The sequence below is a fragment of the Siphateles boraxobius genome, unplaced genomic scaffold (genome assembly GCF_051911475.1).
Source record: "Siphateles boraxobius isolate OS27281-9 unplaced genomic scaffold, OSU_SipBor_1 5, whole genome shotgun sequence".
In the NCBI taxonomy this organism is placed as follows: domain Eukaryota; kingdom Metazoa; phylum Chordata; class Actinopteri; order Cypriniformes; family Leuciscidae; genus Siphateles; species Siphateles boraxobius.
In genome coordinates, this window is record NW_027509141.1 from 31,902,146 (window position 1) to 31,959,206 (window position 57,061).

General features: G+C 36.7%; 1 protein-coding gene and 1 long non-coding RNA gene across 5 annotated transcripts; one reads left to right on the forward strand and one right to left on the reverse strand.

Annotated features, from left to right (window-relative positions):
• The first annotated feature begins 758 nt into the window (after window positions 1-758).
• Window positions 759-3,395, forward strand: LOC143712130 (uncharacterized). The gene is made up of 3 exons (XR_013195007.1): window positions 759-807; window positions 932-1,004; window positions 3,348-3,395. It is a non-coding gene; the product is annotated as an uncharacterized LOC143712130 (long non-coding RNA).
• A 5,908-nt stretch (window positions 3,396-9,303) lies between these two features.
• cacna2d3 (calcium channel, voltage dependent, alpha2/delta subunit 3) lies at window positions 9,304-56,856 on the reverse strand. 4 transcript variants are annotated; one of them, XM_077203911.1, is made up of 37 exons: window positions 56,290-56,856; window positions 55,367-55,448; window positions 48,652-48,768; window positions 46,239-46,298; window positions 43,253-43,415; window positions 40,264-40,395; window positions 39,753-39,813; window positions 39,411-39,561; window positions 38,459-38,533; window positions 38,249-38,338; window positions 36,477-36,590; window positions 34,417-34,495; window positions 32,980-33,113; window positions 29,487-29,558; window positions 28,429-28,509; window positions 28,216-28,290; window positions 25,493-25,576; window positions 24,924-24,995; window positions 24,687-24,748; window positions 24,483-24,550; window positions 23,480-23,525; window positions 23,288-23,385; window positions 22,790-22,883; window positions 22,437-22,532; window positions 22,188-22,309; window positions 18,288-18,365; window positions 18,010-18,071; window positions 17,734-17,778; window positions 17,329-17,391; window positions 17,150-17,220; window positions 15,859-15,934; window positions 15,724-15,764; window positions 15,578-15,633; window positions 14,445-14,559; window positions 11,398-11,510; window positions 11,222-11,304; window positions 9,304-9,996 (listed from the first exon to the last, which is right to left on the reverse strand). In XM_077203911.1, exons 1-37 carry the CDS (start codon window positions 56,406-56,408, stop codon window positions 9,904-9,906), a joined length of 3,243 nt encoding a protein of 1,080 aa, XP_077060026.1. In that variant the 5' UTR covers window positions 56,409-56,856; the 3' UTR covers window positions 9,304-9,903. The 4 variants fall into 4 exon arrangements, 3 of the variants coding, with proteins under 3 accessions (XP_077060026.1, XP_077060024.1, XP_077060025.1); XM_077203909.1 differs by having other exon boundaries at window positions 29,487-29,561; XM_077203910.1 differs by having other exon boundaries at window positions 11,222-11,299; window positions 11,393-11,510; window positions 29,487-29,561.
• Between the last annotated feature and the right edge of the window lie 205 nt (window positions 56,857-57,061).

Below are 57,061 nucleotides of genomic sequence, written 5' to 3' on the forward strand. Positions count from 1 at the left end.
TGTCAACACCACAGCATCCACAAAACAAAGGTTTTTCCCTTTTCTGTTGTGCTTCCATTTTATTTGATTTAATTTGACTGTTGCATGAATTAGATGTTCTCTTTCAAATCTCTGTAAAACATTTACATGCACACATAAAAAACTAATCTATCCATTTTCTCAATCTTTTGTGTATCACTTCAATTGTCAGGAAGACTGACATATAGAAAACAACCAAATTAAACTTTACCATAATGTCCATAAATATTTATTAAAGTGTTGGTTTTGTTTTGACACAGGCTTATTGATTATAGTTCTGGCTTCCACTGGTTTTGGTGTCATTTTTTCTGGACTCATCTACCCATGCTGGTTTGCATGTAAGTAAAGTTTGTTTTCTTTGTTTGTTCTGGTGTATATACTGGGTTTTATGTTTTTCAATATAGAATTTATCATGCAAGCTAAAACTGAACACATAATGCCCATTGTTTTGTAGGTAAAAAAAGAAGACGACAGTAAGTTTTTTCATGCATTCAACTCAGTAGTCTGAATTATGACAGAGAGCTTGTTCATGAAGGTTAAAACTTTTGTTATTTAAAGTGATATGACTTTATTTAATGCAGACTACTTCTGCACTTCATGCCATCTTTTTCAGTAGTCTGTGATACAATGTTTTGTTGTATATTGTTTGTAATCTACTATGAACTATGAGTGTAAATGTTTAGCACCTTATCTGATATATTTATGAAAAGATGCCATAAAGATCAATATTTGATTCTTAGCAATAAAATGAGATCAATAACATCAGATGCCAATCAAGGAATTGGTATGGTGAGTATCTGTCCATTAACTGCATTTACAAACATTAAAATCACAAGGTAATCAATATTAACAATACCATAATGAGTAAGAATAGCTGAAACGGACATGACCTTAATTATTCATTGTTTTTTAGAATTGTTCTGGCCCTGCAGAGACATATTCTCTGATCACTTCGGTACCAGCCACATCTCAGCCCATCTCTGTAGGTGAGAGAACATCATTCTCAGTAAATGATCTCAGACAACGTGAAGCTTAGTAACAGATGTCACCTAGAAAGAAAAATAAACCTGCTAAGTTAAAAACACTGACCACAGCTTCTCAGAAACTGGTACCATTTCCTCTTTCAAGTCTTCAGCAAAGCAGCATTAATAGACACTTTTAAAAGGGATGTCAAGCTTTTAAAGTCTTTCAGTCTCTATTTAAAAAACACGTTCCCTTAGTTTGTGGGTACGTTTACACTTCCACGATGTACTAAAAACTGAAAAGTTTTTCCATTCCGTTTTTCCATACAGACGACGTTATCAAAACTGCCTTTTTTCAAAACAAGAAAAAGCTTTAAAAGTTTCAAAAATCATAAGGGGTTTACTGATATAATATGTCATATAAATAAAATGTGAAAAAATCTTGAGCTTGTATTAACCAAATACCTTATTTCAGGCGTTTAGCCAAAAACAGCTCAGGTTACGCATGTAACCATGGTTCCCTGAGAATAGGGAATGAGGCGCTGCGTCCCGTAGAGGGCGCTATGGGGAATGCCTCTGACATGACTGGTGTTTGAAGCATGTGTCTAAACACGACAATGAACTTGACGGAACTAAATAAATATTCTGAATGTTCCGACCCAATCTGACTTTTGACTGTAGACCTAACTACGTCCAACAACAAGGACAGCTTACCAAGGAGGCTCACAGAGAGCCTAGCTACTTGATATTGGCATCCAGGCCGAGCTCTGAGGAGCAGAGGCCTTTACAGAGCGACTATCTATAACGAGAGGAAGCCTAAAAACGCTCCTTTTTAAAAGCAGCAGCCAAGGAGGCACCACTGCCTGCCAACCAACCAGCCCTTCTCAAACGGGGGAGTGGCGAAGAGGTCCTGCCATTCAGGAGGTTTTTTTTCAGCCCGTACGGAAAGCGTCTGTCGTTAGTACATGCGACCACAACAAGATAACAAAGTCCATAGTGCGTAACCCTTTTAGAAAGGGCACAAAGCACTCAGCGCTTGCCCTTCAGTATCATAACAATCTAAATGGCAGGATCAGAGCTTACTACACTCTTTCTGCCCCTAATTCCGAACTAGAAACAACACATTGAATCAGTAGCAATATTTAAGCCAATAAGAGAAGCCAAAAAAGGAAACGTTCCTGTTTGACTCCTCTGTGCTCCGCCCACAACCCCGGCGCTCGATCCCGTCTACCTGCAGTAGCGGCTGCGGGACCCGAACCACGGAGTGCACAGGCTCTCAACACTCATTCCTCAATAGAGAGTCAAGCCTGGGTGGATCCAATCACTGTGACTGCATCTCAAAAACACACATTTAACAGAGTCAAGCGTGCGTAGTTCAAGCATCATTTTTTTTATGAAGAAACATACGAGAACAGCTTTAACTTCCTCGAGAGCAGAAAGGAAAAAACTCATTACCTGTCTCTTGTAGTCTCTCGTGAATGTATCATACTAAGCGTATCCAGCTTCTTACTGTGCGTTCACTCCGCCGCCAGCGACGCCGTGGAAAGATTCGTGGACGCTCTGACGTAGATTGAATGCTTGGTCTTTTTTAATCCTTTATTTAAAGCGGCCGCAAAGCAAACAAGCATGTTGATCGTTATTTTTGCAGAAAATTGATCAATGGAAAGAACTTAACAATTATAGTGACATGTTTCCTAACGAAATAAACCAATTTAAAGCCATTTGTGTGGTGTGGCTTTTGTGTTCATGGTTAAGTGCTATTCTAATTTACATTTCCGCTGAAAAACAAGTGTTCTAGCGTGAAAATCTTGCCTATAAATAGTGTTGCGTGCCTTCTTATCAAATTCAAATGATCAACCTCTCCTCTATTTTGCATGGGAACTAATGTGGTCGGAACCAAAGTTTACAGGACTGCGTTCTCTGGAATCGCGGTCGCACCAGTGGCTGCCGCCTGCCAATGTCAAGTTCTTTGTCATGTTTAGACACATGCTTCAGACACCAGTCATGCTGGAGGCATTCTTCATAGCCCCCTCTAGGGGACGCAGCGTGAGTTCCCTTTCGAAGAGGGAACCCATTCAAAAATCCCATTTGATTTCAGGTGCTAACTTAATTCCAGGTTTTGGCTGACAAAAATACATAACACCTTCAGCACTGTGTTTTGTAAATGCATTCATTCAATCATGGTGCATCATGTTTGGTATCAAGACATGCATTGATTGTGTTTGGTGTCACTGACGTCAAATCGCGTTTTATCTTCAAACACCACCTATGAAGCTTTAGGAGAAGCCATTTCACATTTGTCCTCTTGTTTTGGATGGTTTTCTATTGACTCTGTTTGACCCTTTTCATCATGCTGTTCTTCCAAAGGCCTCAAACACCCAGAGTCCCATCTGGACAGCACACCAGAGCCCTCAGGTAATAAAATGTTTCTTCCATTAAAGTGGTCATATCATGAGGAATCAAACCTACTAATACTAATACTAAACCTATTATGAAAACACACTGGTTTTACAACTCAAAACATCCTCACTTTTGCAAAAACACAATTTTTGATGCTCACATATAAGCATTGAGAAACTTGGCCCACTCAATCAGGATAAGCTCATACAGAGGAAGTGGAACAAATAAGTAAATTCATCATAACAGTGTTGCACAGAATGAGTCAGAGAAGAGATGATTCTGCTGTGCAAAGTGTCAAAGCTTAAAATAAATTAAAGCTTAATGACTAAGAGTTTGTTCATGAAGGTCAGCATGTTCTTTAAAGTGATATGACGCTTCTGCATTGCATTTCAGGTGTTTTGGTCAATAAACAACAGAAAGTGGAAAATACAGAGGAAAATGAGGTATTTGTAAACAGTCACACCACAAACACACATAAACGAATGAGATGTCCATCATGAACTGAATGCCAAGATATTTATTGTCTTTTCTATCTTTCTGTTTTATTCTTTAAGAATGTTTACCACCTGTACTGCACTATCCCTGACAAACCAGTTCATTAAAACGCAGGAGATCAAGTCTACAGTTCACTGTAGGCGAATCACTGATGAGTCTCTGTTGTTTCATTATGTACAGTATATCTATTGTAAAGTATCTTTACTTGCAGAAAAACAAGTGTTTACTTTCATTATTCGGTATTTGGTGTGGAACGACGAACTTAAAGGGCACCTATTATGCCCCTTTTTACAAGATGTTATATTGGTCTTGGGTGTCCCCAGAATGTATTCGTGAAGTTTCAGCACAAAATACCCCACAATTAATTTATTATAACCATTTGAAAATGTCATTTTTGTGGCCTGTTTTAAAAAGAGCGGTTTTGGTGTGTACCACCTTAAATGTAAATGAGCTGCATATCCCCGCCCAGCCTTTGGATGAGGGCGTAACTTGCAAACAACAGTCGGTAGCAGAATGGCTGACAGTGAGAGACCCATGCTGCGTTCCAATTCGCATACTATCCGTCCTAAATAGTATTCAAAATTAGAATTAGGACGTCCCAAATCGTAGTATGTTGAAATGAGTGTTCCAAAGATACCCGGATGGTCTACTTTTTCCGGTCAGAATCCGAAGTGCAGATCGATGCGCACTCTAACGGCTGATATTGACCACAACCCATCGCGCGTTGGACGAGGATTCGATTAGAACTACAAATACGAGTGAAATGTGTTAAAAAACTACAGACATGGAGGACGCGCGAGTCCGGTGGTTATATAGAAAGGTTTAGATAAAAGGGTTTGAGTGGGTAATTATCAGTATCTAACATGACGAAAAATTATTTATTCAATGTTGTCTACATCATATTGCATCTGCAGCAGCATTGTGAACTTTTGTAAAGATACGTTTAGCCATTAACTTTTAAATGCATCATTACATTCAAATTGCAAACACATGAGGAGAGTCACCGCATTAATGACCCACTGCTGCAGACCATGGTGCCACAACATTTCTCTCCGAAACGGTAGGAAATTAAATTAGATTGAATGGAGGATTTTAACTGTGACAAGATGATTGACAGGGCAGTTTACGTTGGCTGGACGCACGCGACAGAGCTGTCCGTTAAAGATGACGAAGTAGTATGTCCCAAAGCTTGCCTACTCTTTTGCTACACACTCAAAAGTATGTACTTTTTCTTCCCAAAAAGAGTACATACTTTTAGGTCGTAGTATAAGTAGGCGAATTGGGACGCAGCCCTACTGTTTTGTATGGCATTCAGCCGTACATGTTTGAACCGGAATCAGACCCAGATGATGAAGAGACTCCGGCAGAAGAAACACAAATGAGAATGGACCAGGTCGTCTCGGAATGGTTATTTGATACATGTATGTACTTATAGAGTTGTAATCGCGTCCCCTTTGCAATTATGGATGTGCAACACACACACTGACACACAAACTGTGATAACGTTGGCGCAATTTTTTGAAACTATAAACACAAATACTGTGATGATAACGTTTGCTACGTACGAACGAAATTACACTTATGCGAGGGAGTGGAGGGACCTTTTGCGTCATGTTTACATTACTTGTCGTACAGGTGCTTATGTGGCAAATGTGAGAAGATGGCAACAGAACAAGAAAATATATGCTGCGGGGGGATAGAACAGGTATTCATTTATTTACATTTGTAATTGTTGCAAAAAATAATACGTGACATAAAACTGTCTGACGCTATTTGTTGTATGGAAGGTTACCAGGCGGATGAAACAGCCATTTTGATATCTTGTCTTTACAGAAAACATGCACAGTTTTTAATACAATATCTTTAAAATATATATTTATAAACGTGTGGTCACACAATATACAAACAAGGTTTAAATTATTACACAGACATCCTACTACGACGACGACAACAACTTGAGACGCATTTGTTGTTGAATTTGCTTACATCGACTGAAATGACTATTTGCTCAAAAATCATAAAATACACTTACTTCTACTGGAGGTGACGTTGGATCGCGAACAGTAGGCAACGATCCACACTTGAGGATTAACTTTGAAGCAAGACCTGCTTTGAATTGACCCTCGTTCACAAAACAGTCTGTCAGATGATTCGTGCAAACATAAATGTATTTTGCAAGTTTAAAGCTCCAGTAGGTAACTTTTGTAAACAAATTTTTGGTAAAACTGTCATTATTTCCTGACAGTAGAATATGAGACAGATAATCTGTGAAAAAATCAAGCTCCTCTGGCTCCTCCCTGTGGTCCTATTGCCATTTGCAGAAATACACTGCTCCCGGTCAGAAACAACCAATCAGAGCCAGGAGTGATGTCTTAGCAGTGTCAATCACGCTCGTGTACGCGCTGATCACCCCTCTCTTGCACAGCGCGAGCGCGTACCGTCGGTCGTTAAAAAGTGAACTAATCCTTTAACGTTATCTTACTATTTATAACTTATAGAAAGAGTGCAACCTGATAAATTTACATGTATTGCAAAATACATAATGATTTGAGGACCAAGTTTGTAGTCAAAGAATGGGCAGGCCTTAGTCAATGTAAAGCCGTTTGTTGATGTTTCGTCCCTATTAGTGAATGTTCCATAACTGTTTATGATCCGCCGTCATCGGTGGTCCTGCTTACTAGCCTGCGCGTTCACGGCAGGCTCTGCTGTGGGGGAGGAGCTGTGGAGGGAGGGCTGTAGCGCAGCAGAGAGCAAGGGGGTTGGACCTGTAAGTTGTGCTTGTTCAAATTTTCAGGCTAAGTCAACATTTTCTCAAAACTCCCTACTGCAGCTTTAAGTGGCGCCTTTACTTCCTAAATAAAATCCATCCACTGCGTGTTTTTAGTGGCTCTGATGTCGGAAGTAAGTGAAAACTACTATGAACATTATTACATCCCACAACAGAACAGTTATGTTTCTTAGGAGACATTTTCGACAAGGCAGCACAAATCGTTAGAACACCGGCTGTCATTGAAACAATGGAGGATGGTGAACAGATCACCGAGGGCGGGGTCTATGCCAAAACCATAGTGTCAATCAAACCACGTCGGTGGGGCTTTCTCAATTCTACGTCACACTGACTACGTTTACATGCAGCCAATTTTCGGGTTATGGTCGGGTTAAGGTCACTATTCGGGTTTCTGAAACATTAGGAATAGCCCGTTTACATGCGTGAGCAGAGAGAGTTACTCCTGTATACATGGAATTGCAATATCCCGATGTAAACGGCGATGCACGGTTAGGGCCTGGACGTACGGACAACCTTAAGACGCAATATGCGTAATTTCCGATTCTTCTTCCTGTATCCAAAGACAACAACAGCAGCAGCACGCGGATAATGAATAGTTCGGGGCAGATAGCGTTTGTTTGCTCTTTGGTGCTGGTACTGACCTCGCTCCAAAAGTATGCTGTGCTGCATCTCGCCATGTTTACTTCCGGTAAAACGTTACTGCACACTGGTTTTTGTATGCGCCGAGAAGTTCCTCTACTCAAAAGACCAAGATTCCTTGCGAATAGAACATGCGCAGAACACAGATTGTTATGGGGATATGCCGATACGCGTTTACATGACCAAAAATTCGGGTTAGAAAAGGGGTACCCCAGGTATCATATCCCAGTTTTTAAAATCCGGGATATGAGCATATTCGGGTTTTGGCCGGTGTTTACATTGCCGTGCGTGACCGGGTTATTGCTAATATCCCGGTTTTGAACGGGTTATTGGCTGCATGTAAACGTAGTCACTGAGCCGAATCTTAGAACAGCTCGTTCTGAGACAGTGCTTATGATTCATTGAGATTGTAAAAAAAACACTGGGTGGATTTTTATCATTCTAGGGTGGTTTTGCTCATACACTGCCAACACACATTTATGTTCAAACACCATGTAAAAGTGAATTTTGCATAATAGGTGCCCTTTAAAATATTAAATATATTCTAATATTAATATTAACCCTCCCTCTGAAATTATCCGTTTTTAATGGATGGCTCCTTTAAGGCTTGTCAATAAACTGTCACCGTTATGTTTAGCTAAAGTCATTCCATAGAAAAAAGTATTAACTGCAGCTTCGCTAACGAATATGCGAATGAAAACATTATCCATATAAAACCGCCATATACAGATAATGTACTGCGCCTTCGTTTACAAAATGCAGGAAAATGCTCTAAACAAACATATAATTCTCCGACGTGATCCAGGACGATAAAAATAAACCATCCACTTGTTCCTGTGGAAGATGTCCTTTTAAAGTCTTTAATGAGACGCAGAACGCATGTAAGCAAACGTTCTTTTAATATTCATTTGTCCTGTTGTCAGCAGACTTAAATTAAACAGGTATCTGTATTCTGTATATTGTATCCAGTGTAGACAGCGTCAGTTATTATAAATGCCGTCTATTTGCTTTTGGCACGACTCAGCGCTTGTGTCTGGTGAAGACAGGTGTCAGCCTATAAGCAAATGAGTGCCAGTGGGCGGGGCCTATGGCCCCCATCGTTGATGTCTTGCACTGATGCCACAAAATTCAAATGAACCATTTTTGGAGCTTGATTAAATAAATGTTTTGTTTATACTGAGGATGTGTTAAGCTAAGATACTTGCAGGATGTTTTCATGACACAAAGACCGTTTGTGTCAAAAGATTTTTATTTTATTACGCATGTCATCTTAACCCTTTTAACTATAAAATACTTTCATATTTATGGATTTTGGTAGATTTTAGTAGAAACAATGAATTGTCACATATTATCATGAATTGTGTATATATTTACGGTGAAAAACAGTAAAAGGACATTCCCTGAAGTCCCTGTGTGACATCACTTAGAATTATATTTTATTTAGATTTGTTTCTTATTATGTTTGGTTTGAATAATGTTCATTAAGAGGTTTTGTTACATTTTAAGTTTAGGTAATGTTTATTGCATTGTTTAAGTGTATTTGTGTGTATGACCCTGTGCACTGTTTAAACATGAGTATTGGCTGAATTGTATGTACAGGCCACTCTGATTCATCATGTGACTTTCTGTTTAACCATGTTCATTACAAAATAAAATCTGATTTTGGAATTCAAATTAATTGGTATACTAACATTATATCATTAATTAAATATACAGTTATACATTTTACAAAATGTAGGCACCAATATGCCATACTGTAAACACCACAAACACTCTCACAATATTATTTACACTGAATTTCAGGCAACCATGCTGCCGCCTTTTACCATACATTTAAGTCATCTGAAAAAGCTATGATATCAATGTAGTCAGATTTTATTGCTTTCATGGCTAGTGCTAAAATTCAAGTTGCTGGTCCCCTAAGAGAAATGAGAGATCTCTTATTATAACCCAAAGATTACAAATAGAGCATTCAGAGAATTTAAATAAATAATAGAAAACTGATGGAAAATATGTTTTTATTTACATAACATGGCTTTCCTTTGATGTAAAGGGATTAGGCAATTAAGTAATTTTCTAAGTACTTTTTTTAGGCAGGCAAAACTTATAAAGTTTGTGAAGAATCCACATCTCATCTTTTGATGACAATGTATGCTATTCTTACAAACAGCACTGTGAAACATTCCCATTTTGTTACGGCATGCATCTTACGACTTCAAATTAAATGCCGAATCAATCTGAAAAGCAGGCAAATAATAATTCTATAAATAACATTTCTGCTCAGTTTTGTCTGTGCTTAACAGTACAGATTAAGCCTAAAATTGAGGTGTATGAAAGAACCTTGAAGATCAGCTACATGGACTGCGGTTAGCTGTGACGGCCAGTCATATCCAGGTATGTTCACTGATCCATATGTAAGAATAAAACACTCAGCACATTCTAACACTGTCTTTGACGGTAATAAATATCATCTATCTTCAGTAATCCAGATATCACAAAGATGATTTTGCCTCTGTGGACTGAGACTTCATGTTTGGCGGAAGCAAGGCTCTCTGATTGGAGTGTATAGTAAGCCTAATGGGTCAACGCAGGGGTCAGAGGTCACCTGCTGACCAGGAATGACAAAACTGGGAATAAAATAGCCACCATTGGAAAACTCAAAGAATTCGCTGCTCCACATTCCATGGCGTTCTCCTGTTGAGAAAATATATAGTTAGGGTTAGCAAGTGCATAGAGAAAAACTCATTTGGTAGAGTCTTGTGCACTATGTAATATTGACAGCTAGCAGTTGAAATGGGACCTGCAGTTCAAATTTAAAATATTAGGTAGAGTTGTTTCCCCCGCCCGTCCTCCTCAGACTCCACACTCATACGGGTTGCTAGATTGTGCAATTGACAACAGAAAGTGGAAAAAGTCTTTCTGGGCTAAAGACGTCTCCATCTCTCAAATCCGGGGTGTCGAAATACTATTGTGTAAATTGGCAGTGGCAAGAGGTGTAAATTGAAGAGTGAATGGCCCACAACATCTTTTTGAGTCTACTTTCTTTCAGTCGTGATATGGATAAGCATTTTACATGCAGATTGAATGGGGTTCTACCAAGTGCCAACATAAACACATTTGAAACTTTACTATTTATACAACATTAACTTACTCACGGGTAATGCCATCAATATAAATCAGGTAAGTTTTCATGTCTGGGTCCCACCCAAAGATTTTCCTAGTCGAATGGTAGTCGATCATTTAAGCCATTAGTCGACTAGTTGCACTTTTATAATAATAACTAGTGTTTTCTGAGTTTTCTGACAATGCGCAAAAAGAGAACTCATACATCTGCCATGTTATCAGTGTCATGTGATCTTCAGCGTCAGTTGCATCACTTGACTGACATTCACAAATGCTCGCCCGTGGCCTCATGGGATAGTAAAGTGTCCATTGGAGGAAAGTGTCCACATACCATTTTTCACCTACTACATAGTATGGAATTAGGCATATTCGGACACAGGCTTGAATATGCACCTAATAATAGCACACTTATCTAGGTTAACGGCCAACGTTATGCTACTACTTATATATTTCAAATGATACGCCGTTTTGAGGTCGATGAATGATAGGCGAAAGTTTGCCTGCAGAGTTTGCATATCACTTTTTTGGGGTCATACATTACCCTCAAGAAATGATCCCACACTTTTCTGCCTGAGATAATTAGCACATGGACCAGCCATGTTAATGATCTGTCTATCACAGACTGTGTGACTTCACCACTTCCTATGAAGATTTGTTCTTCTGTGACTATTAAGGGGCAGCCCTACTAGGTCCACTTTTATTTATTATATATTTAAAATAAAATGATGGTGATGAAGTGCGTCTATGATATGGTTATTATATATAATACACACAAACAAAAACACTCTCTCTGTACCTCTGGATGAAATGGATGACATGACTTTGGCCGTCTGCGATCCTTTTGAAACTTCAGTCTGTCGCACTTCAGAGACTCGTTATGTGCTCAGAGGTTAAGGCTGACATTTATACAAATACTCATGTTAAACCACCACATTCTAAACAAGCAGATTATTTTAGTTTATGAAAGGATATAAATGATCTCAATGGGCTGCATGGTAACCGGAGGGGCAGACCCACAGTCACATTTATTCTCAACAACCACCATGAACAGGTTACTGCTGGGAATCTGCTGAATCACAAATGTCCTGAGTGGGAAAAGACAGAAAATAAGAAGTGAGTACACAGTCACTCTAAAAGTATTTCTTATTTACCTGATGACAAAACAGGTCTGCCCTATATATATATTTTTTAAGTTTAGAAACCACATATAAATGTACAATACATTTCTGCACATTAAAAAGAACACTTAAAAAAAAAACTAAAACATGACTACACTGTTAAAATCACCATGAAATCAAGTTCCCTTCCTACATTTTTTTGCTGTTCGAGAAGCATTTTCCCTTGGATATACATCACAATCAGGGGCGTCATGCAAGCCAAAATTCTGGGGGGGGCACAATCTGAGGCAATTGTTTTCTGACGGTTAGACTAGGCTAGCTATCGATAACGTTACACTCACACAACTTAAGTTAATGCTCTGAATTCGCAGCTAATATCAAATCCATAACTTTTTGATCAAGTTAAAATTTCCAGGTCAACCACAAATAATCCCACTACCTTTTAATATCATCCGATAACTAATTCAATGCCGATTTGTTGCTTTGCCCACTTACCACTTCAAGACCATCTGTAAAACATTGCCAGCTCAACGTGCGAGACGAGTGAGTTGTTTGAACATACACAGCAAAGATTCTAGAGCGCTGATTTGATATACACAGACACCATATTAGGAAAAGGGGCGGGCGGATGCTGACCGATTTATTACACATCCAGAAGAATCAGGCATGTGATTGGCTAAGGACAAAAAAGCAGGAAAATATACCGATTTTGTTGTTTTATTAACATTAAATAGATAGTTCTCCCAAAAATTTTAATTGTCATCATTTATTCTCTCAAGTTGTTTTAAACCTGAATAAGTTTCTTTCTTCTGTTGAAGTTATTTGGAAGAATGTGGGTAACCAAACAGTTGATTTACCCCAGTGATTTCCATAGTATATTTTTCGCTATGGAAGTCAATGGGGACCAGCAACTGTCTGGTTACCCACATTCTTCAAAATATCTTCTTTTGTGTTCAGCACAATAAATAAATTAATATAGGTTTGGAAAAACATTACTGTGAATAAATAATGACAGAATTTTTATTTTTGGGTTAACTATCCCTTTAAGGACAAGCGGCTGCATGTTTATTATTAGGGCTACTGTGTCTTTAAGACCTGTACGCGACGCGTCTAATACACGCATTTGACAAGCAGATTTCTCTCAATTTTCTCGGTTTTCTTTCAGTTTAGACATAACCAACTTTCCTTATGTATTTGTGTGTAACCTTGTGTGTATTTGAGAGTATTAGCGAAATAAGACTCGAAAGATAACTTAGTCCAGTAACCAGGCGCTGTTAGACAGGCTTTTTTAGTGCATGTTTTTTTGGTGTTCGCACGCAGTAAAGTATAGAACAGCGCATCTGCAGTGAATGACATGTTTAACCGGCAAGGCTTTAAAGCACATGCAAATAATTAACTTTTGTGAACTCACTGAACTGATGTGTCCCGTTCCTCTGCGTTAACATTTGATATGAGTATTTGTCGCGTTGTACACTAATGCTGTTGAGACGGAGGCGCCAGAACTGCAACTGATAGAATGCATACATATTTCTACAAAAGCAGTCAGCAGCTTGCTTGGAGCAAGGATCATAGCGCAAATTTGAACTATATCGATATATGCGATATGGTCTAATTCCATATCACATTTAAAAATATATAGATATATTTTTATATCGATATATCGCCCAGCCCTATGGTGGCCCAACAGCGATGTTCTTGTCAACTGACAACGATGCCACTGTAGCGCGAGAGCGACTTCGGTACGAAATTGAGCAGGTGAACAAGCTGAACGCAAATGATACTTGGAAAGGATGGAAAAAATCTGTACGCAAGTCAGCCTGTTATGTCCTCATTTCCTCTCCTTTTCAATCCGGCAGAGACGCCCCCCTTTATTTTTTTTATAGATCTGCATGATTCACGTAGGTCACATTTCCAGGTCGGAAAATCTAATTCGGATTAATCCGGAGAAATCACATCACGGAGAATACATTTGAGTCGTTATAGGCTCTGGTAATTATGGAGCATAATAGGAATAAAGTTGTGACAAAAAAATTATCATCATATGGCACGTGCCCCCTCACTTTGAATGTGCATGACGCCACTGATCACAATAGGGAAGAAAAGACTATTGCAACTTCTGTTTCATGCCAACTTTAACAAAATTATTAAATTAAATATCTCTAAATATACAGTATAACTCTAAATATACGATATTTATTGAATCTGTATATTTTTAATCTAAATAATATCTTATCTATAAAATACATATTTTGTGATATTCTATATAAATAAGCATGTGATAATTTCAGCTTATCTTCGATAACTATCATTATTGTCTGCATGACATTTAGCAACACAGCACTATAAGTTGAAAATAAAGATGTGAAAAGGTGAAGCGCAGCTCTGTTTAATGTTGTCAGATCATGCTATGTTTAAACTCTCAGATGTAGGTGGGCTGCACTCTTCCAGGGGAAAATAACCACATACAGACTAAAACAGTTCCCTTTCAGGGCGGTGTCTGAGGAGCCCACCACTACGTCAGCTCTGGTCACGCCTACGCTGGCCAAGCTGCATCGGCCCAGAACACCATGGCTGTTTGGGGATCTCTGCAGCGCTACAAATTTAGCCCTATGCATATATCATCATATGAAGTTATTATAAAGTGCTAGCCGGTGTGGTTTTATGGCACTTCAGCTGTGGCTTGGCTGACAACCCTTAACCCAAAAAGTGAGTGGTGTTAGTTAAATATAAATGTGTCCATTTTCACAAAGCAAATGCTAGAATAGTAGCCTTTTTAAATCCATATCCCTTTTAAAGACAACACAATGTGTCATCAGAACATTCAAATGCAACTTTCCACTCATTTAGGCTGTTCATTATAAATAAGCATGCACACTCATAGACATACACAGATGTTCTCACCGAATACAACCATTACAGTCAATGTTCCCTGTGGTCTCTTTGATGGTGCGCTCAGAGACAAAGGCTGGGTATTCTGTGTCACATGGCACCATCATTGTCCTCTGAGCTCTCTGGGCTGCACAGATGAAAAAATACTCATCACACTCAGTTCAACTCAACCATCTACTTTAATGCACATCTTAGTGTATATTATCATGCTCTTAATATACACTCAATTTTGTGTATGCGTATATATACATATACATACATACATATATATGTGTGTGTGTGTGTGTTCAGTCATTAAACTCTAGAGATCCTTTACATGCAATCTGCAAGCAAACACATCATTACCACATGGCACAAGCTGATTGGCTTCTGATGATCCTGCAGCCAATGAGATTGTTTGCTCAACATTTAAATAGTGCAGTTCGTTTTTTTTTTTTTTTTTTTGCTGTAAGCTAGTCCTGCAGCGCACTATCACAGTTCCTCTGAAACCTCTACCTCCCCCAGCTCCACCTGTCTACATTTGCTACAGGATTTATGTATCCATTTATGCAACTGGAGCATATCTTACTCGCACACAGCAGTGTTTCTGTGCCCTATTACCAGTAGAGAGTCCATATCAGCAGCAGCAGTGTAGCAGATCTAGTTCGCCAAGAACCAATACATTAACATAACCATACTCAATAACATGCTAAAACTCTTTTGAGAGTTGTCATGATTGAAATAAGATTTTTTCCAAACAAACGAACAAACAAACAAATGAATATTTCTGGGGGAAAAAATCTTATTATTAAAATACAGTAACTATGGACAAAATGATCTCTTAAAATGAAAATGAGTTAGATTTAGCTATCATTAAATACTTTCCATAATTTACAACTGAAAAAATATATCGTTATTAATATATATTATTTTATTTTTGGTTTGCATTATGGTCACGATAGCCAACATGACAGTTTATATAAACTACATTTTCTGCTATGTGTGATTAATATGTCATTGACCTTATTGAGATTTATAGTCTTTTTAGTCCTCTATTAGATTAAAATGTAATATCTATTATATATCATGAGGATGAAATAGAAAATAACAAGGGCATGCTCACAGGAGCATGTAAACCCATTAACATGTCATATATGGACTAATACCTTTGACTGTCGAGTCCCAGTTCCACCAGCTATACAGGTTAAACTCCAGCAGAAATCTGTGATAAAAACACATTCTCATTCAGAAACACAGACTGAAGAACCCAAGCTGACAATAATAATTATAAAGCAAAAGGATTTTATCTCACATGACAAGTTCTGTCAAGAGCCATTTCACAGTGGTGAAGGGCTGAAAGGAAGAGTGCAGCATGTCAATGGAGACAGGAAATAGAATCCAGAGGCACTGAAGTCAAACACTATAGCACAGATGATAGCGTACTCACATCCAGTAAAGTGCGTGCGCTGTCACTGCTGCCTGCGAACTCTTTACAGAGAGCCTGATAGTCATACAAATTAATCCTAGCAGGAACAAAAGCAGAAGCAGATTTACTACTAAACTCAACCCTGGGTTAATTTCTTATTTAATCCCACGTTAACACCACCCAGGGTTAAGGAATGTTTAAAAAGGACCTATTTTGCTTTTTTTATAGTTTCAACTTTTTTTAGTGTGTAATGCTGTTTGAGCATGAAAAAAGGTCTGAAAAGGGCACAGTTACTTAACTCCCTGAAACACCCTGATAGTTTTCTTCTAGGAACGTACACAATATTCCTCATTTAAATAACTCCTGCCAAAGGCATAAATGTATGCAATAATAATGGGAGCGAGGCCTGGTTAAGTTGAGTTATGGTAAGAGACGTGACATTTCTGAATCATGCTTGCAGTGTTTGACCAATCGCAGCACACTAGTCCAGCTGACCAATCAGAGCACACTGTGCTTTTCAGAAGGAGGGGTTTCATAGAGACAGGCAGACTTGGAAGAGAGGTGCTGCAACAATGCCAAACATTTTTATTATTTTTTTGAACATTCAAGCATGAAAACCTATTCTAGTAGAGCTAAAAAAAAATCAAGACTTTGATTTAATTCGACCTCGAGTTTGGCTCCACATTTCAGTGCTAAAAGTATACATTTTAAAGAATGAGGACAGACAACCAATCTTAAGCTAAACAATGCCTCATTAAATATTCATGAAGTAAAACATCAGGGAATTATTTAAACTTGCTTTTTGATCTAAATATAACTCAATTTAGAGAGATTCATGCTTAAAACAAGAAAAACATATTTGGCAATAGGGTAAGACAACAAATCAGGGCATATTCTCTAAAAACAACTGGACACATTTAGACTCAATTTATCTTGTTTTAAGGATGTTTAGATATTTTAACAACAAAAAGACTTGTGTTCTGGATTGATGAAGGGATCATAAATTTGAATATTTTAATTTATTTATTAAAACAGGTTGCATACTCGTTGCATGTTGTACTTGTCCAACCAGTCTAATTAACCTCATAAATATGCAAATAAGAATGTTTCACTGGGTTTACAGATGTACAGTGAAAAAAAAAACTTGAAACCTGTCTATGCAGGTTAATTAATTTGAAAGATTAATTACTAACCCAAGGTTAAAATATATAGTGTATACTATCATCTATTTGTGTGTGTGTGTGTGTGTGTGTGTGTGTGTGTGTGTGCATGCGTGCGTGCGTCCGTGTGTGTGTGTGCTTTCATCTCTCACTTTTTAAATGAGCCCATAAGAAGCAGTTTGTTCATGACAGCTCCCTCCACTGCTCCAAAGAAGAGGTTTGTCTGTGTGAAACATATTATGGACAGTTATTCTCGATTTCATAACAATATTGATACTGAATAGTTTTATGTACAATTAGCTCTTGTGATAAAATTGTCCATGTGAAATACCTGAGAAGTGTCTTCAGAGACCAGGATGAAGCCATTGTTGTCTATGAGATAGCATTTGATGTCCTAATATGAGCGAGAAAGGTAGAATATTCTGATAAACCTTCACTGAACTTTTCGTAGCATATTTTCAGTTACATTTTGAAAAGTATTTTCAGGCCAAATGCAACGAGACAGTAAAATAATATGCTTTTTATAGCTTTTTATACCAAAGCCATTAATAAAAGACATAGAATTTAAAATGAGAAATGCTTTAAGGCATTGTCATATATCATACGTGCAGACTGATCTAGTAAGTCTGTCATGTTCCAGAAATGCCTTTTGTATAATGAGTATGTAGAGAACACAGGCCATTTTATGAGTGCCATCATTGAAAATATGGCCAAAGGGAGAGAAAGTCACATTTACCTCATTATCACAGCTGATGGTACATTTGCCATCCAGAGCATTACACTGCGTGAAACAGATGCAAAGGCAAAGACATGAAACAAATGTATACATTAATGCTATTTATATACAGATACTTGCTTTAGAGTTACATTGCTTTATCTAGCATGGTCTCTTGTACATTATTTCTCATAAACAGAGCTGTTATGCAGCAGGTAATACACATTCAACACATCAGTAGAAGGTCTGGTCTGATAAATATATATATTTTTTTATTTTCATGAGCATAGTGCTTACCTGCCGACTGGCCGTCCAAAATTTCCTCTGAAAGAATTCCAGCTTCATTTGAATTCCCACAGCTTCGGGTGTCATAAAAAAACACATTTAATATAATGAAGTTTAGCAGTGCTCAGTGTAAGTCAGTTGCATTTTAGCCAACAATATAAAAAAACACATTTAATATAATGAAGTTTAGCAGTACTCAGTGTAAGTCAGTTGCATTTTAGCCAACAATACATTTAAAAAACAATATATTATAATATAATCATATTGCTTTGAAATATGAAAACATGTACCTGCCACTATAGGAGACTTTCTGTCATCGAGTAGTTGGATAGCAGTGCTTGCCAAAACCACACTCTTATTTTCACCCCCTTCAAAATAAATATCACTAATTAACACTTATAGTATTTACAGCAGCATCATCAATGATCATGAAATCTGGAAAAATCCACTAAAGAAATGGTTCTCAACTCCTGGTTTATGACCCAAACATGACTTGCAGGTCTTTTTTAAGGGGAAACCCAATGCTAAATACAAATAATAAAATGCAACTAACTATATAATCATATGTAATTATGAAAACAAAATAATCAGGCTTAAGAACTTTTTTCCATATCTATTATTGCTGACGTCAAAGGTTAAGTGTCCAATAAAAATTTACTATTAGATGCAAAGTCCTCTGTCACTTAGTAAAAACTAGTTAAACTAGATTGATGCCAACATAGACATGTCAAATGACCTTGCCAATATTCAAAATACAAACAAAACTACAGAAAATAAAGGAAAATATGACACAGACTGACTACAATACTGGTTCATTATTAAATTCTAATGTTGAATGTTTTGTTTGGACATTTATTTTATGTTTATACAATAAAAATGTGCTGGGATATCCGATATAAAATCTGGATCCTGAAGCTCTATCCATTGCTTAGACATGTCATAACCACTAGAGGGCAGCATTTATTTACATAAATATTTATATGCATAAATCTATTAAGAGAAACTCCTTCCTTTGCATATTCAGATCAAAAGCAGCATGGATTGAAACAAAAACTCAGTTGATGATAAAACAGAGTTCATTTATAGAGGTACAGGCAAATGAGAGAGAGTGTTTGATCAGAGAGAGTTGGAAGATCAGCGTTGTCTGTGTGATAAGGAGCCCGAGAGCTGTTGAGTGGGATGTAATGATCCTGATCTGTCACACACATATTGCGTGAACATAAAAGTAGGGCACATTAATTACAGGCGAAGGAAAGAGAGATAAGCAGACAGTCTGCGTGAGGAAAGCAGTACATTGCAGCTAGAATAACAAACCGCACTGATGCGCTATTACATCAACAGTATCCAGCTTTCATTAAACGGACTTACAAGTGTGCCATAAAACTGTTTTTTTGAAGATCCACCTGAAATATGTTAGAGTTAAAAGATGATCTTTGCAAAACTAATCAGCCGGATGATCTGCTAAATATGTGTGGTGAAGCAATGGGAGAGTATTTGTACCATATTTAATATATAAATCTAACAAAATATACTTAGTAAACATATTTAAATGGTAAAATCAATATATTTAACAATTACATAAATGTTAAATATATGTATACCGCATTGTTCCAAATATAAGATGAAACCCCCCTCCCCACCCCCCTTTTCAAGATGTGCTTTTTGGAAATATGCTTTTTGAAGACCTAATCTTGTATTTCATTAAGAAAATGCTTTTATTTTAAAGTAATTTTCATATAGCATATTTTTCTTATTTTAATTTTTGCTTTAAAAGTATGGTAAATACTGGTAAAACGTACCAACAAATTCAATTTAAAAATAAACACTTTATGGCATACCATAAAAATAACATGTAGTCCATCTGAAATTAATATCTTAAGTTAAAACCATGTAGCCAACCAAAATGTCATTAACAGTAGAAGTGAAATCTTATTGTAGTTTTGAAATCTGCCTGAGAGAGAAATAAACAGGCTAGATGGCATGACACAGTATAGTGCAATAAACAGTTTAAACTGGCCTAACTTGGCCTCTCAGATCATCATGTCATTCATCTGTCATTAGTCTAATCCTCACAGAGGTCCTCTGCCTCACAGGGTTCACTCTCACTATCATCAATCTTCTGCGCTGGCTCCACCACCGCCTCCCACAGAAGATCATCCTCGAACCCATCCAAAGAATTTGAGATACAGCATGTTTTGAAGGCGGTGATGCTCTCCGGGGGCACTGCAGCCCATGCCTGGAGGATCCCATCACAGAGCAGACTCACCGCAGGCTTCTGAATTTTTCCAGACGGTGTGTGATTGCCAGACAGCATCCACTCTGTTTATCTCTTGCACCTTTTATCTTTGAATGGCTTGTTTACCACTACATCCAACACCTGTAGTTAATTGGTGTTGGATGTAGTGGTACCCCCCCCCCTTATTTCTAGTGGCTCACACCACTTTAAGCCAGTTCACCACAAGCGCAGTGTTCATCCAGCGCTTCTGAGCATGAACGATAATACCAGCTGGTATTGCCTCCTTGGGTACCGTCTTACATTTTAAAATCACGTACAGGGGGAAGTTCGGTCCCGTCAGCGAGACCGGCTAACATGACAGTCACGTGGCTCTTCTCATGTGGCTCATGTCCGGAAGAATTCACAATGACTGATTACTCACCTTTCTTATGTACAGTGACAGATGTTGGCATGTCAAAAACACAGGTGTTTGATCGGCATTACCTATCTGATTCAGGGGATACGAGTGTTGTTTCCGTAGGCCGATTAGCCTGGGTTTCTCCATGCTTCCTTGCACGCAGCGCGTTTTTATTCACGCTGCTAGACAGTCTGGATTCCATTGACCAGATTTTCGCCTCAGTGAGGGGACCAATCACAGAACGGGGAGGGAGCAGCAAGACGATGACGACGTCTATGCGACACACCGAAGCAGTTTGTTTATATGTTATCCAACATGGCAGCAGACGCAAAGTTACCTTTCGATGCAGCCTTAGATATTGTTCTAAGTAGTTTAGTTAAATCTCTGACCCATCGTCTTCTTCCTCGTCTAATTTCTGTCGCTCTACATACGTCATCTGGTATTATTGAAACGATTGGCTATGAGCTACGTACAGGCGCATTTGATAGACATTCGAAGAACCCAATAAAGGGCTCTGGGCATTCGTACACCACGCCTCAAATGCGTGAAAATAAACATGTGGTTCCCAGACCCACGTCTCAATGAGACTCGGTCTGACGTTAGCCAGGCTATAGGTCGATCACATAGCGCTAAAAAGACAGAAGTTTCTCCGTGAAGTCGGAGGGCAAGCACTGGACAAGACTTGTTCTGCAGCATACTGCTAATCCATTACGCCGCATCATTCTTCTGCACCAGCCAAGGCTAGCTTTGAACTTGCTGGTGGGTATGTTCAGCTTTTTGCGGATATTTAGTGCATTCAGCTCTGGTTATGGGTATTTATTTTTTTGGCTATGTACTGACACACTTTCCTGTCAATGTCTTCGAAGCAGGTCGCTTTTAGGAACACGGCAAGCTTTTCTTTGACTGTTAGCATTTTTAAGACTCTTTTTGGGCTAGCCATCTCCTTACACTACACTCTGACACACCATATTTCTTGGCTGCTTGAGAGTTGTTAGATGACTCTGCTGTGTTTATCACCATGAGCCTAAAGTTTGCATCATAACCTCTCCTCAGTTACTGGTTCACTTGCCCGACTTTTGACCCGCTCTGTTCTGGACAGTCACTCGCCATCTTGCAGTCCCCTAGCATTGTAGGTCCTGGGGGGCACACTCATTTTACACGTATTTGGCCAAGTATTGCGGTTGCATTATAGTACACGTGATAGCCTAGACCCTGAATATAAGATGACCCCAGTTTTTCAGATGTATTTCCAAGAAAAAAACATTGTCTTATATTCAGAACAATACCTTATATATATATATATATATATATATATATATATATATATATATATATATACATACATACATACAACCACACATCATTTATTGATTATTTTTCTTGAAAACATGACTATGCAGTGGTTGAAATGTAATTATAGTGAAATTAATGCTAGCTAAATTCGAACAAATTTTAATACTCATCAACTGCTTTTTTCCTGCATGACGTCATCCTTAAAGTCGTATGTTGCATGACATGAAAACTTTATATGTGTATTAATGTACTTGAGCATCATACCTGAACTGAAGGGAATGGAGTACACAAATGTGCCGGGGACCTGCTCTGCGGCTCTTTTATACCACAGAGGAAAGTGATCTGCATTAAAGACACCCTCTCTGTCTTCAGCGGTGAGGAAATCTCTGCAAACACGTTCAATCATAGAGGACATTTTACTTCATTATTCGTCATTTACACTTATTGAGGCTTTTTAATTGGCTAGTGTAATGAGATTAGAAATAGTCATTAGGCGATCACTGATTGACTCACTGATTGGTCAGCTGTTCGGGAACCACAAACAGGTTGGTTCTGGAAAGACCAGTGCGGGTGCCGAGGAAAGCGATCTCAACCCCTTTATCAGAATTCCTGTTGATAAAAACAAACCAAAAACAGTTTAGACAAGACTGCCACTAACATGAACAAAGCTTTCCTACCCAGTCCAGTCAACCAACACCATTTACCAAAAACTACAGTATAAACTGCAAAAAAAGCCTTTTTAGATTTAAGAGACCAATAGAGGGTGGAACATGGTTGGTCGTATGTAATTACATACGTTAAAATTAAAAAAATGTTTAAATTAATTTAGTAAATAGAACGGGTAAAGAGTAAAAGTCCAAACTCACTCAGACTTATTGAGGGCCAGTCCAGTCCAGTATGCTTCTAAGGGAGCGGTTACCACAGCATCAAACAGAACCTGCTGAATCAGCTCTCTGTCACCTACAACACAAGAGAGGTCATTTACACACTCCATAACACTCGTCAGACTCCAACTTTAATGGGGAGAGTGTTTAAACAATTAATTTTGTATGCAAGGCGTAAGATTTAGAAGGACAATGTGGCAAAACGTTGCAGGAGCGTCATACTGCAGTATGACGATTCCACAGAAGTTTATACTGAAAAACCAATCAATTGAGCTCATTTAACTGAAAACTGAGCTGAAAGTAAAATCGTTTCAGAAGCAGAACACCTAGATGAAAGATTATGAAGACAAACATTTCTCCTCAGAACAGAATGCACTGATGAATCGATCACAATAAGACCAGGAACATGTATTAAGAAAGTAAACAGGGTCAATTTTGATTTCATGTTGACGTTAAGAATCATCTATTAATTCTGCTCACATTTAAGGTGTGGTTTACGGCTGGTCATGTACAGTTTGATGGCCTGAACTAGGGTCAGGTGACGATGATCGTGATGCTCATCTGTATTACAGTACGTCCTGAAACAAAAACGTAAAAAAACACAATATTTGATACTTGTGTGATTAAGAACAGTAATAGTGTTGTACATTGAGTGTCAATAGAAGTCTTTACCATTCATCAGCAAGGGCAACATCTGGTTGCTCCAGATCATGTAGACCTAAAAAAAAAGTGTGGATTGGATATTATAGAGGATTACAGATGAACTGGCGGTATCAGGAACACTCCTGGATACTTACAGATAAATCAAAGAAAGATCTATGAAAATATTATTTATTATTCACTGGACTTTTAAATAAAATCTGAGAGTTTTATTCTAGTTGTGTATAAAGGGTTATATATATAATATAAAGGGTTCATTAAACATTATATGAAAGGAAAAAATGATTCAGCAAATCAGGGTTGTTATTGTTAGCTAAAACTAAAACCAAAACCTTTAAAAAATGTGTTACTTTAAATGAAATGAAATATATAAAAAATTTAACTTATTTTATCTCAGCTAGTTGACAAGGCAATATTTAATATTTTAATTCAGTCTAACTTAATGTACTAAAATAACTAAAACTGAAATAAGAATTAACAAACACTACACAGATGAATTTAACAAACTAATAAAAATGTAAAAAAGATACAACAAAATAACTTTAACTTTTTAACTTTTTAAATTAAAATTATAAGGAAAACTGGAAAAATACAAATAAAAACTAATTCAAAATATTAATGAAAACTAAAATAGTATGTCAGTGAAAGGAAAATAACACTGAGCAATACTGTATAAATAGACCAAAAAAAGTCTAAAGTATTTGAATTGTTCCTACATTGTTCATGAAAATACGCAAATGGTCAACAAAAAAATTATTATGGAATTTTAACATTTCTCTGGGTTACATCTATTTCAAATTCCCACATAGGAAAATAAAAAATCAATGTACTATATAACTAATATCAGACCTTTAATAGGACTGAAAAGTAATGAAATAATTAATAGAAAGAAAACAAATAAAAATATATGTGATCCAAAGCTATGACAAGAATATATATTCAAGCAGCTAACCATAAAAATGAACTTTCTTTAGCAATGGTTTTCAAAAGTCTTGCTAATAGAGCAAATCCTCACCAGCTTCAAGTGAAACATTTCCCTTGAAGAAGTATTTTCCGTGCCCTCTCGAGAGTGCCACACATACACTACAACACACAGAAAACACCATTTCAAAAGTCTTATTTTTATCATCACAATGCCAAGTCCTTTCAATCAACATTTGTTCAAATGTAATACTTCAATAAGCAAACATTTGAGAAACATATACGAGACATGACCTACCTAAATGGAGTTCCTTTAATATCAGTGTAGTAATAATCATTGTGCATCGTCAAAACACGTTTCTGGTGGGAAACAAATTTAAAGATAAGATTATGAAGTTATGTAAGCACTCATGAGAGGAGTATTTTTGATATTTTGATATTAAACTAGTGTTTTTTAAAATAATATGACACTAACATCATATTTTTCATTAATCTGGAATAGTAAAAGTTTTTGCATGCAATTATAAAACGTTACCCCTTTGTCCACTGTTCTTTTTACTTCCATTGAAAAAGTGCCAGTTCGCCTGTTCACCATTGCTGTGCGCAACTACAAATAAACACGTTTATGAAGCATTGAAGCAGCACTTATTCATTTTAATACTGTATCTCAACACTTCTAAGATGCAAAACACTTCATGCAAGTACATGAACCTAATGTACAACAGGTCTGAGCAACTGCAATGCATTTGCATCTGCGTATTTGTATAAATAATGTTGCTGGTCTAAAGGCCCATTGAAACCAAGAATGATAACAATAGAAACAATTTCATTGGTATCACTTTCAGAACGTTTTTTTCCAGCGGATGAATAATAAAACCTTGACAGCCAATCAGAATCGATCCTGCTTTAAAGAGATCGAGCATTCAAAGCAACTGATGACAAAACTGCAGTGCATGTTTAAAATAAATAGAACAATGTCGTCCGCTGGTGTGGACGCTTATATAGTTATCTTTATATTTATCTCTCGTGGTGTGTACCAGGCCTTGTGTAAGTGTATTACATTGTCTGCACTCATTGTGTAAGAACACAGAAACTAATCCATACAACATCCTCGGTGTCCTCCCATTCCACCTCAGACAGGTCTACGCTGCTGTAACTGGGTTTCTTCCTCTTCTGACCCTCCTGGTACTGCAGGAAGAGACACACAGAGGACAGGAAGTGCTTTAGAGGACGGCAGCGCAGCTACAGTTAGGAACTGGGATGACATGATTAGTAACACAATGGAGACAGAAACGTACAGTACATGGTGAAAGAGGCCATTAGTCTAGCGTTTTTCACTCCTACTCCCTGACTTTCCCACTAGCACTGCGCATTTATGGTGTCTAATCAGATGATGAAGCGTGTTAAAGGTGCTGTAAACAATTTGCTCAGTTTCACCATTTTGTAAACTTCAATAACACAGCCTCTCTCTAAAAGGATCAAAGCAATCCCAAACATAGTAAATTTAGACAGCCACAAAACATTTCTGATTGACTGGTTTTCTGATTGGATAAAAAGCGTGGATCTCTTCCTTGACTCTTTCATTTACTGTTTACAGAATCTGGTGCTGTCACTGACACGTATTTTAGTGATATCTGTCAGTAGCCGGGACATTTTATGTGTGGTATTCCAAAAAATTGCTTACAGCACCTATACATAAGGGAAACATCCAACATGTGCAATGCTGAGGGGGTCCAGGAGGAGGATTGAGAAACTGTGTTGTAAGGAAATGAGTTTTGTTTACACACTATCAGACCAGCCAATTTTAGGCTTATAGAGATCCATGTCAAAATAATCTGTCTAATCTTTTTTGCTTAGATTGGTTTTAGTCAGTCAATGGCACTGTTCCAATCCCTAACGAGTTGCCAACTTGTTTTAAGACAAGCAGGACCAGAGTTCCAGAATGTTTGACTTTAGCATGTTGCAAAGCTAATGACTCAAAACTGAAACAAAAAATACAAATCACTAGTGTTTTTTTTATTATTTATAGTGTATTATCTATATTTTTAAATAAGCTTTAATTTTTATATTTTCAGTTTTTATTTTAATTTTGGTTTAAGTTTGATGAATTTTGTCACTTTTATTGTATCTGTTAGTTTTCCAATTATTATTATTATTCTTTCCCTCTTGAGTCTCTGGCAGCCCATAGAACCGGATGGTAAAGAGTTGTGAAATTTGGCACAGATAAATGACAATCTGAACATTAACCACAGTAATTTTGTAATCTCTAACTCAATCTCTGTGAATCTCAAATTTGCACTCATGTTTATGCTAAGAACTTTTGAAACATAAGGGCTAGAAACATTAAGAAACTGTACATTTTCTGAAAAACCTTCTTTTGAACTCGTCTTAGATGGTTTGTTTGATTTTCACCAAAATTAGCTCACATCATTCTCAGACAATGCTGGCAAAACGTTATTTAAAGCTTTTCAAAAAACCAAACCGTTCTTAAATAACTCGCATATGAATTTGACGAAGAACACATCAAAAAGGATGCAAGGCTGTATCTCCGCGAGTCTAGTGATTGTATTCACGCTTTTTCAGCAGTTTTGCCAAAAATAATCTAAAAATGTCTTTAATTACTCATTGTTGCAGTTTTTCTGATGCTCTCAGTCTCAGCAATGCTTGCATGACTCATCATGTCTTTTTTTGTGCTTGGCCCCTTAATTGCTGCTCGCAGTTATATTGCATTTTTAAAAAAAGTTCTATTTAACATTATTTCTTTATTTCAGTTTTCATTTTAGTAATTTTAGTACTTAACCTAACTTATTTGATCTTGATTTGAATTAAATGAAAATGTGAAATTTTGCCTTGCAACTTTTTGAAATAAAATGTTTACATTTTGTTGAATTTAATCTTTATTTCAACCGTTTATTTTAACAGTTTATTTATTTTTCAAACTTTATTTTAACGGTTTTAGTATTAGCTAACAATAACAATACTAGCTATTTTCTATAGTTTATTTTACATTTATGTAAAAAATCCCTTGTTGCAATGCAACCTTGGTTCCGCGTTAACTATACATCATTTATATCATGTCCAATATTAATATTAAAATCCAGCATAAATTTGCTCCCAGGGTGAGAGGTTTCTTTCTTTTCTAAAAATGTTCCCTAGATTGTTAGCTAACTAGGGTTTGGAACAGAGCCTAAAAATGGCTAAAACATTTCATAAGAATGTCACTTTGTGTGCACACTTGAATCCAGTCTAGTTCATAGTAAACCGTCATAACCGATGCTACTTACTAATAATACTCATTTTAGCATTTACTTAATTCAATAACAGTAAACACTGTCCCTGTTCAGCAACACAGAGTCAGTGTGGTCTGTAAATACACACACTCAGAAGCCTTGACTGATGCACACCACCGCTACGCAAACACAAACTGATACACAGCAGCACTGGAGCCACACTACGACGAGAACACCAACACGTTCACGACATACAGAGACGCACAGTCACGCATGGTGACTGAGAGCGGGGTGAGGGGTGTCCCTGCGAAGGGTGAGTTACCTCAGTGCTCTGATCAGCCCTGGCAGGCACATGAATGGGCTTTTATTCCTGCATGCAATATATCAGAGGAAAAGGGTTGGGATTACAAAAACTACATCTCCCATGATGCACTTCAGCGTCCCACCAGCGCTCTCACAAGCACACACTGCATGTGTGGGTAGATTTTACCTGAGCCAGCTTTTTTTTTGGGGGGCATGGATGTAATTGCATCATATTCCTAATTTAGTTCTAATATAAGGCTGTTTATGGGCCCAGAACAACATATTAGTCCTTACCAGGGGCCTCAGGTCGGGATGTGTCAGGATATATCCGTTATTGGTAATGGCAAATGCATATCCATGTATTCCTAGCTGGAGAAAAGAAGATACGATTACAAAAATTATAGCATTATCACACTCCAGCCCACTTAAGGATATAGAGAGTATGAAATTGAACAGATTAAAATTGATTTTGGAATGCATGGCTATTTGTTGGTGGTAACATCCTACCTTGTGTTTTGGGATGGTTTTCATCAACTCTTGAATGGGGATGTCAGTGCCCACAACGCCTAGCAGGATGCCTTGGTTTTTCTGCAGAGAGACAGTTTTACTTTCACACACATTTTCATACACATTTGTTCACTTATCATTCTCATTGATATTAATAGGTATTCGTTTGTAAAGTGTGTTTAAAGTAAAGAAGAAAATAAACCATTTGAAGCTGTTGTATGGTGGATATTAATAATGTCAAAGCTCAATGAATATGAACTATAAGTGAAACACACCATCAATGTTACAGCAGACTATTAATTGTGCTCCGACGAGTTTGATTAAACAAATAGATATGTATGAAAAAATAATAATTTTTAATGCAGTTCAAATAAAATCTTCAGGCTTCAAAATGGACCCAAAACACTCCACTCAACGCATGTATTATATTCCAAATCTTTAGACGTTGTACAATAGATTTGTGTGAGAAAGAGACCACTGAAAATGTTCATGTTCACCCCTAGCTTTTTATGAGAGAAGTAGAGATTGGTGAATGAATCATTCTTTTAAGTCTGATCTTTTCAATGAATCAATTGATTCAGTTCACAAAGCGAAATGATTCATTCACACCTGTGAAAAACATTTAGAATAAAAACTTTAGAATATACATGAATATTCATAGTTATATTTGACTAATATTATTTTTTATAAAATGTTTAATAATATACGAATAAAATGTTAATACAAATAGAATGTTAATATTAATCATTTTAAATAATATTAGAATATACATGAATATTGATAGTTATACTTAACACATATGAACTATTATCATTATTAATATCACCATTAAAATTAGTATTCATATTAAAATATTAATATTTTAATTAGTGCTGTCAAATCGATTAATCGTGATTAATCGCATCTAACATAAAAGCTTGTTTATATTATACGTGTATATATATATATATATATACACATTTTATACACATATACATATACATACATATTCAAACTCAAAATATGTGCTAGATCAACAGATATCATGTCACACATAAACACACAGACATTCTCCCTACCGTTTCATTCTTGGTGCTAAACACAGGCATGGCCACTGTGGTTATCGGGTTTGGACCTTTAGTCTCCCCAAGCTGCTGACAGACCAACAGAAGACTTTCAGATTTAAATTACATGAACATCTGAGAAAAATGCATCCAATAAAGATTTTGAATGGACATTGATCGCCACAGCCAGTTCATAAGCTCACATTGTGCTGTCCTACCGGCCTTCAGATCAAGGAAGTTGCTGCGACATGAAATATTCAAACCAACGTTTTGATAAATGGCCGTGCGAGGTGTAGACAAGTGAAGGGTGATCTGGTGAAGATGGTTCATCTCTGTAGCTGAACTGTAAACTCAGCTGCGGGCATGATGAGGGCTGACATGATTTAACGCATGAGCTCGCTGAAACTAGGTCTGCTATTCCCCCACCTCACCCTCATGTGTGTGTGTCCATTATAAATGTTTTACAGTGGCCCTTGAGAGGATACGTGAATGCAGTTGTATGTTAAAGGAAAAACAGACAGAAAACAAAAAGAAAAACAGTAAATATCCCATTCTTTGTTGGCATCTTTGTTTTGTTTTCCAGTAAAAAATAAAATAAAAACATATATATATTAAATTCACTTCCTCACCCTCATGTCATTCGAAACCTGTATGACTGTAAGGGGAACAATGACATATGACGAAACTAATGAAAACGAATGGGGACTTAATGCAAAAAACAGCATTAAAGGATCATAAAAATGGTCCATATGGCTAATTTTAATACTTTTTCACTGAAGATATTCTCTTCTGTCATAGTTCTCAAATCTCATTTCTGTTTGTGTACATTCAAATGTGCGTCAAAACGTCTCGTCGGGTTTGACATCGATGACATGAAATGTCAATCTTGTGTCTCATGTGTCTTGTTACCAATCAAATCCATGACCTCAACCCTGGTGTGACATGTTTTGATGTGACTTATTTAAATAGGATGCAAGTGCAAATGAGTTTTGAGAGATATGTCAGAAGGGAAAGATTCCCAGTGAATAATGAAAATATTTCAAACATTATATTTAGACTTCTGTTCAAAAGTTTAGGGTTGGTAAGATGAAAGAAGCGTCTTATGCTCACTAAGGCTGCATTAATTTGATTAAAAATACAATAAAAACAATAATATTGTGTAAAATTATAACAATACTTATTACAATTTGAAGTCTTTAATGATACTTTTGATCAGTTTAATTAATCCTCAATCACATGACAGAGACTTGGACCACTTTTTTTTTTTTTTGGTGCTCGAGAGCCCCAGTCGCCTTTCACTTTCATTGTAAGGAAAAGATATGTGACGACATTCTGTAAAACAATTCCTTTTCAGTTCAACTACAACAAAATAAAGAAATTCGTATGGGCTTGGAATGAATTCAATTTTTTTTTAAGCAAACAATTTCATTTTTGGGTGAACTATTCCTTTAAATCGTGTTTTTAGAATGTAACTTTAATCATCATTGGTCTTGTTCCACTGGCAGATTGGCAGGTTTGTTTCTAAAACAACAAAAATCTCCCTCAGTCCCACTGAAGAGGTCTTTAAAGTCTCTTATTCTGTCTCACATTCGGGAGCTCAAAAAAAAAAACCTCAGTTTGAGTTTTGTCCAACATTTGTTCAGTCTGGTTGGCATCGTGCAGAACACTGAAGGTGTATCGTGCAGGAGCCAAATTGAAATCTATGAATTAACCTTGTGCTTCCCCCTTCCTCTCCTTCCCCCCTCTTCTCTTCTCTCTTTCTCCCAGTCTCTGCCTCTCTCACCCCCTCTACTCCAATGTCAGTTTTATTACGGCTTTAGGAGATAAAAGCCAATGATCCACAAAATGATGAATGGGGTGTCTAAGTGGCCAAGATACAGCAACACACACTCCGGAGAACAATTCCCAACACCCTACGCCTATGCCTGTGTGTGTGACAGAGGAGGGTGTCAAAGACATCGGGTGGGTGCGAACACTTGTGCACTTGTGTGTGTGTGCGCGCGTGTGTGTGTGTGTGTCTTATCAGAAATGGAATGGCACAGCGGTCGGTGTTGCGGATCTCGAGTGAAGCCAAACCCTATCTCTGACCACATCTCACCCTCACTCGCTTTTATCTCACGCTCTCTCACGCTGCGTTCTCTGCACCACATCCATGTTCAAGAACTAATAAAACATTTCAGATTCCAGAAACGGAATACTGAAAGCAAATTACAATGAGGAAATGCTGCAAGACACCAGTGACAGAATGGACACAAACAGGCTCTGTTCCAAAACCTAGTCAGCTGCCTTGCTGACTACAGTCTACATAGGCAGCATTCTAACTGAGTGATCGATTTGGAACATTCTACGCCGTACGTCAAACAAATAGTGCTAAAAAGCGCAAGCACAAACTCTAATAAGCATAAATATATAACAATATTGCATAAAATTAATATTGGATAAAACAGTCCCATTTTAAACAGTTTGAACTATTTTAGTGATGCTTTTCAGTATTAAATGAAACACACACACACACACACACACACACACACACACACACACACACACACACACACACACACACACACACACACACATATATATATATACTGTATATATATACAAAAGGTGTTACTGGGATGGAACTCTTTCAAAAAGTACTAATATGTACAATTTAGGAACTAATATTTACCATTTAGGTCTTTATATTTACATTTAGGTACTAATACAGATAATTTACATACTAATGATATACACTTTAGGTACTAATTTATACCATTTAGGTACTAATATGTACCATTTGATATTAATATGTACCATTTAGGAACTAATATGTACATTTAGATATGAATATGTACCTTTAGGTATTAATACGTACAATTTAGGTATTAATATGTACTATTTAGGTACTTTATGTTGTGCGCCCTAAAAATGCTTCCTCCGTAGGGAGCTCGCTAGGTTTCGGAACAGAGCCACAGAGACACCGGTTACGACTGTTACCTTGTGCGCCTGCGCGAGCTATAGGGACACAGGGAGAAAAATAATACGTGTCATTGACATGTGCTCACGTCTACACACATACAAGAGACACACTGCACGGTGTGTGACCTGATCTCGTTCTCGTAGTGCTCACTGAATGGAAGAGTGTCTTGATGAGACCTTCAGGGAGTTAACGGAGCTACTAATGAGCAACTGAGTTGCATTTTATGAGGGAGAATGATTGTAGAAAACACATACATTTAGTAGAGAAAATACTAGATTTTTTAGACAGCAAATCCTTTACAAAAATGTACCATAGTGACATTTGTTCCTGCCAAAATTCCATAGTTACTAAAGTTGTTTTTTAAATAAATAATAATATGGGATGTTCCTAAAAAAATGTGAAGTTTCTTCAGAGTCTTTATTGTATTTGATGATTGATGTGATTTATAAATAAAAGTTTTATTTTTGCAGAAGCTGTAGTTCAGATTGTACATTTTTGTAAGGGACACAGACGCTGTACACTAACACTGTGATTAATTATACTTACTGCGCTGTCCACATAGGCTTCAGTCCACACTGTGTCATGTTCATGGTCGATAACCTTAGGTCTGCTCATCACATGCAAATACCGCATCACGTTTTCCTGAACATCAGCCAGAGTGGAGATCTGACTAAAATAACCTGCACAACACACAATCCACAGCAGATTTAATGACTCTCTGAACTCTGAACATATCAACATGTGTATATGGTATATATGGTTCCACAAACATAATAATAAGTACATTGATAATGATAATAAATGTTTCTTGAGCAGCAAATCAGCATATTAGAATGATTTCTGAAGGATAATGTGACACTGAAGAAAGAAAATTTAGATTTTACATCACAGGAATGAATTACATTTAAAAATTTATTACGTTAGGACACTTAAAATGAATTGTAATAAAATTTCACAATATTTCTTATCAAATAAATGAAGCCTTGGTGAGCAAAAGAGACATCTTTCAAAAACATGTATATGTATATGTTGTCTAAATGTATTTTGGAATCACTTTCTATAAAGCCTGTGAATGTAGTGCAGTTTTACAGATTGTCTTACTGTAATACATTATTTTTAAAGGTACATGTATTCATAATGTTTTAAAATACAATGTTATAATATTTTGTTTCTATTCAGAAGTCATTCTAATGCCCACTATAATATATTATAATTATAACGCTTATTTATTCATTGTTTTTATCAATCAAGGCTATTATATATATATATATAATGTATAGATGTATATATATATAATATATTAGTTTTTCCATTAAAACAAAATCTGGGCTTTTAAATAACAATGATGTTAGTGCTATAATACATTACATTATTTAAATATATAGCCTTGAATATTTTAAATATTTAGAAATTATAATAGAAACAGAAAATAATCATAAATACTTTATTAAATTAATAAAGAGTAATGATTAATAAGAGAAGGTACAAGCTGATCACCAGATGCCTTTCCATCCGTTTAGCTGTGTTGAAAAAATGGATGTGCTACTGCAGAGGCTCCAGGTGCAGAGCGAGAAATTCTCAGTGTGTGTGTGTGTGTGTGTGTGTGTAATCTCCTCATCCCGCGGCCAGTCATCCGTGGCACGGGCACATGGGAGTGATCAACGCTGTGCAGCAACGAGAGCCGAGCTGACAGGAAGAGTGATTTAGGCTCAGTTGACCCTTGACCTCTCCATGTCAGCTCCGCGAGTTGAGCCAGTTGCTGTCGCACTCCCATCATGCACTCAACACCCGCGTGATTTCCTCCTGCCTTCAAACCAATAAACCCACAGCGCTGGCACACTAACTCCTTATTGCGCACGGAAGCTGAATGGAAGCTTCCGTGCTCCAGGAAAACCCAGCCAGGATAATTAATTAACTAATTAGCAAAAATTAAAATGGAATGTAAATCAAATTCAGCTCATCATCCCCAAAAAAATCACAAACCTTTATTGGCACACGCCATCCATTTCAGGTTGTCAGCAAACGCAGATTCCCGGCCAATCAGGTAGGGAAATATACGAACCTATGGAGAAATAGAAAAGAGTTTTATTTGGGCAATAAATAAATATGTTTCAGTATTTGTATGTGAATAGTAAAACACTTTTGTACTTTTTTTGTATTATTAAATACTGATACACAGAAAATAGTAGATGGACAGCTCCTAGAAATTAAACTTTACACATGAATAGCTTTAAGCTTGCCAAGCTACAGATTCAACATTTAATGTACAAATCACATTGGTCTCTGTTTCTTTTCATTCCTCTGTTTCTCTTTGTTTCTCCACACTGAAAACACACATGCAGCAGATCTCTGAATTTAAATCAAAGATCTCCTTGTTTCCCACAATGCAATTTCCCAATGTCAGGGTAAAATCTGATTACTTGATTACTCATTGGAGAACAACCGCCTTATCAGACAGGTAAATTGTTCACCGTATGTTTTAAGATTCCACCAGGGATGTGTGCATGAGTAGGCTACTCAGAGTGACAGCAATGATCAATCATGAAAACATTACTGTATGATTTTAAAAACTTAAAAACATTTCACACTGTTTGAAATGCAAGTGCCTTACAACCAGTGTTATTGTAGTATTATTTATATTTTATTATAGTCTTTATTAATATTTTTAATTAGCATTTATTTTTATATTTTCAGTTTTTTCATTCAGTTTTTCATCTAATATTTATCTATTTTTTATGTTAGCTTTATTTTTAGCAATCAAAAACGATTTGTAATAGTTTTAGTTGACAATAACAACACTGCTTACAATGTTTTATATTTTTTTTTGAAAAGGCAATGTCCAGTGGTCTAAAAAAAGTTTTAAACATGCTTTTCATGTTAGTAGTTTCTTTGAAAACTCTTTTATGAGCATGTTTCAAGATGCCCTTGCTGCAAGATCCTAAAAAAACAGCCAAATGCAACAATTCACACATCTGATGGTGCAATAATAAATAGATTGATCTATTTAAATTAGGAAGACATCGTTTAATGTTTATATACAGTACATTTATTTTATTTATTAATTTGTGCACATGAGACTGGTTTTAAAATAACGGATGAGCAAACTCAACCATTCCTCTCGATGTTCCTTCCTCCGCTCACAAATTTTTTCTCCCTCTCCCTCCCTTTCATTTAGCCTCCATCCCTCTATTTCTCAGTACATTGCTCCTGTCTTCCATGTATAAATGGTTTTTGACTCCAACCAATACTGAGCAGTTACACCGCAGTGGGCCAGCGACAATTCACTCACACACACACACACTTACACACACACACACACACACACACACACACACACACACACACACACACACACACACACACACACACACACGCGCACACACACGTGCACACACACACACACACGCACACACACACATCTTCTGCAGGCTGTAAAAATGCATTTCTCCTGCTGCCGATTAGGACATGAGATGCAGACTTACACACGCAACCAATCCAGGCCAGGAATGTTCGCTTAACATGTTCACCTGAATGCCGAATGCTTTATAAACACGTCTGGTAGTGCAAATCGTGCCGCAGTCGGCAAACACTGGTTCGCAGGGTCAATCGGGCGACTGATTCAGCACCGTTAAAGGGCAGGTACATGTGAAACCCTCCAAATTTTGTTTATTCAACACATTCCCCCATGTTTGAAGAGTGTGTCAAATAAGCTGGTGCTGTCAGCATTTCAATATACATTAACACACTTTTTCATACAACCACCGCAGCCAAACACAATTCCTCAAAATGTCAAAACGCTCTCAAAAGGGAATTTTACACTTGTGCTGGGGTGAAAAAAAGCAATCGTACCTAAATCTATAAAGTAAGAGAAAACACACTGTACTTAGGCACAAAAAGAACCAATATACTTGAAAGAAATTTGATAATGCATCTCATTTAGGATTTATTTATAAATTAAATATTCATGCTTTTATGCTTGTTTGATAATGCAAACAAGTTGCTATTCATTAAAACCCTCCTTTTTAATAATCTCTATATCTTACCTTTCGCTCAGGCCAGTTATATTTGGCAAAAACATCATCATACATTTCAGTGGCTCCATCCGTTATCAGCATGATCGCCTGACTACATGAACTTCCACGGCCGGTCTGATTAATCTGCACAGTCAGAGGGAGAGAGAAAGAGACATGAGAGAAAGAAACTTTTCACTTTGAGAATGAGAATTCAGAATAAACACGATCAATTTGCCTTAATAAGATTCACACATAAAACAAAAAATTAACAACAGAATCTATTTTAGTGGGGAGAAAAAAAACAAGAGAAGCAAACAGGAAATTGTCTTCAGAGTGGTTTCTGCATCTACATTATCAGGCTCTGACAGATTGCTCATGTATAATGCTTTGTAGATGATACTGTGTTTATGCTGTATGATAAAATGGTTCTGGTCCTGGATGCTGATTGGTCGATCTCAAGAGTAAATAGCTACTACATATAAATAGTTAACTACATTTTTCAGCATAATAGTAACAGCAGCTTAACTGTGGACACAAAACAGCACAGCCTCTCATACTTTATTGTTTAATAATGCTATGATTATATTGTTTGTATACAGTATTTTTGTGATCACTCACTGTAAAGGCTACAATGCATCAACCTTATTAGGGAAGCATTGCATGTTTTGATCAAATCTTTGCAATAAGCGAGACATACAAATAAACATAATATCAGTCTTAAAATTATACATGCAGTCAGGTCCAAAAGCAATAATATTAATAATATATAAATATTTTGTATTATAAATGTCTTTACTATCAGTCTTGATCAATTTAATGTCCTTGCTGAATAAAAAAAAATATATATTTTACATAAAAAAAACTTACTGACCTCAAACTTTTGTACATTATTGTATAATGTATAAACTTATATTGACAGCAACAAAACCTGATAATCATGTTCTCCAGCATGATTTGAGTTTATTTCCAGATCAGAAAGGGCTTTTAATTCCTAAATTTTCAGACTTTTGGAGTTTCAGCTGATCAATTAAACTAATTATAGTTCTAGAGCTGCTTTACAGCAGAATTCAATTCTGTTTGGATTATTGATAATTAATTACCTGTTTAAAATTGTAAAGTTGCTTTGAAACAAACTGTATTGCAAAAATCAAGGTGACTTGACTTGACAGAGGAACTAAGCAGAGTACTACATAGCATCTCTTAGATGGAGACGTTTTGCTGCATTATGGGTGATAATCAGGCTTTGTATTCTCTAATGTAGTCTTTACACCAAGCGAACTTTACTGCTGTGCAGTGCATGATGTCATTCCAAAAGTCAAAGACTGCTGCATCTATTATTATATTTATTTTACTTTCAACCAATCAGGCACAAACACAGCCTGTGGTCGTTTAAAGGGGCCGGACTCTGGGTTTTACGATTACCATACTAATGGGCTGGCTCTAATGAATGTGACAAATACAGATACAACCCCGATCCTCCTTTCTGTCTCTCTGTTTCTCCCCTCTCTGCTCTTTCCGCAAGACTAGTGGTCTGAGAAAAGAGAGATAAAGGGTGCAACTGGACTGACTTTGAGCGCTATCTCGTCTGCAATTACCTTCTCTTTCATCAGCTTATTAATCAGCGCTGCCAATTACCACAATTAATCACAGGGAGAGATAGAGGCGTCTCGAGGAGGGGCCGGAACAGCGAGACAAAATGCAGGCTTACACACGCAAACACACACACTTGTGCAGGAGCAAAACGAAGGGTTGTCATGATACCGGATCTCTGTAATCTCAGGGTTTTGGTAATCTTCACCCACCTCATTTAAGATAGTGAAAGCCTCACTCAGTGCATTGCCCAGGAGTCCGATTCCTTTGGCGAATAACTTGTCCAGATGCTCTTTAAAGTGCTGATGAATAAGAACAAGAGAAATGGCTTTCAGATATGGTTTAGGAGTCCTAATTTCACTGAAAATTAAGTAATTACAGCCAGCAAGTGTGTGCCATTGTTTAATAAAAGAAAGACATACATCCTTATTAGTACTGTCAGCTTGAACAAGCGTTCCGTTTAGACAGGACTCCACATAACGGATCTCTTGGTTGTACTGGAAACACAAGATATATTAGACACAGTGGGCATTACTTAAAGCTTTCAAATTAATTGATATCCTAAAGGGAACTAATTATTCCACTCATGGATATTAAATAAAAATGTCCTTGCGTTTTTGTTATGAGAGTGTGTGAACATACTGCAAAAAAACATCACAGTCTAAAATAATGCAATTTTAATTTTAATGCTAACATGATTCATTACATTAATTACTTTATAAAAGTTTGATGTCAGTCAGGTTTTTTTTAAAATGTTTTTGAAAGAAGTCTCTTCTGCTCACCAAGGCTGCATTTATTTGATCAAAAATACAGTAAAAACAGTAATATATTGAAATATTTCTACAATTTAAAATAACTGTTTTCTATTTCAATATATTTTAAAATGTATTTATTTCTGCAATGTCAAAGCTGAATTTTCAGAAATCATTCTAATTAATATTTTTGTGGAAACCATGATAAATTTCTTTGTAAAAACCTAAGGCTTTACTGTAAATTTCTATAAATTACAAAAACAGAAATCTTTCTTTTGAACTGTAGTGTATATGACATATATAAAATAAAATAATATAAAATAAATGATATTATTTTTAAAAATATATGATTTTATAAAAATATGAAATGTAAAATCCTTTATGTTTTGACATTTCTCTTTGCAAACCATATTAGATGAAGTTTCTCGCGGCCCCTCATCTAGAATCAATGTTTACCTTTTTTAAGGTTTAGAAACTGATCCTAGACCAGCTGCATTATCCTGGAATGATATGTATATTCATAAAAACACATCGTGCCTTTGGAGAAGAAGGATAAAGCTTGGAGAAGACTACGCTTTCACAAGCCCTACACAAGAGAGGAAACTTTCTCTGTTCGACTTACAGCAATAATGTTGAAGAAGTCATCATCCCCGAGCGTGTCCAGTATGGAAGCAACCGTCTGTCTGGCTATAGTCAATCTTAAACCCTTCATACTGCCACTGACATCCACCAGAATCACAACATCTTTAGGAGAGGTGGCCGCCTGGATATACCTGAAACAACAAGCATCAGACAGACATGTTAATGCATGAATTCCCTCATAAATTATTTATAAATAAACTAAAAAGTTAGGTTATACTAGAATCTATTCTTGAAAACCAAACAAAACCTTACTGATCAGATCAAATCGAATAAAAAGCACAAAATAGACATTTCAAGATTCATTTAAAGCAGTAGTTGATACCATTTTCTGTTCCTGCAGTCAAAAGCAATGACACCATGTTCATCAGGATGCCATTTAACACCTGAAAACACACATAGTGTACAGAATTTAATTCACAGGTTGACATGAAAGAATTTGACATTGTATTGTATATGGATATTGTTGATATTTTATTTGGTATATGGTGTTTTCCCCCTCACACACATCCTAGTGTCTCAGAACCATTAATATTAAAATCATGTTTCACATTTATCGTTTTATAGTTTGCAGACTCTTTAGTTAGAAATCAAATGATGGTATATCTCTGTGACTCAGCTCTTTAACCACATCTGTTTAGCACAAATAGCAAATTTATGTAAATTTGGCATAATGCTATAAGATGTAAGATGTGATTTAGTCCGCCACAGGCTTTGATTAATGGAACACATTTTCTCGATGTCCTCTCTGATGGTCTGTAAAATTAAAACATTAGTGAAATCAGCCAGTTTGATCTTCATCAATTTATGCGCTGACATAATGCAACATTACATACCTGGGTATTGTCGGAAAAAACCTTTAGCGCTTCCAAAGTACTGCCAAATAAGGGTCGGGTCCCTTCTGAAGTTATCCACGAAAACTTTGTTCAAGGCTTCTGACCAATAGACTCCGTTAACAATGTCAGGGTCTTAAAAGGATAAAGATAGAGAAAATGAGTGAGAAAAACTGCTAAATGTGTTTGAAGCATAATTTGCAATCATAGGCAAAACACAGTTCTAATTTGAACTTTAACCCTAATTTCGTTCGTCGTACAAGCCCAAAGTGGTGCAGCTAAATCACCTCATCCCAGCTCCACCCCTCCTTCTGCTCCGAGTCCAACCTGACTCCATAAAAAACCTCTTGCCTTTGTCCTCAAGCAAACAAAGCGACGCCATTGAAAGGCCATTACGGCTGCACACAAAGGGACGCGGTGCATCCACCGCGCGTGAGCGCCCACTGCAGCATCCAAGATCACAAAGAGAACAGCTACTTTAAGAGTGATTACTCTGTTCTCAGCGCGTTCTTCGCTGGGGCATTGAGCCCTTGGCTTTGTTCATTGCGCCGTCCCCAGGTAGTTATTGACCCGTAGTGCTGCAGTGACACTGAGGAGTTCGTTCTTGGATCAGTAACTTCAGAATGACCTGAGGTGGTTGGCTATTATCACTGCTCTATGACATACTAACTTACCTCTCTCTATTTTTCACTCCGCGACATCAGGACACCTGAGAGCTGTTTATCAGTGGCGCATTCAAAGCTTTTAAACTGTTAATGAAGTTGCTCTCTCTGTTTCTTTGTTAATCTGCAAAAACAACTCATGAATGACGACATGTATGCCCTTACATGTTCAAAATGACTAACTTAGTTGGCATGAAATGAAAATACATTTTTATGTTACTGGTAAAAGCCTTTTTAATCTTTAATTATTTGATCAAAATATAGTAAAAACAGTAATATTGTAAAATATTATTAGAATTTAAAAGTAACAGTAAAACTGTTTTCAGCATTGATAATAGTTACTAAAAATCATTACTGCCCACCAATAATAATTCATAATATCACAAATCAGCATATTTTTGATCATGTGACACTGAAGACTGGAGTAATGATGCTGAAAATTTAGCTTTGCATCTCAGAAGTAAATAACATTCAAAATCTATTCAAATAGAAAAAAAGTTATTTTACATTTTAATAACATTTCACAATATTACTGTTTTTACTGTATTTTTCATCAAATAAATGCAGCCTTGATGAGCAGAAAAGACTTTTTATAAAAATATAAAAAACATTTATCGATTCCAATCTTTTGACTAGTAGTATATATTTTCTTTACATGAAAATCTAGTTTCTATATGTATCTTACTTTGAAATACATGCAAATCTTTAGCATGTTTATTTATTTTTTATTAGTTTTGACCTCATAATTTTTTATCCAAAAATTGGTTACGTATGACGGACTACTCCAATCATTTAGTCTGCTTAACCTTGCCACTTTCTTACAATTGACTAAAGCTCACATTCAGTTCTGCCTCCATCTAATCCAAAACTTATGGATAGAAGTTCCCACCCTGCATATTTTTAATTTCTGTTCATCTGTTTCACTCTCATGCATATCAAAATAAGGAGGAAAATATCTGCCACTACATCCATTACATCGCAACTTTAAGGTACACTATGAAACTTTTGACCCTCTAGCAGTTAAAAAACAAAACTGCATGTATTTTGCAGAAGAACATTGTTTCGGCTATGCGTAACTGTGCGGATGAACATGGTTATCCAACTGCTCATAAAACATTCACTACTAGGATCATTAATAGATACGAAAGGATCATTAATAAATATGGTACTTCCTTAAAAATAAATTCCAGCACAACAACCATAATGAAATGACCCTTCACAATAGATAATGCTTTACAATAGATAAACTCTGTTAGAGAGCTACATATGGCGATTTATCTGTTCAATAAAATACCTTCACCTGTTGAGTAATAAAAACACCATCTCTGCTACGCTTTTAAAACATTTAAAATGTCTAAGTTCTCACCATCACCAAAAAGCCAAGCCATCATTTTATTACGAACTCTGTTGGGTTCTGTTTTTGCCAGCAAACTCTGTTCGGCATTTTATTAAAACGGGTGATTTTGAGACTTTGTGTGGTCAAAGTCAACCTTTCTTGCTATATCAATACCACTCCAGTCCCACACCATAAATGCATCAAAGTAGCCGGTGCAACTTTTCTCTATTTATGGATATGACGAGACATTAATTCCTGTGAAAACCATCAAAATATAAACACGTATAATAGGCTTAATATAGTGAATCAGTGTAAGACAAAAAGTTAAATAGAGTACTTTTAAGCACTTTGCTCCTGCTGGTAGATGGCTGAACTGCAGCATTTTGTTGCACAAAGCATTAAAGGTGCTCTAAGCGATGTCACACATTTTTTAGGCCAAAGCTTTTTTTGTCACATACAGCAAACATCTCCTCACTATCCGCTAGCTGCCTGTCCCCTGAACACACTGTCTCTGCAGACACCCAAGTTTCCACAAACGGCAACAAAAACAAACTGGGCTAACCCGCACCACGAAACATAACAAACTGTTCCAGCCAATAACCGACAAGAAGGATTTGGGGGTGGGGTTTGGGCGCGGATGAGGAGGAGGGAGGGTCAAGCTAGCCTCTGTTTTGTTTGACAATACTTCGAATGTCAACAAGAAGTGACGTCACCAAACATCACTTAGAGCACCTTTAAAGAAATAGCCACTTGTACTGACAAAACAAATTTTTTGCATCAACAATATATTTTATTATATTATAGCAGATGTTTTCTAGTCTTAATAACTCTTAAAAGAATGAAATGGAATGACATTTTCCCATCCTGCTGCTCAGGATAGTAAACAGTTTTGGGACTGTGCGTGTTTTTGTACTGCCATCAACCAATCAGTGTGTCATGTTAGTTAAATCGTAACCCATATCCTGTATGCCCAGGTAAAAACAGGATGCAATACCTTTATTGTACATGTTGGTTGGCACCTGCACCACGCTGAGGCTGAGGTTGACGGATAGGTTACTAAAATGATCGTTGGGTTCCAGGAGGAACTCTCCTCCCAGCTCCACGCTGTTCCCATCTTCACCCACCTCATTTATCAGCACTGCGTTGAAATATTCGTACTGCAGGAAGAAAAACGAGCAAAACAAGTCTATATAGAGGTGTCAGACTTGAAAAAAGTGAATACTTTTTGAATGAAAAAGTAACAATTTTATTTTTGTTGATAATACTGCAATATTACTGATATTCATTCTATGGTGTAACAGCACTTGAACGTTCAAAAGTTTGCAGTCAGTAAGATTTTTTTAAAAGAGCTTTCATTCATCAAGGACACAATAAACTGATAAAAAAATGACAGGAAAGACATTTATAATGTTACCAAATTTCAAATAAATGCTGTTCTCTTGAACTTTCTATTCATTAAAGTATACTGAAAAAATGTATCACTGTTTTTCTGAAAAAAAAAATATTAACTGTTTTCAACATCGATAATTATAAGAAATGTTTATCGAGCAGCAAATCAGCATATTAGGATGATTTCTGAAGGATCATGTAAAATTCAGCTTTGCCATCACAGTAATAAATTACATTTTAAAATCCATTAAAACACAAAACAATGAGTTAAAATTTTAATAATGTTTCACAATATTGCTGTACACAATATAATATATAATAATGTGAAGAAAGTTAATAATAATTTCTGAGTTTTTGGATGCAGACTTTGTCAAATCTGATCACAGTTTGAGACCCTATTGAGATCTGAAACTCTAGAGGGAGTGTGAGTTTACATGTGGGATTAACAGCGTCTTTCACTCAGACAAAAAACTACAGAATGTTCAGCAAAAGTCTCTGTTTAATGGAGACATTAAACATTCCTGATTTCTCTTTCCTACATCAAAACAGTCAGGTATGCTTAACCATTTAGATTAAACCATTAAGGCCCGGTTTCACAGACAGGGCTTAGACTAAACCAGGATTAGGCCTTAGTCCAATTGGGGCATTTAAATAGCTTTTATAAATGTGCCTTCGAAAAAAAACCATTACTGCTGTGCATCTTGGGACAAAACAATGGCATAGAAATATATTAAGATATGTCAGTGCGAGTTGCTTTCAGTTAAGACAGCTCAAACATGCATTTTAGGCTGGACTAGACTTAAGCCTTGTCTGTGAAACCAGGGGTATAAATGTTAGTTTACGAACTGCATGCACACACACACACACACACACACTCAATGAATACAACATTTCACGCTTGCGTCCCAGACGAACTATAAAGGATATCGGGCAAAGAACATTTAGTTTGTGTCCAGAGGGCATGCGTGATTAAACTACCTCTCACTTTACTGGACCAGAGGTCATTCTGTGAAAAGAGGCTATCTATCTGTTAGGTGAGTGTACTTGATAACACCTTTGTGTTTACTATTAAGCGGTTTGTGTATGTGTGTGTGCACTTGGCATCAGTTCCTGTTAGGGAGGGGGCATCACTTCAGAGCTCAGCAATGACAGCTCATACCACGGCTGGGCGCTCCGGTGATACACCCCTGGAGGGGCGGAGTGGAGCAGAGTCGAGAGGAGCGTGGCGACGCAGAGGAGAAACGCTCCACACTCAGCGTTTCTGACAGCACTGCGACAAGCTTTTGAGGGTTATCAACAAACAGCAGAAGCAGGTGCTGCACACCCCAACGAGTCCCGGTCCCAGTGGGTCCCAGTGAATCAGAACTCCTCATTCAAAGAGTCACGGTCAGAAGTGTTTCATCCAAACCTTTATAAACATTCACTCTCGGCCAGACCATTTATTGAAAGCTGAGTTTTTATATACTCACACTGAGGCACTAAAATAATTAGATTAAAACGCTTAAATAACATAACATTATTTTCATTACTTTTTTTTTATTTCGGTGCATTTTTATTTGCAATTTATTACTCTTTTTATTTTTACATTTATTCCTGTAGTAAATCTCCATTACATTTTTTATGTCCTGATGTCTTCGATCGACATCAATATAGCCAATAAAACACTCACAAAAAGTATTATTTTAATAAATCATACTTATAATTACTAATGGATTTAACAAATAATATATATATTTATTTATTTCCTGAAAAATAAAATTCGATTGCATTTTTTTGTCTTCACAAAAAAAATATTCACAAAAATTTATTATTTTAATAGATTATTCTTGCAATTACTAATCAATTTACATTGTTATACACAAAAAACACAAATTAAAATAAGTGAGTTAATGAGAGTATAAAATTAATTAATGTGTTAGAATAAAGAGTGTGTAGCTCTAAAATAAACATCCTTCAATTCAGCCAAAAGGGTTTTATTATTAAAAAAACAACATACAGAAATATAGAGGGTACAAAACCGACTCTTTCACTACAATTAGTTGTGTGAATAAAAAAAAGACACAGTTTATGAATTACTGGAAATGTATTTCTACGTACAGGAGAGTGAGTGCATGAATTCATTACTGAGGGGGGATACCATTATTTTAAACGTATTTTGCTTCAGTGAATTTTCCATTTGTCCCTGAATAGCGCAGTCAACGTGGAGTCATTTATCTTAGTCGGAGTGCGGAGGCCGGAGCGAGGGGAGGGCTTTCCGGCACATAAATATATATATAAATATAATTCACTTCAAGAACTAAACTGGAGGTCATGTACAGGATATTTGCATAAAGCAGGGCTACAAGATTATGGCAAGGAGAGCAGCGGCTTTATTAAAATATCCCTTAAGATTCTATTCTAAAGAACACAATAGAATCTATGAAATATTCATGAAAATAGGAGCATTTTAAAAATTAATATGCATGTAATTTTTGTGTTTAAACAAAATGTATAAGAGCATTAGAGTGATTGGTTTTTTTAAGAACTGTTCATGGTTCTGAAATCTTCCCATGTAATACAGCAAAAACATACAAGTGTACAAACTCTCTCACCTGTAGGTCAGGGTTCTCCTCATGCTGAAGATGAGCTTCCTCCGCCGCTTCTACAAGCCTCTACATATGAGTGACATGACACAGACAACAGCAGAAACTTAGAAGAGATGATTGATGGCAAAATACAAAGAATTGTTCTTGATGAGCAACATCAGCTATATTTCAAAGATGCAGACATTTGTGAAAATACCCTCTAGCTACATGTAAAAGGCATTTTATAACTCAATTTTATAATTTCATAACATCAATAACAAATGTATTACATTTTATAATGCTTATCAGATCATAAGTTTATGTTTTTTTCAGAATGCCTTTGATTCATATGGAGGGGGATGGGGGTTGACTTTCAATAACAAACTGACCCTGAGAAACATTCACAGATGTAAAACTTTACAACTAGCCCTGTCATAAAGACAGATGCATTCAAGTTAAATAGTCATAATGATTTATTTATGAAAGTAATTGTATGAGGTGACCTCTTTAAAGCAGTAAAATAATGTTTAGTTTACCTGCTGCTTGCAAACAGGTTGTATTTCACATGGTGACTTGTTCCCTTGCGGCAAACACGTGTGTGTGTGTGTGCAAAGGACAGTTTATGTTTTGTCGTCATTGAAAAGTGCTGGCATGCATTTTTTTTCTTTAGTTACATGGCGGTATAATTGCTTCCAACCCACAAAGCGCTTTAGGAAAAATAATTAATACTTGTCGCATTTGAAATTATAGCAACAACAGAACCAAAAAAAGACGTTGTGCCAATTTTATACATACAAGCTATAACCAAGCTGCTCTGTAAAATATAATACTATGAGGCTATGCCCCTGAAAAAAAAACATAATAAAATAACATGCGTTCTAAATATGTTTAGATAGGCCTACAAATAGGGTGCGAATTATGACAGTCAAAACATAAGGCCGGAGGGGGCGTTTATTCTTTTACACGCAGTAGGCCTACTTTTCAATCGTGTTTTAAACGTCTCATTAACCACAAAAGCTAAATCACGAGATAGAGAGGGTAAAAACAGTTAGATAATGCACGAATTTTCACCTGTTGCCAAACAGGTGGCGCTAGAGAACTGAATAGCGCGTTTACCTGAGGAGGTAACCACAGCAAACATAACTTAGGCCTGCTACACACGATTATTACGGTAAGTTAACAAAGATGACAAATTGGCATTTATAACTTAAGCCGATATTTACATCACAGATAAACCTATCCTAAAAAATTTTTTAACATTTTGTTTACAAAGTCTATTTGACTGTGAGTTAGGCCTTAAGTGTTGCTGAACCCCAAAAGATTGGGCTACACACCGAAAAATAGCCTTCCTGTTCCTATTAGCCTAAAACTTCCTTTAAGACAACCTTGAAAAACAGTTTATTGTTCTGACTCACCTAGTTACTTCTTTAAACCACCCCAAGGTTGAGTTGGAACTTTTTACAGCTTTCAAACAATAGGCTGTTTCAATAAAATAAGTTTGTCAGCGCGTGGATTTCATCTCACTTATGCTCGTGAACAAAAGTCGCTTTCGCGTGAGTAGGCAAGTAGGCTAACGTTAATCATTTGTCATTTTATTAGGCTATAGATTTAACATACCACAAGTAGGCCTATATAGCCTAACAAAACCCGTTTTAAAAAAAATTAAGATGGATAAACACGAACATTATCAGTAGAACATCATTTAAAAATAGGCCTAAATCACTATAAATGGATAACCATTTAAATATATATATATATTTTTTATTTGTAACATTAGGCTATTTGTAGAATTATTTTCCAAAAGAATAAAATGTGCTGCAATACACTTGGATGTTTGTGGTATAAATTGTATCTAACTCCCTTCAAATCCGGCGAACGTGTAAATTTATTCCGTAGCCTTAAATACGCGCATGCATTTTATAAAATCGGTATGCAGTAACTACAATTGCATGAGGTGTATTTCATGGGTTTTACCTTTCATGGCAAACCGACTCCATTGCATCATAAAGTGACTGTGTGTATCTGCAGGAGTTAGATAAGCCTATCTCCTCCACACACACAGGCAATTAAAGCCTGGACCGTGTGTGTGCCTCTGAAGAATAACGGCACGATCCGGTTGTAACGGGAAAATCTATATGTTCTTCTGTATAGAAGGGAGAAGCTTCAACCCAGATGCTTTCTATACGTTAGCAATAATTAAAGCTGTTGCGGCTGCTGCATCCAAGACAATAAATGATTGATGGAAAATGCTAAAGCAATAGCCTAAGAGTTCATACGCAAATCGTAAAATAAATTTAAAAAGGCAATAGCCTTAATTCCAAACTATATTAACAACAACCAAAATCTATAGACGATGTTATTGAAGGCTGTTCCTTAAAAAAACGGAGGACGCATGCAGAACATTTGAAATTCTCTTCCTCTAATTGTATAGGCTACTTACTCGTGTGGCTTCAGCTTTTTTCCGAAATATTTCCTCCATATTCTGCGCCACATTTTTCACCACTTTTGCGCCGTCAATCTCTTCTATTCGCACCGATTTCTCATGTTCTTTGTATTTCTAAAGAGAAATAAATGAGTCATGTTAAGCAATGAATATAGGTTGCACGACAGACATTTTACTACTTTTTGTGTGTCAGTGTGGTCAAGGATGACATTTTTTGAACAATACAGCTTTAAAAAAACTTTTAAATAAAACTAAATCATATGTTTCTTCTGTAATTCAATCAAATCAAATACCTAAAATATCAATTTTGAATGCAGCTTGTCTGGCAATAGTGAAAGTATGTTGCATGTATTAACAGCAATTTATTAATGCAAAAATAAATGTATTCAACTCTTTAAAAAGCACATTATCATAGGCTATAATAAAAAAGGACATCAGATCGCAAATAGAATAAAATAAAATAATTTTTATTTAATTGCATTCATATTTGCACACTTAATCACTTTATTCTTTCTTTGGTGTGTGTGTGTGTGTGTGTGTGTGTGTGTGTGTGTGTGTGTGTGTGTGTGTGTGTGTGTGTGTGTGTGTGTGTGTGTGTCTGTGTCTCTGTTTGTAGGTTGTGGTGACCAAATGTCCCCATAAAGATAGTATTAGTTATTTTTGACCTTGTGGGGACATTTTTTTGGTCCCCATGAGAAAAACAGCTTATGAATTATACAAAATAATGTTTTTTGAAAATGTAAAAATGCAGAAAATTTCCTGTGATCGGTAGGTTTAGGGTTATAGAGTTTACAGATTGTACAGTGTAAAAATCATTTTGTCTAATAATCTCATAAAACATGAAAACACAATGTGTGTGTTTCACATTTCAGGAAATCTTATAAGAAAGTCTCTGCTTTGTTTTGTTTAAAATCTCCTAAGATATAAAAAAAAGTAAATTCAGCACATTCAGACAGAAAAATATAACCTTAACAAAAACAACACGTTTAGCTCAAGATCTTTTATATAGTGGTAAAAATTTGCACAAAGTAAATTAGATACGGGTAACCCATAATCATCTTTTCTTTTAGTGTAATGGATAGTGTGATACCCTAAAACATGAGTTTTAGTGATCAATGTCCAGCATGACAAGTACAATTTTCTGTAATAGTATAGATAGGGGCATTTACATGCAAATCTGAGGGAGGGAGGCAAATATGTGTGGCAGCGGAAGATGGACGGACGAGACTTTTTTTTTTTTTTAAATGACGAGAGACGTGATTGAGAGACAGGGGACAGTAAGAAGAGGCCTTTACAAGTCTCCATGACCTACGTTTTGCATTGTCTCTTCGTTAATACAGCTGTCATTCTCATTTGAGTTAGTGCCACAAGTCTTCAGATAAGCGTATCGTTGTGCGCCTCTCTCTGACAGCGGCCTCTCTGATTGGCCGATAAGACCAATCCTCTCCAGATAACGAGCTCAATCTTGTCCCTGTAATTGGTGGAACTGCTGCTGCAGTGTCTATTATTGGTGGAGGAAGAGCGCTGTGGGTGGGCCGCTTTGGGGAGGGTGGGCGTGGCTTGGCGAAAGGGCCACGCATTGTTGGAGGGTAATTGAAATGGAGTCAGAATTCAGTAGAAAGATAATAAGTTGTCAAGCCTGGGCGAGTCTGGATAATGAACTACACTTCAGACAACGCTGAGTCTGCAATACAAGCGACACCTAAAGCAACAGCACTCAATGAGCGTTGTGATATTAGACTATTCAAACACACTCAGGCATCGACGCCTGCAGGCTTACACTACTCCACTATAAAAAAAGCCTTTCTGATTTAAATAAGTTCATGTTTAGTGAAACATGGACAGATTTAATGAAGAAAAAACACACACACTCAAATCTCAAAACGTGTGTCACACACAGCCTTTCTGATGAAAAGTATGCATACACTTTTTGAAGACAAATGGAAATAAATGGCATCAACACACACACACACATTAAAATCTTAACTTCAAAAAAGGCTTGTAAAAATGTTTCCAGTACAAAAAATAGACAGCATACATATCCTTCTATCTTTTATCTTTCAGTTTTTTTTAAGGCAACATTATATAAATCACATCAAAACACTCTTGCACATCTCAAATCCTAATAAGTGTTCAACACAGTCCTTTAAACTTAAAAAAAAGCATTTCTGTTAGTGTTAAGTGAGACATGGACATGCATTTCATGAAAAAATGTGTGGACAAAAAAATTTGATAGGACAAGAACCCTCCCGTTTCCAGTAGGCTACGAGAAAATTATGAATACATTTTTTTCTCAGTTTTTTTAAGCACAACAGGAGATCAATCACATGAAAACACGTCCAAAATTTCACTGAATCGAGAAAAAAAAAATAACATAATGTGAATCCAAAAACAGGAGATACATGTAAACAGTATGCATATATGTCTGTTTCAGTTTTGTAAAGTCAACAGGATACACACACACACACACACATGTTGGGTTTCCATGGTTTATGGGGACATTCCATAGATACAATTATTTTTATACTGTACAAACTGGATATTCTATCCGGTTACACTAACTCTACCCCTAAACCTATACCCATCACAGAAACCTTTCTGCATTTTTAGATTTTCAAAAAACTTCACTTAGTATGATTTATAAGCTGTTTTCCTTTAGGGACAAAAAATAAATATTGCCATATATTGGATATTGCCATCTTTGTGGGGACATTTTGTCCCTATAACGTAGGATTTACCAGGACCACACACACATCATAGTTCCACAGTCCTTGTAACTTACAAAATGTCTTGTGATAAAAAATAAGTTTTTTGTAAGCAAAACTATTAAGGTTTATTAATATAATAATATAATATTTTTTTTTTTTTTTTTTTTTTTTTTTTTACAAGACAACAGGACATCAAATATCATGAAAACACACACTCTGGCACATATCAGACCCCCAACATGTTTCTAACACCAACACACCCCTCCACACACACAGTTCGTAGCACCACGCGGCAAATTACCCCTTTAAGAGAGAGACCATGGAGAGTTGTTGAGGCGGAACAGTTCATTTCACGCCTGTCCTGCCTCCCCACCCCTCACCCTCCGTCCCAGCACCCTCCCCAGCCCCCCAAAAAAGCCATATTCAAACCCATTAATGCTACGTTTGTCAATAGTGATGATGACCCCACTGATTCAAACACAGTAGAGAAATAGTCCCGGGGAGTGTCCCAAACTACCAGATGCTCCTGGACGAAACAGGTTTTTGCAATCATATTCTCAAGATGCTACAAAATTATTCAGCGTAAAGATGCCTAATGGTAAAGTATTTGCACAATCTGTTATTTTGTTGAGGCGAGGTGGAAATTTCAGCGATTGAAAGCAACAAAGGGTGACATTTGTATGGCTACCCCCCCCCCCCCCCCTCCCCTTGTGTAAAAATCAGGTAATTTTGCATAACAAGCTTAATGATCACTCTTAACGATCCTCCTTAATGAACCGGCCTGCTGCCTCATCCCTCCCTTTCTGCTTCCAGCTCTTCAGACAGGCAGTTTATTGGCTCTGAGCCCCACCCATCGGTCACGCCCACTGAGCAGGATGATGGGAAAAAGTGCAGACATACGCAGAAACGGCAATGAAGAGAGAACACAACTGGCTGGGACATTTTACAATGTGATTGTGTGTGCGTGCGTTTAGGCTGATGATGAAGATCATTCTGGGTGGGATGATGGAACATGTTCATTATTGATGCTTTTAGCTAAATCAGGAACAGATTTCCATCTTAACTCTTACCTTAAAGCGATAGTTCACACAAAAATGTGTCATTTTTTACTCACCCTTATTCCAAACCCATATGTTGTATTTTATTATGCAGGGTTTTTTTTTTTTTTCATTGAAAACCGAAGGATAGATTATAAACGATCTTCCCTCATTTCTTTTTAATACAGTTCATAGTAGGGATGCACCAAAATCTTTTTGGGCCGATGTACATTTTTAACAAACAACTATTGGCCGATTCCGATACCGATATTTGTTACTTGCATAATTTTGTCATTAAAATAGATAGTTTTAAAATAGCAAAGTTCAAAAACGCATGTTTTAAGGTATACTAGCTAGTTTATTGCTGCATATTCAAATTATTTTCATTGAACATGGATTGGATCCATTTAACACCCAACAGGCCAACATTATAAGAGAGGCACAGAGTAAGACATATATAGAATACAAATATAAAAACTAGACAACCTTCAAAGGTTATTTTTGCTATCAAACTATATATCCTGACAAACTATATTTTGTAAAGATTTCATTTTGTTCACGCAGTTAATTAACAAACTATTGAATGCCGATGTTTTCACATTGATCAAAAATCGGCCGATAAATATCAGCTGCCAATACATCTGTGCATCGCTATTTCATAATGACCACATCTGTCCTAAATGGACAAAAAGCACCACAAAAGTTGGCGATATGATTAATGCACTATAATGAATCATAAAATTTTTATAGCAAATAACAAATGGAAATTTAAGTCGATATCTCATAATTGTCCACTCCACTGAAGCTCTGAAATTTCATTTGCATTCGCCTTCAGATATTAAAAATATCTTGATGTATCAAAAATATTGATGCACAATGCCATATTTTGCGTCATTGTCATGAAGTTTTATTGGTTTTTGTGTTTTTTGTAATGAATAAGGTGTGCTAGTTTGAATATGCACAATGGGAAATTAGATTTTTCAGTAAATAATAACCCAAACATGAATATTCTGTCATCATTTATTCAATCTCATGTTGTTCAAAACCAGTATGACTTTATTTATTCTGCAAAACACAAAAACATTTTTTTTGAAGAATGTTGGTAGTCAAACAACACTTGAGTCCATTGACTTCCATTGAGTCCATTCTATGAACAAAAAACACTAAAGGTTTGTCCCAATTCACGTACTTGAGCACTATTCAATGCAGTTTTGTGAATAGTGTGAGTAGCGTGTTCACACTGATGTAAAAAATGCCCCCAATTGTCACAGCTTTCTTTACACTGCAAAGGGGGAGGGGCTATCAGACTCAGGTTGAGTACATAGTGCATCATTTGGGACATTTTTCTAAATATCTTTTTATGTTCCAGAAAAGAAAGACTGATACAGTTTGGGAGGGTAAATAAATGATTTTAATTTTTGGAGTATCCCTTAATATTTGAGTCTGTTTCTCACTCTAAGCTCCTGTATGACTTTAGAAGACTCAGAGTTTATGGACTAGTACGTTTTAGAGCTTGGCAGACATGGTTACTTTGAACTGAACATAAAAAATGTTTTCGAACAACATGAAGGTGTGTAAACGAAGACAGAATTTTAATTTTTGGGTGAATTATTCTGTTAACAATTACACAAGGTAAATCAGCCACATTGGTCTCGGATCAGTGGATAAATACAACACCGGTAATGGCTCTGACTACACTATAGATTTTTCTGTAAGTAAGGGCCCGATAGCTAAAGATAGACCCTGAATCTCAGTTTTAGTTAAACAATCAGTGTTTGTGGACAGATGTATCCTTCACAAAGACAGACTTATCTACCTCACTAACATACATGAAGACTCCCATCATTCTCAGCTGTAATTTTCAAAGCCTCAGTTTCAATTTCAATTTAATTTCCGCTGTTTTATAAACAGACCCGGGCTAGTTCAGTTAAAGAGTCACGTACACACATTCTGTGAGGAGGTAATTACGACGATAATATGTGCACTGATGGTGAGAGCTGGGCTCTTATCTCACACCAACACTGAGAGACTTATTAATACTTCAGAGAGAGAGAGAGAGACGGGGTTATCTCAAAACATCCATCACTGTTTTTCCTTCAGTAGAATCCGAGAGGAAATGAAGTGTGTTCTGTAGTATTCAACGCCACCACATAGTGCATTCAAACAGCAATATTAGCTATAACACGGTATACTGGAACAAAGAAACCAGGTGGAGACCTTTATCCGCAAAATATCGGCAGCCATAGATGTGAACTTTAATAATAAAATATTAATATTGTGATGTGTCTGAGCCTTTTTTCTCTTTTGATATAGTTATCAATATTGAATTGTTTATATGTAAATATAAACCATCTACGTCACACCAAAAAGACTACATAATGTACACAACATGAACGGATATGAATGAGGAAATAAATAATACATCAAAAAATAAGACAAGGGCCGTCAAATGCATGCTTTATTGCCCTGTCTAATTTCCCTTGATTTTACTACTTTATATATTTTTTGAAGAACATCATGATTTATTTAATAATTTGAATTTTTTTAATGCTTGAATTAAAAAAAAATGTTAACCCTGTGACCAAAAAGCAGAGTTCATAATATCAGCTGCCACCATGTGGCTAAAGTGTTTAGCACATCGTCAGATGCTCCTTTTTCATTTATGAAGAGACACATTCATTCAGTTATTCTATTTGTCCAACTAGTCCTACACAGGTGTTTAGACGGAAAAGACAGATCGGAGGAAAGAAACTGAGCGTAATGAGCCTTATCCAAACTCTCTCTCTCTTTCTCTCTCTCTCTCTCTCTCTCTCTCTCTCTCTCTCTCTCTCTTTCTCACACACACACACACACACTCAGATTATACACCTGGATGTTGTAATGCAAAGCCATCTGTATTCATATTCAAGAAGAGGTGTGTGTCAATGCAAGTGTGTGTGTGTGTGTAAGAGAGAGAAGGGGAAATACCTTCTGTAAGAGCTGAGATCCTGAGTATTTTGAAGCAATTGATTTTATTTCACCACCAAACGCTGAAGCCCAGAGTTTCACCCTGTTGGGGGAAGAAGAACCCATGTAATCACTTACAACACATTATGCCACAATTACAGTATTAGCAATTATAGATTAAAAACCGTTTGCAATCATTATAATGTATTCTATATGGCCATACGGGAGCATATTTGTTAAATTCACATTGTTCTCCCTTATGTTTCTCATTTTATGTGTCAAAAAGTTTCTATGCCATAAAAGCTTTGCATACTGTATTTTCACTCTACACTATCTTAAGGAGCTATAGTATTTACCTGATCTGACTCTTCTAAATGGTGTAATATAATGTAGCGAGTTTGATAATATCATTTTACTGTAAATTATTTGTGGTTTAATTAAAATCAGTTGACTTAGCTGTTATAACATGGAGCACATTTCTGAACACTTTACACATTTTTTTTCACTTAACAGCAATTATTAGGGCTTCTTTCCAATATTTTGTTGTTTAAAATGTGTATAAGGTATTATAAAAGTCTCATATTTGGACTAAAGATAAATAGACCCCCACAATAACCACCACAAAGCATAGTTTAAACCTCTATTATGTTCTGATGAAATGTCAAGTCTTAATTTCAGACTCTTTGAAATACTCTTTGATGGCTCTCTACAAATTTTTTACTTATGGATTTAATACAATTATGATGGCTTCTCTATATTTTGCATGCATTCATACAAGGTGCATGTATATTCTAAAATCTTATAGAAATTTCTTGACCCTTAAAACACCACTAAAACCCTCACACAGGATAGTTTTAATCTCTCTTGGTTTCTATATGCATATAGATTAAATGCAGTTATGCTGGCCTGTTCTCTATATTGTGCATGCATGCTCTTCTACTCACACTGATAAGGGGATCTCCGGTTGGGACCCCCGCACCCCCGGCGCCGTCCAGAACGCGCTCATCACACACAAGAGGAGGCAGTGCGCGTGCTTCCGAGGAATTCTCCGGTCCTGCTGCATCCTTCCTCCAAAATTTCCTACGCTGCAAAAGAACCGGTGGCTCTGGCAGCCTTTAGAATTCCCCCTCCCCTCGATCTTTCTCCCCCGGTTACAAAAACAGCACTGAGCGCCAATTCAGCAGCACATCTGCCCGCCTCAGCGCGCGTGCTGCCTCCGGAGCTTCAGTCTCTCCGCCCAGCTGTCACACACAAGACCTCCTGCTCGTGCTCTTTGACATCGATCCTTTGCTTTTTATCCCTGCATTGATGGCATAGAGAACTAAACAGATATTTAAATGCTCATTCTTGTGCACGAGCCTTTCTCTTAGAGCTGATTAAGACCAAATGAACTAGCGCGCTCTCACTACTGGCGCTGCTGATATATGATGAACGACACTTTCGGGTCAATGCATGTACTAAAGGCAGAAGTTTAGGGAGAGGAGAGGCGAGCAGAAAGTCATCAAGACAGTGAGTGAGGCTCGTGTAAATCTAGGGAAGGGGATCCAGTGCGGTTTCCCCACGCGAGCGCGCTCACGAGAGAAGCTGATGCGAAACTTTCCCTCGGCAACGCGCATTCCTCCGTTTTGGGGATGCTTTTGCTCTGGTGTCAAGCGGTGATAGAGATTACGTAAATCAGTTTCATATTAGACTTTTTTATATTAATACTTTCATATG

Coding starts and splice junctions, on each gene's coding strand:
- cacna2d3 (XM_077203909.1), bottom strand. CDS start 56,408: ATGCAGCAGGACCGGAGAATTCCTCGGAAGCACGCGCACTGCCTCCTC. Junction 46,299..48,651: donor AAAAAGCTGAAGCCACACGA/GTAAGTAGCCTA, acceptor ACTCATATGTAG/AGGCTTGTAGAAGCGGCGGA. Junction 15,765..15,858: donor GCGCACGCACTTTACTGGAT/GTGAGTACGCTA, acceptor TCTTCCTTTCAG/CCCTTCACCACTGTGAAATG.